This window comes from Hemicordylus capensis, chromosome 1 (assembly GCF_027244095.1).
Source record: "Hemicordylus capensis ecotype Gifberg chromosome 1, rHemCap1.1.pri, whole genome shotgun sequence".
In the NCBI taxonomy this organism is placed as follows: Eukaryota; Metazoa; Chordata; class Lepidosauria; order Squamata; family Cordylidae; genus Hemicordylus; species Hemicordylus capensis.
Window position 1 is genome coordinate 298,867,860 of NC_069657.1, and position 72,089 is coordinate 298,939,948.

The window sequence follows — 72,089 nt, forward strand, 5'->3', positions numbered from 1 at the left end:
ATTTTCCAAGGGGACTCACTATCCCCTCTGTTGTTTGTAATTGTCATGACTCCACTTTCACAAATACTAAACAAAACAGGGCTCGGATACCAAACATCTAAAACATCAAGTCAAATCAACCATCTGCTGTACATGGACGATCTGAAGTTGTATGGAATGTCCCAGTCAGAAATCAAATCACTGCTAAACACTGTCCGTATATTCAGTAGCGATATAGCAATGAAGTTTGGAGTCGACAAGTGTGCTGCATTAATAAAGAACACAGGAAAAATAAGAAAAACAGAAGGAATAGAACTGCCCGGTGGAAGCAACATGAAGAACCTGGAAGAGAAAGAACATTACAAATACCTGGTCATTCTCCAGGCTGATAACATTGCACATGCTGAAGTTAAAAGAAAAATTGGAAGTGAATACATCAGGAGAGTTAGAAAAATCCTAAAGTCCAAACTCAATGGTGGGAACACCATACAAGCCATAAACACCTGGGCTATACCTGTTATCAGATACACTGCAGGAATAATAGACTGGACCCAGGCAGAGCTAGAGACGCTAGATCATAAGACCAGGAAAATAAAGACCATCAATCATGCTCTGCACCCCCGCAGTGATGTAGATAGGCTATACCTCCCTCGCATCTCAGGTGGAAGAGGAATGCTGCAAGTCCCTCAAACAGTAGAGGAGGAGAAAAGAGGCCTTGAAGAATATATCAAGGACAGTGAAGAAGATGCACTTAAAATGGTCAGTAATGAGAAATTATTAAACACCAATGAAACAAAGCAGGCCTACAAGAAAGAACAAGTCAAGAACCAAGCAGAAAAATGGAAAAAATAAGCCACTGCATGGTCAATATTTGCACAATATAAGTGGAAAATCAGACATCACCAAGACCTGGCAGTGGCTTAAGAATGGCAACTTGAAGAAAGAAACAGAGGGCTTAATACTGGCTGCACCAGAACAGGCACTAAGAACAAATGAAATAAGAGCAAAAGTCAAAAAATCCACAACAAACAGCAACTGCCACCTTTGTAAAGAAGCAGATGAAACAGTGGACCACCTAATCAGCTGTTGTAAAAAGATCTCACAGACTGACTACAAACAAAGGCATGATAAGGTAGCAGGGATGATACACTGGAACATCTGCAAAAAATACAAGCTACCTGTAGCCAAGAATTGGTGGGACCATACAATTGAAAAAGTTAATGAAAATGAAGATGCAAAAATATTATGGGACTTCCGACTACAAACAGACAAACATCTGCCACACAATACACCAGATATAACTGTAGTCAAGAAGAAAGAAAAACAAGTTAAAATAATCAACATAGCAATACCAGGGAATAGCAGAATAGAAGAAAAAGAAATAGAAAAAAATCACCAAATACAAAGATCTACAAATTGAAATGGAAAGGCTGTGGCAGAAAAAGACCCAAATAATCCCAGTGGTAATTGGCGCCCTAGGTGCAATTCCAAAACAACTTGAAGAGCACCTCAACACCATAGGGGCCACAGAAATCACCATCAGCCAATTACAAAAAGCAACTTTACTGGGAACAGCCTATATTCTGTGACGATATCTATAATAACAGCAACAATATTGATAATAAAATTCAGACATGCCAGGTCCTTGGGAAGGACTTGATGTCTGGATAAAACAAACCAGTCAATAACACCTGTCTGACTGTGTAAATAAATAAATAATACAATGCATTGTAGTAATCTAAGTGAGAGGTTACCAGAGCATGAATAACTGTGGCCAAGCTATCTCTGTCCAAGTATGGTCGCAGTTGGCATATCAGCCGAAGCTGATAAAAAGTGCTCCAAACCACTGAGACCACTTGAGCCTCTAGCAACAGTGCTAGATCAATGAGCATCCCCTAGACTGCGAACCTCGTTATTCAGGGTGAGTGTAACCCCATCTAGAACAGTCTGAACATAATTTATCCAGGCAGAGGCAGGGGCGTAACTACCATTAGGCAAGGGGAGGCAGTCGTCTTGGGGCCCCACTGCCTCGAGGGACAGAGGAACATCACATGACTCCCCACACGCCCATGTTGCACCCCCTATGAATTATGTTGAGTCTCTTGGAGATCGGCAGGAGCAGAGAGTAAAAAAACTAGATTCAATGTGAACTAGATATTCACTGTATTAATAATGGGGATGTGAGCGTGAGTGCACGATATATTGTGAAGTGTGTTTGTGTGTGTATATCAGCGAGGGGCCCATTTTAAAATCTTGTCTCTGGACCCCCTCCAATCTTGCTATGCCCCTGGGCAGAGGAACCACCAACCATCAGTACTTCTTTCTTCTCTGGACTGAGTCTCAACTTGTCCACCCTCATCCAGGCCACTGCATCCAGGTACTGATTCAGAACAGTCACTGCCTCACCTGCGTCTGATGAAAAAGAGAGTTACAACTGAGTGCTATCCGCATACTGATGACACCTCAGGCCAAATCTCCGGATGACTTCTCATCCGGAGATTTCATGACATCTGAACCTCGGAATGTCATGTTGCTGAGCAACACTACTCTCCACCACCCAACATCCACCGTCTAATTCAAAATTTTGGTTACAGACATCAGGGGTTAACCGTTCGAGGAAAAAGTCTTGTTGTTTGCTGTTGAGAGAAATTTGGATTTCCAGGCCCAAGATTGCCTCCAAATGTTCAGTTCTAACCTCAGTTTCTTTCTTATTCCAAAAATAATAATATACACCATATAGAAGAAAACCTCAATTACTGATCAGAATGGTATAAGCTTATTATGTTCTGCATTTGTAAATCAAAATTGCATAATAACCAACAATCTACAAAAAAGGTTACATAGCCATATCATAACCACTAATCACATGGAGAAATCATGAATCTTAGCTCAGTTTTAGTGATGTTTCACATAAACATATTAGTTAGATAGAATATAGTTATATTCTATAGTTATATTCTAGTTAGATAGAATATAAGTAATCTCTAGAAAATAATATATGACTTTGTATTGTTACATTACCTGCTATGAAAAGCCTTCGATGGGATTTTAAACATGAATATAAAGGTTTAACAGTTTCTTCTTGACCAAAGAAGTGTAGTACTTATCTGCTGCACTCCGGGAGAATAATTTTGGCAAATAGCTATCTCGTCAAGATTTCAGATCAGGAACTGTGTTAAAGAATGCTAAGGTCTTGCCCTCAGGTGTAATTTTTTCGTATGCAGCCTTTGAAGTAGCATTGGAGATAGAGAGTCCATTTTTTAAACACCATTTGTCCTGACACCTAGGAAATGGAACAAGCCCTCTCTTGACACAAGTCAAGTCATTTAACCTAGCTCTTGACATATCTGCATCTACAGGGGCACAACTGTAAGTAAAAGATAAAGGGGGTGATGAAAATAGTAGCTATCCCAAGAGGTTAGAAAAAGTCTAGCTGGGAAGTTTTATAAGAACATAACGATATTGTTTTGCTGGTTCAGCTTCAGACCAAAGGCCTATGTAATCCAGTATTCTGAGTCCAGATGCTCCTAAGAAACTCACATCAGATTTGAAGGTGTTAAACCAAATGCAGGTGTTCATCTGGATGAATCCTCTGCAGCAGTGCTTTGGCAAATCAATTGTGCTGGCAAATTTTCACAGCGGCAGCAGGCCTTGCTACCCAACAAGAATTTTCTTCCCAGTAACAGAGAGATCACACATGGTTTAGCAGGAAAACTCTTAATTAACCGCCCTCCCTGCCCCCGCCCAGGTGAAGAGGGGTTGAACTGGGCATGAGTGCATATCATTCACTCAGAGGATAGCCAGAACAAAAGGCTGGACTGTCCATAAGCTGCATACTTAGTTTAGGTTTCCCAGCTATGGTTGCATTCTTGAGAGTCTGAATAAGTTAAATCTCACTGTGGCTGACATGTTCTTTGCACATTAGCATCCATTTTGTCCATCCAAAACTCATGTTCTAACTTCTTCAAGGGCACACCTAATTTAGACAGGAGAGAAACTGGTTTTCACCTGAACTTTTGACCAGTCCGGCTTCTGCACAACAGGGCCATCTGATCTATTTCAAGATGCATCTTTCTCTCTGTGATACCAGATGCCTGCTGGGGTGCTGCTTAGGATGAGCCATAGGTTTTACTGCAAGAATTCCATTAAATCTTCCCCGACTCCAAAATAACAGGGCTACTTCCAATAGGTTGATTGACATCCTGGTAGCCATGGCACTAATAGTCTAGTGCATAATGCTGGGCAGACTTTGCTCTGAGGGCCAATTTTAATTCAGGTGAAAACTCCATTGATTTCAATGTTCCATTAAATAGTTTTGCCTCGGGCCAATCTGAGTTTCATATTGAATATTGTATTGCTGGATAGGAAAAAAAAATCTTTATTGCCTTAAGGGCCAAGTGGTAGCTTTGCAAGGAAACAAGATATCAGGTAAATTGCTAACAAGGTTACCTGGGGTCATTTGCAGCTAGAAATTGTTTACACTGATTTATAGGAACGGAGACACCACAATTAGCCTGTTAAGGCAACGCAGTGGGTTTCAAAGATCATTTAGTTCACATGAAGTCTGTGACATAAAACTGGTTTAAATCCATGTACTTGAAGCTGCATTCGAAAGGAAAGCAGACTGAACATCACCCATAAATGTGAACCAAAATGCAGATGCAAAATGAAGCCCTGAGGAAATTAGGAAATCTGTTAGGGATGTACCTGAACTGGTTCGGAGGTCCTTTTCTGGACTTCCAGACCAGTTTGGCGGCAGGGTGGTTACCTTTAAGGAGCAGGGAGGGTGCTCTTACACCCACCACCCACCCCATTACCACATCCCCCCCCCAGTGCTGCAGCATACCCTCTTGCTGCCCTGGTCAGCGTCAGACCAGAAGCGGACGGTGCACGTGCCATCAGCACAGGCCAATCTGGGCCCAATTCAGGCCCCAGCTGCCATGGCTGCTGCAAAGTCACACTGCTGCCATGGTGCATAAGGTGACCTCTCATTCCCACACCCTCCCTTTTCAACCCCATAGGTTTCCCCCCTTTGCTTGTAAAGGGGAATCCTTACCAGATTCCCCTCGGCAAGCATTCAGAACAGGGCTGAACTGGTTGGACCCAGTTCTATTGCTTGAACCAAACTGCCCTTGCAGACCAGGCAGTTCGGGTTTGGTTTGAACTCAAACCAAACCACCCGGAGTGGTTCCATGCACACCCCTAGAAGGACTAAACAATTTTGGTCCTCCAGTTGCTGTTGGATACTGGCGCTCTGGCCGGCATCCGGCACAGGCGTGGCATTCCCCTGGTCTCTGCACGTGTGTGGCTGCTCCACACATGCACAGAAGCTAGCGCCACGCTGCAGCCATGCCGAATGCTGGGCAGAGTGCTGCCCTTCCACGTAGGACTGCAAGAGGAGCATGGCAGCTTGCAGGTGCTGCATATACACTGGTAAGCACCAGCTAATTATTCTTTAAAAGTACCTCTCGCCGCCCTCCCAGCACTACCCTCACCGGCCACTCCTGGCATGGTCTCTTATAGCATGTGAGATGGTCTCTTTGCATCTGCAGCGATTTTTTTCCTTCTCCAAGTAAGAACAGACAGCTTTTAATCTGAACTAAAAAGATAACCATCCCAAGAGTGCATAAATCAGGGGAGTAAAGCCTGGAGGCACTAATGGACTGGATGAGGGATAGCAAACTGAAGTTGAATCCAATAAGGTGGAGGTACTGACTGGGGCGGGGGGGCAGGACCCGAGAGATGGTTTAGATCTGCCTGTTCTTGATGGGGTTACACTCCCCTGAAAGATCAGGTACGTAGCTTGGGAGTGTACCTGGACCCAAAGTTCTCCCTGGTTTCTCAGGTTGAGGCGGTGGCCAGGAGCGCTTTTTTATCAGCTTCGGTTGATACGTCAGCTACTGTATGTCCATTTATAGAGGTGATTGACCTTAAAACAGTGGTACATATGTTGGTAACCTCGACTTGACTACTGTAATGCTCTCTATGTGGGACTGCCTTTGCATGTACACTGGAAACTACAATTAGTACAGAACGTGGCAGCCAGATTGGTCTCTGGGACAACACGAAGGGACCATATAACAGTGGTTTTAACTGCACTGGCTGCCAATATGTTTCCGGGTGAAATGCAAAGTGCTGGTTATTACCTATAAAGTCCTTAATGGCTTGGGTCCAGGCTATTAGAGAGAGCGCCTCCTTTGTCATAATCCCTGCCGCCTGTTACAATCATCTGGAGAGGACCAGGCTTTCTCTGTGGCTGTCCCAGAGCTTTGGAATAAACTCCCTGCTGAAATAAGAGCCTTCCCTTCTCTGTTTGTTTTCAGGAAGAACCTCAAGACCCTCCTGTTTTCTCAGGCTTTTAATTAGAAATAATTTTAATAATTTAAAAGAACTTGTTTTAACTGTTTTATTCTATTGTTTTTAGTGTGCCTTTTGTATTGTATTGTGACTATTGTATTTTAACTTGTGACGTTTAAATATTTTAAGTTTTGTACACCACCTAGAGATATACATATCAGGCGGTACAGAAATATGATAAATAAATAATAAATAATAAAGCCGTATCACTAGGTCAAACCCTACACTGTGGTTTTCAATGAACAGAACGTAAGACAGAGCAGAATCCAGAGCTGCTTACTTTTTCTTTCCTTATTCCAATTTCTGGTTCACCTCAGTTGACAAGTAATTGAAGGCACACTATGGTAGAAATGGGAAAACTGAAGTATGACTCACTTCCAAGTATCCCTGCTTCTCTGCTCCTTGTAATGTACAAAGTCTTCACAAAGTATGTGATTGTGTGAGCAAGCACTAATTAAAAATTTAGTATTAGGGCCTACCTAGACATTATGGAGGGGGGGGGACCATGGATACCACTGGCCCATCTCTCCTCCAATCATATCTCTAGTAATATCTAATAAAACAACTAGTGCAAATGTAACCCCTCTTCTACTTAAGAAATGGGATTTGGGGGGGGGGTTCCCAAGACTTTGACAGTGTGGGTTCACCAGTGATTTCAGAGAATAAACAAAAGACATTCTTGCACCCAATTCAAAGGGTTAACAGACATATTTCTATTCTTTTGTATTCATATTGCCAATACATATGTATGTATCTCTATATACAAGTACCATAGATTGTCAGCAACAATAGTGACCAGTTTCAAATGCAAATTCACAACAGAGCAGGCATAAAAATCTGCATAAAACAGTGTCATATAGCCAACATGTGATGGCTATGATCAGAGAAGAAGCAGGTGCCTTAACAGTGCATGGAGAAAGGCAAACAAAACAAAACCCCAGCCCCTTTTCTTTAGGAGTGTCCAGCATGGTGTAGTGGTTAGAGTGCTGGACTAGGACCGGGGAGACCCGAGTTCAAATCCCCATTCAGCCATGAAACTAGCTGGGTGACTCTGGGCCAGTCACTTCTCTCTCAGCCTAACCTACTTCACAGGGTTGTTGTGAAACTCAAGTATGTAGTACACAGATCTGGGCTCCTTGGAGGAAGAGTGGGATATAAATGTAATAATAATAATAATAATAATATTGTAAAAAGATCACACAGACTGACTACAAACAAAGGCATGACAAAGTAGCAGGGATGATACACTGGAACATCTGCAAAAAATACAAGCTACCTGTAGCCAAGAATTGGTGGGACCATAAAATTGAAAAAGTTGAAGAAAATGAAGATGTAAAAATATTATGGGACTTCCGACTACAAACAGACAAACATCTGCCACACAACACACCAGGTATAACTGTAGTCGAGAAGAAAGAAAAACAAGTTAAAATAATCGACATAGCAATACCAGGGGATAGCAGAATAGAAGAAAAAGAAATGGAAAAAAATCACAAAATACAAAGATCTACAAATTGAAATGGAAAGGCTGTGGCAGAAAAAGACCAAAATAATCGCAGTGGTCATTGGCGCCCTGGGTGCAGTTCCAAAAGACCTTGAAGAGCACCTCAACACCATAGGGGCCACAGAAATCACCATCAGCCAATTACAAAAAGCAACTTTACTGGGAACAGCCTATATTCTGCGACGATATCTATAACAACAACAACAACATTGACAATAAAATTCAGCCATCCTAAGTCCTTGGGAAGGACTCGGTGTCTGGATAAGACAAACCAGTCAATAACACCTGTCTGACTGTGTAAACAAGAAATAATAATAATAAAAGTCTCCCAGTTACAGTCCATACCACTCCCTTAAGAAATCTTGAGAGCACCCAGGGCCAGAATAACAGGCATGAAACCAACTCCTCAGGCCTGTCCAGGTCTTTGAGTTGAGTTGGTGCACAAATTTGACTGCAGAGAGAGAAACAAGCTGCAATGATAAAAGCAAGTGAATACAGCAGAAAGCTGCAAAAGTCCCCCTTTTCCTCTTCAGGTCAGAGCCACTTTTCCTCCTTTTGCTGGCTGCAACAGATTCCAGAAGACTCTGGAGCCTCTGAGCATGCTGCAACAGTCATGAGGAGAGGGTAGGGAATTTCAATATACCCTTTAACTGCCTACTGATGGCCCTCTATTACTTACTAACACTCTGCAGTAATAATATGGATAATAATGGTGGGGATTGCGCTAAGGCATGGAATACCGTGTTTGTATTCAGTACCTCACCCCCTTCCCGCTGCCTCAAGAGTAGCCACATGCCCTCTGTAACTTCTAGCAAGGGCCTCAAAAAACCTTTCAGCGTGGTTCAAGGTTCTGTAGCTATTATATATGCAGTAAATTGCAGTCACCTTAAGTGGTGCAGTGGGGAAATGTTTCACTAACAAGCAGAAGGTTGCTGGTATTGGTCAGCAGCGATGTGGAAGATGCTGAAAGGCATCATCTCATACCGCGTGTGAGGAAGCAATGGTCAACCCCTTTGGTATTCTACCAAAGAAAACCACAGGGCTCTGTGGGCGCCAGGAGTCGAAATCGACTTGACAGCACACTTTACCTTTACTTTATTTCTATATAAGTTGCAGTATTGGATGCAGCATATATGCAAAAAGGATAGTATTTGTACTGGGAAATGCATTATATGTGGCTATTTGGCAGGACAAGTGCTATGTAGTGTGCATCTCAGCTCCGCAAAAGCCCATTTGAAATCATTGCACCACTAATCTTTGTACTCACAAATCCAGTTGGATTCAAGCAAACATAGTGAGGCACTGATGAGGTGGTTTTGGCTCAGAGAATTTAGCGGCATTTTCCACCTTAGACCACGACCTACTGCTAATGGAAAAATAAAATGGTTATTTGTAAGTAGCAGCCATGCAGAAAAATACTACCTAGCAAATGGTTTTGAGAATTAAAAGAATGTGATCTTTTTAACTGAAAGAGAAGGAGAAAATCAAAACATTGATTTCGAAAGAAAAGCCATTCTCTTCATTGTCTGGAGACAGTCCATCAGAGAACAATACACTCCCTTAGCTCTGTCACTTGATATACTTGCTAAAAACCAAATCTGAAAACAGACTGCTTTCCTTAGTGATATTTTCTTCAGCTTTGGAGCTTTCTGTGTGTCTGAAATTGTAAGAAATACTGTGGTGAGAGCTTACAAAAAGCTTATGGCTTACACAGGGAAGATAAGGATACAGTTGGCATGCTTGTTCAACAGAAATCACCATGCTGGCTTTCCTGTTTACTAAGCTCCTTCTTGCACAAGCGGTAGCATGTGCATCCTGACTACTGAGGCAGGCTCCTTCCAGAATACAGTCATCAGTTCAGCATCCCCACTTACTGTCTCACTCCAGCTACTGCAGCCCTTGAATGGTCAGCAAATGTATCACTTTCTGTTCCTCAAGCAATAAGACATTCCAGGGTCAGGCAATACAGGACCTGTTTCCTTGAGGACAATACTGAAGCATTTCAGTAGTATCTCATCCTTTTCCTGATATCTGTGTTAAACAGAGGTGAGCTGTCAGGCAGGCAGGCACCCATACCGTTCTAGTCATGTCGGAACACCACTTTCCCTAAAGAAAAAGCAGCTCCTACTCCACTAAGTGGCGCAGCAGGGAAATGCTTGACTAACAAACAGAAGGTTGCCAGTTCGAATCCCTGCTGGTACTATATTGGGCAGCAGCGATATAGGAAGATGCTGAAAGGCATCATCTCTAAGGCGTGCAGCTGCTGGTGCAGGTTGCTTGCAGGCAGCTGCTGAGGCCAGCTGCCAAAGGGGGGGCAAGCTTTGGTGGTGGCCTTCGGGGGTGGTACTGAGGACTCAGGCTAATTTATTGGTTTGGACTCCTTCCCTACAGTGCCAGGCTTTCTGTTATTGCCCAGCTACTTACAGCTATGTGTCAGGGCTCTGGTACAGGTGGGGGAGTAGGGGGTGCTTCTGGGGGCTCTGGAGTGGCTATTACAATAGTGGTGGGGAAAAGATTTGGCATTCATAAGTTAGCAGGCCATTACAGGGCAAGGGAGCCTAGAAATTTAATAGCTGTTTCCCTTTCAGCTGTCCTGTCAGCTCTCGGGCCTTGGTGAGTAGTTCCAACCACCCTCAGAACATGACCTTTCTCCTTTGCAATGCCAGGTCAGTTCAAAAGTAGACCCAAATCATCCATAATTTGATCATGGATGAGGGAGATGACTTGGCCTGTATAACTGAGACCTGATTGGGGGAGGTTAGTGGCCAGGTATGGGCTCAGCTCCTCCTACTGTGTGCTCTGTGGTGGAGCAGGTTAGGGGAAGGGGGCGAGGTGGTGGAAGTGGCTGTGATCCATCGGAATAACATCTCCCTTACCTGAATTCCTGTGAGAGAACTAGACCATATTGAGTCTGTGTATCTTGGCCTAGGGTCTTGAGATAGACTGGGGATTCTGTTGAGCTACCGAGCACCCTGTTGCCCAATGGAGTCCCTAACTGAGCTGACCGAGCTGGTTGCAGAGTTGGTGTTGGAGTCACCCAGGCTTTCGGTGTTGGGTGACTTCAATGTTCATTTTGGTGCTGGCTTGTCTGGTGCAGCTCAGGAGTTCATAGCGGCCATGATAAACTATGGTGTTCTGTGGGTAGAGACTTCCACTCATCATATAACCATATGATGATTATATTCAGGATTTCATCTAAAAATACAAACATTTTCCCTGAGCATATTGTGGTGTATAAAGCAGTGCGTTCAGCTAATTTAAGTGACCGGGTGGGGGAGAGAGGAAAAAGGGAACAAAGTGAGAAAGACAAGAGGTGGCATGAGACAACAGAAGGTGGTGCGAGGCTCTGTGAACCCCCCCACCCCTGACCTGCTCAAGGTGCTTTGGGATCAAATCCAGCCCACCACCAAATTTAGTTTTACACCCCTGCCCTTATACAAATCTGTGGTGTGGCCACATTTGGAGTACTGCATGCAGTTCTGGTCACCATATCTTAAGAAGTACATTGGAGAACTGGAAAAGGTGCAGAAGAGGACAACCCAGATCATTGGGGCCTGGAGTACCTTCCTTATGAGGCAAGCATCTGGGGCTTTTTAGTTTGGAAAAGAGGTGACTACAGGAGACATAATAAAGGTGTATAAAATTATGCATGGAGCAGATAGAGTGGCAGAGAGAAATTTTTCTCCCTCTCTCACAAGACTCGATGGGCTGCTATGTGAAACAGGATGCTGGATTAGATAGGTCAAGGGCCTTATCCAGCACGGCTGTTTTTATGTCCCCTATCCTCCCACTCCATCTCTGCTTGGCTGCAGACAGAGCTACTACCTTATCTACAGCTACTCTGCAGACTCTTTATAATGGCAAAGCCCTTTTGCCCTCCTATGGCACCATTCACATGAGAATGGTGCTTGCATTATTCAGAATATATACCTACTGTAATATACCTTACGTAATCACATTATGTCAGTCATAATCACATAAGGGGCTTCTATGCTTTGAATCAAGAATCCATAATATGGGACCTTTGTTTCAAGTCTGTTCTTATTGCTAACAAGCTATTTTGCTTTCCTGGCGTGCGTGTGTGTGTGTGTGTGTGTGTGTGTGCGCGCGCGCGCACACACACACACGTGTGCATGCGTGTGTGTGTGTGTGCGTGTGCGTGCACAGAGAAGTTAGCTTAGCTATGGAGTTAGATGGGTGAATGTAGATGGTTACATGTTATTTTGTTTTCATACATTAGATGGGTGAATGTAGATGGTTACATGTTTTTTGTTTTCAGATGGTTACATGTTATTTTGTTTTCATACAAGCTTGTTTTCATACAAGAAAATCCAACACGGAAGGGGCTTTTCCTGCTGATAGTTGACCATTAGGTCTTGGTCAGCTGACAAGTGAGATCGTCTAATCCTAATATAAGTCTGCAAGTACTGCATATTCATACCTTTCACAAGCAAAGCAATATTGATAAATTCCAAATCATTCCATAATGATGTCTTTCTAATTAAGAGGGGTGGTATCTTCTAATTAGAAGTGGCCTATCAAAACTTCAAACCATCCTCTTATGAGCGAAGAACATTTCCCCAAAACAAGGGACTATAAAACTTTGGATCACAGATTCAAGTTTGGAATTTTTTCCTTTTTGAACTTTTATTATTTTTAAACATTCTCCCTCTTTAGCTTTGTGCTTCAAGCCCTGGCTATAATCTTTTTGATTTTTCTTTAATTTCCTCCTGTTTTAAGTTTTATCTTTTGTATTGCCGGGACCACTTTGCTGAGACTGCTTTGCAGTCTGATTCAGCAGGAGTGGTGAGATGCCTACTGACTCCTTTAATATTTTTAGACTTTTTAAGATCAGCATTCCTAACCTATCTTTAATAGAATCTAAATAAATATTAATATGATTTCTGGTTGGTGTGTTTCACTTTTTCGGCAGTGGGCAAATGGCTGGTCAGAACTCAATAACGTGCCAGTGTGGTGTGGTGGTTAGAGTGCTGGACTATGACCAGGGAGACACAAGTTCAAATCCCCATTCAGCCATGAAACTAGCTGGGTGACTCTGGGCCAGTCACTTCTCTCTCAGCCTAACCTACATCACAGGGTTGTTGTGAAAGAGAAACTCAAGTATGTAGTACACCGCTCCGGGCTCCTTGAAGGAAGTGCGGGATATAAATGTAATAACAACAACAACAACCACATAGCTAAAATCTGGCTGCTGGGGAAAATTAGGAATGATAAAACTCCAACTATTTGGTTCTGTGACTTGATTATTCATCCGTTGTCATTTGCTTTGCCTGGAAGGTGAACCACAACAAAATTGGGAATTCAGAATATTAATGTTAGTGAATGGGATTTTTGTTGTAGATTTTGGAATATTCTTGCATGGGATTTTAGTTGCAACCATTATTTTTCTTCTATCCTGAAAATGTTTAGAGAATTTTGGGATGCCTTTGTCTCTTTTCCCTGGAAAGGGAAAAGATCCGGCTACTAGGGGAAATTAGGAATTAAAAAATTCCAGCAAATGTGGGCCAGTATCTCTTTTTAATGAAGTCTTAAGACTCTTCTTGATAGTGTTGTTTGTCTAAAAAGTCATTTTATATTGCAAATTCAGAAAATATGAGAATGAACTATGATAGGCTGAGGTCCCACAACAGGTCTGAATTGAATTCAGGTCTCCTCCAAAGCACTGAGACAGACCCCACTGGAAAGGACCCGCTTCATACAACTATAATAATAATAAAACAATAATGATCTAAAAAAGCAAGACAGGGGAAACACATTAAACAACCACTAGAAAGGATATTATGCAGGGATGAATAGAGATTATCACTATGCCCCTGCTATATGTATACTATATATAAAACAATTACTGCTCTTTGCCCAGGTTCCAGGAGAATCAGTACATTAATATGTGGGGTTATGTGGGGCTGCCTTTGTACATAATCCATAAACTACAATTGGTACAGAATGCAGCAGCCAGATTGGTCTCTGGGACAACATGAAGGGACCACATAACACCAGTTCTAAAAGAACAGCACTGGCTGCCAATATGTTTCCAGGTGAAATACAAAGTGCTGGTTATTACCAATAAAGCCCTTAACGGCTTGGGTCCAGGCTATTTGAGAGAGAGCCTCCCTTGTCATAATCCCTGCTGTCTGTTATTATCTAATGGAGAGGTCCGTTTACGGTTGCCACCAGCTCGTTTGGTGGCAACCCAGGACGGGCTTTCTCTGTGGCTGCCCCAGGGCTTTGGAATAAGCTTCCTGCTGAAATAAGAGCATCTCCTTCTCTGTTTGTTTTCAGGAAGAACCTCAAGACTTTCCTGTTCTCTCAGACTTTTAATTAGAATTAATTTTAATATATATATTTTTAAAAAACTTGTTTTAATAATTTTTCTATGGTTTTTACTGCCATGTATTTTAATTTGTGACTTTTAAATATTTTAAATTTTGTACACTGCCTAGAGATATACATATCAGGTGGTATTAAAATACGATAAATAATAAATAAAATCATAATAATTAATAATGTTTTTGGATGCAGAGAAAGCCTTTGATAATGTTGAATGGTTCTTTCCATTAGAAGTTCTGAAGCTATTCAGATCTGGCTAAAGATTTTTAACCTAGATTCAAACAATGTATAAGACACCTATGCAAGAATTTTAGTGAGTTGGCATATGTGTTTTCACATGATAAGAAGTGCAAAGCAAGGATATTCCTAGCCAGCGCTATTATAGTATGCTTGTACCCATTAACAGCAGTGATTGGAAACAATATGGACATAAATGATGTTAAAATAGAAAGAGCAATATACAAACAGACGTTCATGCAGATCTTATTGGTTTAATTTTAATCTGCCCACTAAGTTCAATCAAGGTATTGGAAACTGAACCAAGTAGTTCTGGTCAAATAGCTGGACTCAGAATAAATTAGAGCTAATTGGAAATAGTAAATATGTATATTCTTATATGCTATATATTTATAATTAGTTATATTAATGTGTATCTCTCCCAAGCCAGAACATATATCTCCCAAATAGCTGGGCTCAGAATTAATAAGAGTAAAGCAGAAATAGTTAATTATAATATTTAATTAATTTAATAATTAATTATAATAGTTGATCATAATTAACACATTATGTTATAAGTTGTATTAAGATGAATAGCTGCCAAACCAGAAGAGAAAGCAAATTAAAAATTAAATGAGTGAGAAACTTCTTAGGTACTTAATAATTTCCCTAACAAATAATGAAAAAAGATTGTGGAAATACAATTATGGAGGGGGAAGTACAATAAAATGAAACTTCAGAGAGAAAAGTGGCATGAATTAACTTTGTTTCAAACATTATCAATCCATCTGAAAGACACCCAGGTGTGAATGTGAGAGTGGAGTCTGGGTTGCTGGAAGTTCTTTAAGAAATTCTAGGAAAAGCCTAGAATTAAATAATATTTTTTGCAATATGATAAAAGGAAGGAATGTTTGGAAATGCTAAACAGTAAGCCATATGCTAGCTGTCTACAATGGATAATTGGATAGTTCTATAATACAAAAAAGATGCCATATAAAATTAACAACTTTGAATACAGTCATCCCTTGCCAACTGCAGATTTCCCAATCACGGATTTGAGTATAGGCAACTGGGAAATTGTGCCCACCCTAGCCAACCACTACCTATCTGGTTTGGTGACATGTTTTTCCAATTTTTTTTTCAAATGGACAGATTTTGGGGATTATTTCCTGGGTCGGGGGGGTCATTTCTGGGTTCAGGGGCAATTTCTTGGGGTTGGGGCAATTTGGGGGGGTCATTTTAGGGGGTCAGGGAATCATTTTGGGGGCCAGGGGTGGCTTTTCTATTTTTCACTTTATTTTTCTGTCTTTTCCAACTGCAATTCCCCTAACCTCCTATTTCCCATGCATTGCTATGCCTTGTGAACCATGAATTCATCAACCATTAGGGTTTCCAGGAACAGAACCCTTGCGGTTGGGAGACTGGGAGTTAAATAAATAAAGGGAGACTGTAATTAAGTATTTTAAAAGAACTTTATAGCCTGGCTAATGTGCAATCCCATAGAAAGATAGAGCAGGAAGCATGTTAGAAATATAAGGTTGGATTCAGCTCCTGCATGGGCAGAATTAACCTTGTACAAAGTAACATAGCAACCCCTTTCCCTGCTCAGAAGCGCATCTCCCTGAAGAGTATTAAGGGTACATCTGGATGATTTTTGACAGTTCCCTTCCCATCCCCTGAAGCCCCCATGCGCCATCCCCCTCACTTCCAAAGGATCTCCCAACCCTCAGGAAAAGATCTTCAGATGGCAAAGGGGACTGTTGTGGAGAGGAGTAGGAAATCTCTTTTGTAAAGCTTCCTTCTGCTTGCACAAGGTTCATATCCAAACTAGTATAAGCAAATACTGTTGATTCAAACTGGTTGAGAATTTGGGAGATCTAGAGAGATGGAATCAATGCACCAGAATCTGCTGCAATAGTGGTAGTAATATATGATCTAACTTTCAGTCCTAATGATGAGTTAGGTTGTTTTAAGTGATGGTGAGAATTTAATTTCTATACACATGAAAGTCTATTAAGGGAGCATTTCCAGATGGGGCTTTTAGCTCAGAATGGAGGGTGTGCGTTCGCACATCGGCTGGATTCATGCCAAAGTCTGTGCAAGATATTGGGGAACACTTCACACACGATTCGGGTTTTTCATTGAGCATTAGAACCTAACCTGATTTATGTCCAGGCTATAAAAATCTACTTTTTGTGTCTTTTGGGGAGGGGGCAGATAAATTTGCAGTAAAGCCTTGGAGTAAACCTTTGGTAAAGCCTACTGCCTGGGAATGCTCTAGGTTATTAGATGTGTGATGAATCATCGATCACCTTCATGTTTGTGTTGGGGATTGTAATTTTTATCCCCCAGTTAATTAGCAGAGCACTAAAGAAGCTACCCACTCCAGTTACAGAGTAAAATGCAGAGTTTAACAGCTATTTAGAGAAAACACATGGAGATTCTTGTAGAACTAAATACGAAGCATGTATTGGTGAAGTTCACTTTGGATAAGAAAGACCTAATACTAATCTATAGAACTACATAATGAATAGGTAGGGAAGAGAGATATGTTTCCATCTGCTCTCTAAGAGGAAAGGAAGGGATTCTGACTCTCACAGGAAATACCTGAAGAGTCCAGTCAGGGGTCATGAGTAGAGACAGGTAGAACAGCTAGAGAGACCCCTACTCACTGTCTCTACTCCCAGTGCCCCTAGTGGTCATAAGGATATTTAGTGCAAAAGGTTGATGCACTGGAACTCCATCTCCAACAGTTTGAATAGCTACACATTTGAACATATGTCAAATAAACTCAGACCAAGGCTCCTATCCAAGAAACTTCACACTTGGGTGGGGTGGGGGGATTCAGTATCAGATAATACAAAACATCTGATCACTATAAAATAAGCTCTTGCTGGACATCAGTTGTGAAAATGAATAAGTAAGTAGTGATATGATAAGTTGGGGACACGATATTGGGAGACCTATATGCTGGCATTACATATGGACTGATATACAGAAATATGGGAACATTTTTCTTTGTGTACTAACTTAAGAAAAACAAGTCCCTGACAAGATGGAATTTTATACACACAAATTACATAAAATCATAGTTTTGGGTGTTGGAAGCACAGAGAAGACTCAAGTAGCTACCTTCAAATAAATGCTGGCATAAAATCAAGACTACAATTCCAGAAATAACTAGACTACAACTCCAAGTGGATCCATTAGTGTTTTAGGGACAGTTCAGACAATACACCAGACTGACCCCATCAACTACACAGTTAGGGATGTGTACATGCCCCTCCCTGCATGTCACTCTGATTTTCATAATCACTTGAAAATCATTTGGGGGCAGGAGGAGGAGGAGATGTTTATTCACATCGCTGATTGTTACGTGGACAGATGGATGTAGTATTTGAAGAAGTTCTTGTTTCACTTATATCAAAGATATATGAAATTATTACCCCATTAGAATTAGGCAGTATATGATTGCCACTACTATAATATGCTATGCAAAACACTAAAGAGTGCCACTGTTCTAACAATAGTCAAATGGGAAATATTGCATAAATGTGCCATCTTGTCAAAACAAATGCAGTAGCACATTTGTTTAGAACTGGATCACCCTCATTAATTACTGTCAAAATAAGGCTCAAAAATCTACAAATATATCACATTTGTTGGATTTATTGTAGCAGCTTCATCATCTTTTTCTTTGATACCCTGATTTTTAAGGAAAATCATGAACATTTAAAAATATATATCTATTTTTTTTAATCACCTTATTACCATTTCTCATCTCCAGATGTCTAGAATAAAGTTTTACGTTTAATTGGCAAGATAACTAACAGAATTGTGGTTTTGACTTAAAGCTGCTGTGGCTAGAGATTTCTTTTGGAGATCTGGCATCTTAGAATGGAAGGAAATAAATAAAACAAGAGTGATAGTAAGGATTAGAAAACTCAAAAAGCTATATGCTATAAGCTGATAGAATGAATACTCAAGGATTTCACATGTGCAAGACAAGGTTTTTTAATGAAGAAAAGCCAAAACCTTCCTTCCCATCAGGTGGCAGTTTAGGAGATCTTATTAAAGGGCAGCAAATTATCACTTTTTCAGTACTTTATGATATGTTTGCCACCAAGGGTATTTGGTGCTGTATTTTGATTGTCTGCCTCAGGCATCAATATGACTTGATCCATGATTTCTGAGTTAAGCAGAGAATGGAAATGCATTCCTAATCCCAGTCTGTGAAAATTATTTTAGAAGGAAATAATGGAGCAGGGGTGGGGGGCAGGGTTCAACCTACCTTCCCCCAGACCATCATGTGCTGCCCCTGCAGCACTCAAGCCATGCACCCACATGACCTGCGCTGCTGGGAGCAGCGTGGGTAAACAGAGGCTGGTACTCGGTGTCCCGGCCTCCACCCCAGAAGGCACCACACGACGATTGCAGTGCCTTGGGGGATTCCCCCACCAGACGGGTGCTCTATGTGCCCATCTCTGTGTCTCCTTGGCTCCGTGGAGCCGGGGAGACACATGAGCCCGGCAGCCAGGTTAAGAGAGTGCTTGCTCCAGTAACCTCGGCTAAGAGCCAGGCTCAGGAGCAGGGTTAGGCTGGGTGGGAGCACTGGGATCCACATGGGTCCTGGCACTCCACACGAGCAGCCTATCCCAGACTAGGCTGCTCATGAGAACAGCCTCAGTGATGGCAATTGTGTTTTGTTTTGTTTTGAAAGTATCATCTTGCCTGGTATAGATTTACCTGCCAGATTCCCATTGCTTGATTTAGAGGGAAATATGGCTGACATCCTGACTAATAAAGTGCTTGTTTAATGAGCAAAGTTGTACTAGTGTAAGACGTTCACATACGTGGCCTAAAAACAAGGACTGGGCTCCAATCCTTGGGCTCCACAAGGATTTGTGGGACTGTGCTATAGCACTCTTGAGCAAAAAACTTCCCTTTGAAACCAATGAGGTGTACTGCAGCACAGCTAGAGTCTAGAAGGCAAGCTCTAGACTTAGTTCAAGCACAGCAGCTTTGCTCTAGTGCAGTGCCCTTCATTAGTCAAGGTATCAGCCAGCCACTGAGCCTGGTGAGAACCAACTGCCATTTGGCGTCTCCTTTCCCAAAACTGTTTCATGCAAGAGTCATAGTATTTTATTTTTATTTTATTTTATTTATTTATTGAATGTATATACTGCCTAACATCAAAATCTCTAGGTGGTGTACAGAATTAAAACATAATATAAAGCATTTAAAATGCATAAAAGGCTTTTTTAAAATCATAATAAATAAAAACACATTAAATTTTTTAAAATAGATTTCAGTTAAAAGCCTGCCAAAATTGGTACATCTTCAGGGTCCTCCTAAAAACAAACAGAGAAGGAGATGCTCTTATTTCAGCAGGGAGCGAGTTCCAAAGCCCTGGGGCAGCCACAGAGAAGGCCGGTCCTGAGTTGCCACCAAATGGGTTGGCGGCAACCATAACCGGACATCTCCAGATGATCTTAATAGGCAAGGGGGTTCACAGATAAGGCTCTCTCTTAAGTACCCTGGACCTAAGTCATTAACGGCTGTATAGGTAATAACCAGTACTTTGTATTTTGTTTGGAAACATTTCGGCAGCCAGTGCAGTTCTTTTAGAATTGGTGTTATGTGGTCCCTTCGTGTTGTCCCAGAGACCAATCTGGCCGCTGCATTCTGAACCAATTGGAGTTTCTGAACAATGTACAAAGGCAGCCCCACATAGAGTGCAATACAGTAGTCAAGCCTAGAGGTTACCAGCTTAGGTAAAGTGTGCCGTCAAGTCAATTTCGACTCCTGGTCTCCACAGAGCTCTGTGGTTTTCTTTGGTAGAATACAGGAGGGGTTTACCATTGCCTCCTCCTGTGCAGTGTGAGATGATGCCTTTCAGCATCTTCCTATATCGCTGCTGCTCGATATAGTACCAGTGGGGATTTGAACTGGCAACCTTCTACTTGTCAGTCAAGCATTTCCCTGCTGCGCCACCTAAGGTGGTCACCAGCATATGTACTACCATTTTAAGTTCATTTGTCTCCAGAAATGGACATATCTGGCGTATCAGCTGAAGCTGATTAGAAAGCACTCCTGGCCACAGCCTCAACCTGAGAAACCCGGGAGAGTTTGAGATCCAGGAGCACTCCCACACTACCAACCTGATCTTATTAGCACCCAAATAAGCTTGTTCTTCTCTTTCTTCCTTGTCCCTTTTGTATCATGTCGATTAAATTGTAAGCCATCTTAATGTATTTATTTTAAATCTGTATAGCCCACCATTCTTTAAAATCATTCATACTGTGAAGCACGTTGAGTCCACTGGGATAAAAGACGTGTATCACTGTAGGCAATATAATTAATTGTGCATGTTTGTGTACGTGCCTTGGTTTGTGTCAGTTCATACTGGACCATAACATACTGTGAACTGTGTTGATGTTATAAAGTCTTTGAGCTCTAAGGTTTATACTTCATCCATCTGTTTATCCCCATGGACAACTGTTTGTTTTCTTTCATTACTTTAAGATCGGCCAGTAGAACATCAAATTTCCAGACAAAGTTTGGTTTCAAATAAATAGATATGTTTCCCAACTTTCTAAACTGGTTAATACAGTTTTAATAAGTTCTCTATTAAGCAAAGTGTGCTATATAGGTTGTCTGTTTTTAATTGTAAAGGGTGAGGACACAGACACTGGTGGATCCAGCACAGGTTGTGCACTGCAAGAACTCCTCCAGAATTCAAGAAGAGATCCTCGAACTATTAAAGCACTGCCTTAAAAGTTAAAAGATGTTAAAAGTTAACATCTCTGACAAAGTGAGTGATGTGGTGTTTAGAGCAAATCTGATAAGGTACAATATTCAGTCATATAGCATATGAGCACGTCTCTCTGGACCTATTTTCTACCTACATGTCTGTTTATCAATATATGATTCAGCAGATTGGTGAAAGTATTGATTACCATTGGGGAATGAATAGAATACTGAATTTGAATGTTAGAAACACAGATTAAAAACTGCACTCATTGATGAAACTCATTTGGTATCCTTGAAGAAATCATTTCCTCTCTTGGCCTAAAATGCCTTGGGATGTTGTAATGGTAAATGAAGAGCTATACACTGTGAAGTGCTATCTGAATAGTTAATGAAACATATGGTACCAGACAGATATTCAACCATTTACTGAAGGCTGAGAAAACTGTGATGTATTCTGTAAAATTAACAGCAACATTCACTGTTTCCATGAAGCAGTGGCAGCAAAAATCTGAGTGACTCATGCTTCTTTTGTCAACACCTCAGAGTCTCATACAAGGTGGGGGTACATAAATATAGCCCCAAATCAAGCTGTGTCTCTCACATGGAACAAATACATACTGTTGTGCAGGGGATATATGCACATCTCCATACGTTGCCCGAGAGCCAGAAGTGGCAATGGAAGAAGCACAAATTATATACCCCCTTTGGGTAAACATCCAAAAGGTATCTTTAGTTTCAGAGACCATCCTGACTGTAGGCAGTTTGTTAGCATTTGCTAAGGAACTGACTGCTGACAGCTAGAATTCCTGTTGAAGACAGTAAGGGCTAGGTATGTTGTGCTTTGCTTTGAGGACCTGATGTTTCCCACATCCCATCCACTTACCCAACAAGCTTTTTGTAGGCTAACAAGAATTTGCAAACCACCCAGACTTCACTAGACATAAAAGCTCTGCTTCTTGTCACAGTTTGCTAGAGGTCATTAGAAATACCACCGTTTTAGAACTTGGAGCTATGAGAGCAGAAACAATCCCATTGTATTTTATTACAAATACTTCCTTAAAAGCCATTACAAATGATATAGCAGTGGGATTTTTTTTATTGTTCTCAACTGTATTACATACCAGTCCAAACAACCCTCCTGAGAGCAAAAGCTGTCTAGTGCCAATCTTCTTTGTCAATTCCCCCAGTAACAACAGATGAAAATTATCTTGACATTCTGTGCATTTGTCTGGATGTTATTGTTGCTGCTGTAACAACCTTTGAGGCATCATGCTGAACACGGATTCAATTTCTGAAGCACCTGAAGGTAGTGTCAGCATTAAGGAACCATGCCAAAGCCTCACTCTGGTAAAACAGAACAAAGAAAGGATTCAAACTGCATTATGAGTGGTTTTTCTTAAAAAAGAAAAGCATCCTATAACATGCTTGGCAAGAAGCAATACAGTTTTAAAGGCTTGCCTAAAGTAAGGTACACAAAACAGCAAGAAACAGGAACTGTAAAGGCCAAAACATTGTGATTAACCCTTGTGGAATTCAGACTGCAGGGTTTTCTTTTTAATGCATTGCTTTGATTCCTTGTTGAAAAATCCCTTTCAGTAGCAAATTGGTGGGAGGTTGATGGCCAATAAAAGATTTTTTTTGTCTTTTTTCAATAAACTCATTCCATAAAGTATTGAAAAGCAAGGGGCCTTACTTAAGTTGAAGCTTGTTCTAATTCTTAGAGAAACTGAACCAGGTTTCTGCTGAAAGCAACGAGGGATGTGGAGTCAGTGAACAAACAAACCAGGATGCCACCAAATGTATTCAGAGCAGAACTTGTTCAGATTAGTTGTCCCACTAACAAACTCGAACCTGGACTGATTTGAACCAAGCAGGATCTGCTGCTGGTCCAGAAGGTTTTTTTGGTATCATATGCTATGCTGCACGTTTACAAAAGATGGTATTATAATGCCACACGAGCACAGGAGGTTTTGTAGGAGGCATGGCCTACAATGTGGGGGAAGCCTTTGGAGGCTGTGGGCTGCAGCAAAGCTTGCCTTACACTAAGCTTTTCAACAGACAGAGTTTGACAAACCATTGGATGAAAACTCCATAACTGCTCAGACTTGTTTGGTGCAGCCAGATGATTCTTCCAGTCTCATAGGGAAGCTTCTTGTGTCATCCCATTCATCCTGTTCACATCCTGAGTTTTGAAGGATAGACAACCCCTATATTGTCCGGCACTGAAAGAAGTAATTGGGTGAGATGCCATAAATTGTGTTTTTGGTGGATCAAATCATGGTGCATATTTCAAAATGAATTCATTAACTGGTTTCTGCCATTGGGGCTCATTAGTACATTTTGGTTTGTACTTGCCTGCCATTTTTGAACTACCAAACTGCTGTTTTTCAGATACATAAGCCCTTTTCTCAAGCTGTTTTAAAGTTGCCACTGACCACTTCCCATTTTTCAAATATCTAAACTTCCTTGAGCTCAGACTTCTGACCTTCTGCTCCCAAAGACCACAGTGAGATATATTAGGAATGTCCAGCACATACCAGCATGAAGTCTCTGACTGACTGGATCATTTTGCACCCAAGAAGAAATTCTGCTTCTTGGTCAGCATCATTGCACTGCTTTATTTGATAAAGAAATATAAACAGCTGCATGTGGTCTACACTGTTGTTACTTACACTTTCAGCACACTATGAAACCAAACATTGAATAAAGTAGTGAGTATGATCCCATTTATGAGCATTTTAATTTGGAACATAGGAACATAGGAAGCTGCCTTATACTGAGTTAGACCATTGGTCTATCTAGCTCAGTATTGTCTTCACAGACTGGCAGCAGCTTCTCTAAGGTTGCAGGCAGGAATCTCTCTCAGCCCTTTCTTGGAGAAGCCAGGGAGGGAACATGAAACCTTCTGCTCTTCCCAGAGCAGCTTCATCCCCTGAGGGGAACATCTTACAGTGCTCACACTTCTAGTCTCCCTTTCATATGCAACCAGTGTGGACCCTGCTTAGCTAAGAGGGCAAGTCATGCTTGCTACCACAAGACCAGCTCTCCTCTTACTTGCTGACTAGGAAATCTGTATTTTCTTCATTTTATTATTTTAGTCACCATGTGATAGATTCCAACATACTTCTCTATCCTTAAATTCAGCAGGACTAAACACATCCAGTAAGGAAAAGATGATCCCGACTGCAGTGAAATCTGGTGCTATCAAGATGAGAATCCAAAGACTATAAAAAGAATGGGAATGTTTATTATTCCTATCAAAAACACCAACCATCAGCCTTTACTTTGTAGTTGCTCCTAAGCATCGATGATGTGATTATCCAGAATATGATTATCGTTTTTCAGAATATGATTAGCTGAGAACCTCTTATGTAAATTTAACTAAGGTTCTAGAACAATCTCCTGAAGTATTTTTGTCAGTACTCCTCTCTTCTAGCCTTTACGGGAAAGTGCAAGGCCCTTCTTTTTGGTTAGCTTTGGGAAGAGGAAAGTATGACAAGAGACACTTCTCAGGCCTGCTGTCAGCATTCTAGGATTCAAAACCCTTCAGTTCAATAGAAAATTTAAAGCATTTACAAACTCACTTATGCACCAAAAAGCACGGAAATTACAAGGTAAGGAGCCTCCTTGTAAGGAGCCACACCATGTAAGCAATAAGCACATCCTAAAGTCTCATATACTGTGCTAGCTTACAAATTAGTCTCCATGCACCCACACCTCCCCTCGGTCTTTCAGCTTCATATAGGGAAAGCAGAAAGTTAGTGGGCCAATAGGTAACCATTGTCCCCACAGTGTCCTGAGCTTCAGTCTCAAAATACTGTAATTGGAGCTGAAAGAGCAAAGGACAGTTCAGGTTCTTGGAGGCTAATTTGTAACCACACTAGATATGCGAGGTGAACTCCTGTTGTGAGCTCTATTGATAGAGGTTCATACACACAGAAAACAACATCTCCCAGTACTCCTGTGCTCCATAGCAACATATCGGGCACCAGAGGAGAATGAGAGTCTTAGTTCCACCCATTGCCAGGAATTCATCTCAGATATTCATGCAAGCCAGAGAAGAATTCAAGGACCTTGTAGTCTTCACCCTTTTTTGAGGGAAGTATTACAAGCCTTCAATGCTTGTATCTAAAACCAAGTCCAGCATGCTTTTGCCAGCATCTCTAGTTGTTTAAAAGTGTAAAAAATGCTTAGAGTGCTGGACTAGGACCAGGGAGACCCAAGTTCAAATCCTCATTCAGCCACAATACTTGCTGGGTGACTCTGGGCCAGTCACTTCTCTCTCAGCCTAACCTCCTTCACAGGGTTGTTGTGAGGAGAAACTTAAGTATGTAGTTACCGCTCTGGGCTCCTTGGAGGAAGAGCGGGATATAAAATGTAAATAATAATATTGCAATAACAAGCTTTTATGTTGACATTGTGACTTGAGTAAACATTGCACTTGCAGCCCAGGGCCCCATGTGCGCATTGGGGCAACATAAGCCACCTTATCCATTTGGCTGCCTGTTTCTTTAGACGCATATGCATGTTTTTATTCTCCTCACTGCTGAAGAGAATGAGGCAATCCTTGTGGTGAAGGAGCACCGTGAACACGAATGTATTCCCAAGGCCTGCAACAAATCATCTGATCAGGATTGGGCCGATAAAGGGACCTTAGATTCATAAGACTTCTAAAATGCCTTGACAATAAGACTGCAGAGAATGCCATATTGATCTTACCTAGTGTGGAAATGTATAAACAATAATTCAGGGTTCCCTTTTTGTACCAAAGAGGCCCTGGCCATCCTTGCAACAAATCTGTTTCTGCCTTCTGCTGATCCCTGCATTTCTCTCTGGCATTCTAAATGAAAACCTTTTCCTCGGTGACCAAAATGGCCACTTTGGATACTGCATGAGTGATGTTTTTAATTTCTCTCTGTTACTTCAGACATGTATTGGGGAACAAATGGCTATAAATATATACTTATGAAGACATAAATAAGTGTGCACGACAAGCATCTAAAGTAAGTAACATTTAGTAAATCAGGTGGATCTTTGTGACCTTGGAAGTGTCTACTGAACCATGTAAGCGAGCACATGAGAAATGATGCTCAAAACACCATATATTTCCCACTCAACCAGAAAGCAAAAGCCAATCTGCTTATAAACTGCTTGCTTTGCTCTTTCTCCCCTGTAATTGCTGTACAACGTGTTATTTCTATACTGTATCTTGGCATGAAGGCTCTTCTTGTATCCAGTTTGCATAATTATGTTTAACATTGCTTAATACACAGATATATTACTTGTTTCAGCACAGCCAATGTGATAACCTGACTCCCAACATGCATGTATACACACCTTGCACCGCTGAAATCCCATTGATCATAATCCTGCATCCCAATTCCCTGTTGTCACAACTAGTAAGACTGCAGAAAGGGTGGGAGAGCACAAAGAAAGCACATTTCCTTTGCTGAAATCCTTCCACCTGGCATCAGCAAGAAGCTCACCAGAGCTTCATCTCTTTATATTACCTGTGTATGCCAGGGTTTGGCTTTCTGTCCAAACCCAGCATCTGCTTCTCCTGCTTGGCAGATCTCGCTCTTCTCCCTCTTCGTCCTGACTGGCTGCCATTCCCATACTGAGTAGTTTCAGCACAGGCTAAAGATCTCATTATATGAATAAAAATATCAATCGTTCAACCTAACTCTTTGCATTATGAGGGCTATCAGGATTTGGCCTGGTGAAAACATGAATAGATTGCCTTGGATTTGATGAAGGGTTTAAATTTCCATTTGGAAATATAAGCAGAAGGCAGATGTGCAGAGGCTGTAACTGAGCTGCTGCCATGTGGGCAGCTTGCTAAAGGAGGCAGGATCATGTGCCCTTGGGCTATGGGCGGCACCAGGGGAGCAAGCGGCGATGCTGGCAGCCACACCGGGCGGGTAAGAAGATCCTTTGACTACCTCTCTTGCCACCCTCCTGGCCACCCCTTATTGCTTCCCAGGAGCCAGGAGGACCTCCACCCCTTTACTTATAAAGGGGAATCCTTTGTCCTCAACCACCAAACTGGTTCGGTCAAACGGACCAGACCAGCCGGTCGGTTCAACCAAACTGGTTCAAATCTGATTTGAATTTGAGCCAAAACAGGATTTTTTTGTTCATACACGCCCCTAGTTCAAGGTCAGTGCTGAATGCCAGCCTGGAACTTGAGTGCTTTATAGTGACTGGCAGGGGGTGGAAGCATTTTTAGCCTCGTGACATGCATCATCCCCCAGCCCTAATCTTGACCACCAGGACCCTATAAGCTATTAGGGGCTCCAGCAGATCATTTACCTCCCCTGCTCCTCCACTTTTCTTCCTTTAACTGAGACCTGCAACATGCCATAGCTCATCTCCCCTCAACCACAGATTTAATGGCTCTAATTCACACAATTTTTCAACTTCTAGCTCCTTTGGATCCCTTTTTTTCCTCCCCCAAGACTGATTTGAGAATTGCTTGTAGGAAACAAGGGAGAAATCTAAGATTTCTAAAGCAGAATAATATATGAGATTATACAAAGTCTTAACAGCTTATATGGCATAGAAATTAAGATGCACACCTTAACATGCAATTTCCATTAGGCTTGTGCCCGAAACGGAGGCCATTGTAAAGGCCTCCGAAACGTTTCGGCGCTGGGGCGGGATTCGGTGCTTCGGCACCGGCGGGGGTAGTACTTTAAGGGTGGGGGGTGCTGTACTCACCCCCCCACCGTGTTTCCCCCGCCGGCGCTCTCCAAATTTCAAGCCCCTTGGGGCGGCAACGTTCCTCCCTGCCACCCCGTTCCCCCTGTCGGCTGGAAGTGGCCGGATGTTGCAAGCGCGCATGCGCCCATTGATCGCGCGTGCACATGGCAGACAGGCGGGCGCATGATGGGCACACGCGTGCTCACAACTTCCGGCCACTTCTGGCCGAAGGGGGGAATGGGGCGGCAAGGAGGAACACTGCCACCCCTAGGGGCTTGAAATTTACAGAGCGCCAGCAGGGGAAACGCGGCGGGGGGCTCAGTACACCCTCCCCCGCCCTTAAAGTACTACCCCTGCCGGTGCCGAAGACTATTCAGGCACACCCTAATTTCCATGCTTTTTACAGCTTCAGTTTTTAGCGTTTTTATTGTATTTTAAATTGTTTTAATGTATTAATGGTTTTTATATTGTGAACTGCCCAGGGACCTTTATGTATGGTGCGGTATACAAATGTACTAAATAAATAAATAAATTACAGCATGAGTGAAAAATGAAAGCATCTTAACTCTAATCTTAAACAAAAGGTTTTTGGATGGATGCATATATAATAATGATGCTGGAACTGTTAACTTTTCTCTGCCATAGCAGGGTGCTGTTTTTTTCATAGGAAAAATCCAAGACATGGGAAGATCATCTGCAGTCCTTCTCTAAACGTTCTATGATTTGTTATGTCTTCCACATCATCTGTGTCACATACCTAAAGAGATCCCTGGGGTGTGTAGGAGGTTATATTTTCCTGTGGTCTAGCCGTAGCCCCCTCCATTTCTCCAAAACACTTACTTATCTAAGAATTGAAGCAAGGATGGCATGTCCTTGTTAGGTAGAACATAAGAACAGCCCTGCTGGATCAGGCCCAAGGCCCATCTAGTCTAGCATCCTGTTTCTCACAGTGGCCCACCAGATGCTGCTGGAAGCAGAGGCGTAACTATAGGGGGGCAGGGGGGGCACGTGCCCCGGGCGCCATCTTTTCTGGTCACGTGGGGGGCGCCGCCATGACCAATTTTTTATTTTTTTTTTAATTTTTTGTTAATACAAATGTTTCCTGCTTAGTGCAGCAGCGCTGCAGCAGTCAAGGGAGCGCGTCGGTGCCCCCTTCCCCACGAGCGGTCCCTTCCACGCCGCCTGCGCCCTCCCCATTGCTTTGCTGGCGCCTGGCGGCCAGTCAGTGGCCTGGCTTGGCGGCGGCGGCGGCAGGCACTTGTGAGGAAAAACCTAAGTATAATGTAGTATGGTGGGGGGGCGGTGGGTGCGGTGGGGGGGCACCATTTCAGTGCTTGCCCCGGGCGCCGTTTTCCCTAGTTATGCCTCTGGCTGGAAGCCACAGACAGGAGTTGAGGGCATGCCCTCTCTCCTGCTGTTACTCCCCTGCAACTGGTACTCAGAGGCATCCTGCCTTTGAGCCTGGAGGTGGCCTATAGCCCTCCGACTAGTAGCCGATAAGAAGGTAGGAGTATCTGCTTTCTCACTGCCTGTGTACAACCATGTATTTCATTTGTTCTTATCCCAATCCTGGGAAGAAGTGTTCCTAAAACTAGTCAATGAGATTCATAGCTGAAGAGGCACTAGCTGACATCCTGACTAATGAGATGCTGGTGCAACAGGAGAAGCACCAGTGCTTCTGAAAAGTTCATCTAACTCAGCTACACTGCTGGCTCAGCAGAAGGCAATATTTGATTACTGTTCTTTCCCCAAAAAATGCTCTGTGCCACCTGAAAATATGTCCCGGGGGTTGGGCAGCCCTCAGAGACATATTTTGGGGTTTCTGGGGGAAAGGGGGGCTTCTGGGGAAAAGGAGAAAGTGGTCAAAATTCACACACACACACACACTAGCACTAGCACTAGCACTGATGCTGCTTTAGTCTGGAACTCTTCAGAAGCACTGGTCCTACACCACTGCTTCTCCCATTACAGTGGAGCTTCATTAGTCAAGATGTTCACCATTGTTCTTCCACTCCCAGGTACAACCCCAACACTCTTCAACACTGTCTCTTTTTAGATATGCATTTTGCAGCACAACCTTCAGTCACTGATATGCTGAGAATAGATAGCTTGTATCACCATCGCATATGTCTTATTTATGTAGCATTCTTTCTTTGTAGCTGTGTACATATCTGCCTTGTCTGACCAGCAGACTCTACAAATAAACAGCCATTCCTTTCTCTAATAAAGAATAGGTGTCAATTTTTCACAACCTTTTTTGTTTTGGGGTGGGAGAGGGTCAGCAACCTAACCATGTTACAATGAATCTAGCTACATGTGTAATTTAGTAGAGCTGTCAACATCCATTACTGGAAGAATCTACCATGTGTTTCTTCATTTACTTGTTTTGTACCAGAGGTGCAAAGACTAATGCTGTCACAACAGGAAGACAGGACGAGTGTGATGCTGTTTTCTAAACCCATTTGACTACATAATATAACACTGTCTTTAAAATGTTTCACTAACATTCTCCTCTGCTGTGTGACAGAATGTTAACTGCACCCAGATTAAACATCACCACTGAATGAATGCTTTGAGTACATGAAATGTCACAGCAATGTATACATGCATAATTGAACAATAAGGATTTCTATCCAGACTGTGGTACCAAAGACTTCAACTCTAACAAACGTTCTGTTTTTATTATGTTCAGTCAGAATGACTTGTGCTTTTCAAACCCACAGTAAGAGTTGCCTCCCTACCAAACTTGAAAAGAAAGGAATCATGTCACATGTTTACCTAGAACAGAGTTGAATGGAAGAACATGGCCCACTAGCCCTTAATGGTTGCTGAGATTCTTGTAAATTATAGTAGACTAAGTAGACCTTGAACTGATCCAGAAAGGCACTTCCTTATCACTTAACCTGGATTAAAGTAAAGTGTGCCGTCGAGTCGGTGTCGACTCCTGGAGATCACAGAGCCCTGTGATTGTCTTTGGTAGAATACAGGAGGGGTTTACCATTGCCTCCTCCCACGCAGTATGAGATGATGCCTTTCAGCATCTTCCTAAATCACTGCTGCCTGATATAGGTGTTTCCCATAGTCTGGGAAACATCCCAGTGGGGATTCGAACCGGCAACCTCTGGCTTGGTAGTCAAGCCATTTCCCTGCTGTGCCATTAGGCAGCTTAACATGGACTAGTTATGCCTTAATTGTTAAGAGAGCCCAAGTAGGCACACTTGTTTGAAAAAGTTACAACACACCCTGTCAGTGGACCATAGCGCAAATAGGTTTTTTAAAAGGCCATAAACATCCACCCCTAGCCTAGATTGATGGATAGAATTTTACATGCTAAGAAAGAAGACTTAGGGGCAAACTAGGCATGATGTTAATCATATCATTTGCTTGAAAAGGTTAAAACATATTCAGTCAGTGGACCACAGAAAGTGATCCATAAAAGGTCATAAAAGTCTCAAGTCAGTCCATCCCTGATAGAATTGCACATGCTAAGAAAGAAGACTTAGGGGCAAACTAGGCATGACGTTTATCACATCATCTGACCCTACTAATGACCAGTGTTCTAATTTTTTTTTTCATCTATGTGCAGAATGGGTGTGTGCACATGTGCACTCAGAGTGGAGCCTTCCTGAATCAACCTGAGTGGTGTCTAAAATTAAATGAGTGGACATCAAAAAACATGGGAGCATGTGCGTACATGCACACCTTAGAGGGAACACTGCTAATGACCAAATTCTTAATTTTAATATAAATAGCAGCTGGAGCAAGAATGCAGCAGTATAAAGAGTTAAATTCCTCTGCTCCCTCATAATCCGGATTTGAATTAGGACATCCGCAGCTGCTATTTACACTGTGGGCTGGTCCAGATATAATGGTGGCACCTGTGGTTGCTGCCAGCCTTGGAGCACATGCCCCTTTGAACTTCTATCTCCACTATCACTTCCAGTATGCTGAGACTGGTGGATTTGGATGACATGACCAGTCTCAGCCTATCAGAACCGACAATGGAAATAGAGACTCATGTCGGGGTGGGGGAAGCATGTGCTTCTGGGACAGTGGTAGGCCGCCTTTACATCTGAACCCATCCTAAGAAAACAAACACACAGGGCCAAGAGACACAATTTACATCACATCTAAGATGGAATTAAGTAGGGCACAATTTTATTAAAGGACTGCAATTCCTGTCAAATTAAACCAAAAGTCAGTGTCTGCAACAACCCTTCAGAAAATGAGTCTCTCTCCTTCTCCTTATATTCCATTATCTAAGTTTGCTCCCCTACAAGGTCACCCTGCAAAGGTGGAGCTACTAGGTCAACAAGTACAGATTGGTACACAGGTACAGTCATTCACATGTTGAAGCTATTCACACTGTCTGGGTTACCCCAGGCAGTCAGTGTCATCTGGAACATAGGGAGCCCTCCAGTCCCGACTGCTCCAGATCTTCTGAACCCAATTTTGCTACCTGGCTTTTAAGCAAGGTAGACCGAACTGATGGTTTATTCTAGCTCGGCAGGTAAACATATGTGAAATCCTTGCTGGGAAGCTGGGCTCCTAGCTTTCAAGTCAGCAAGTTCTATATATTCTAAATAGGCAATAAAACCAGTTATGAAGGTAGAATGCTATCAGGGGAGAGAGTGCTTCCCAGTATATTGCACAGAGTGTTGCATGTATGACTACCTGCCTGAGGGGCAGAAATTGTGAGTGTGTGTTAAGTGCAAAGAGCTCCTAGCTTTCAGGGAACACATTTGTTCCCTTGAAGCCAAGGTGGATGACCTGGAGAAGCTCAGGGAGGCAGAGAGGTATGTGGATGGGACCCTCAGGAATGTGATAGAAGCATCCCACTCCCAGGCTGATAGCTCCTCTGCTGTCATGGAGAACGAAGGTCTCGGGGAAGGAGGGAATCAGTCTGAAGAAGAGGTGAATGCTTCCTTAGAAAGGACCCCTTCCTTCAGTGATTTGCCCATATCCACTCGTACAGAGGATACTCCTTTGGGGGTTGGGAGACCTACTAGTAGTGGGTGATTCAATTGTTAGGGGCATAAAAAGATGGGTTTGTGACCCACATGTAGTCTGCATTGTGACTTGCCAGCCTGATGTGAAGGTCGCAGATATCACACAGTTTCTAGATAGACTGGTAGGCAGTGTTGGGGAGGAGTCAGCTGTTATGTTGCACATTGGCACCAACGATGTTGGGAAATGCAGGCAGAAAGTTCTGGAGGCCAAATTTAGGTTGCTAGGTAGCATATTGAAGTTTAGGACCCCCAGGGTAGAATTCTCTGAAGTGCTACCTGTTCTACACGCAGGGCCATCGAGACATGCAGAGCTAAGGGGTCTCAATGTGTGGATGAGATGATGGTGCCAGGAGGAGGGGTTTAGATTTGTTAGGCACTGGGATACATTTAGGGGCAAGCAAAGACTATACAAAAGGGACGGGCTCCACTTAAGCCAAGATGGAACCAGACTGCTGGCACTTAAAATTAAAAAGGTTGCAGAGCAGCTTATAAAATGAGCTGCTTTAATTATAATTATCATTAATTATAAAATGCAGTGGGGGGTGGTTGCTGACAGGAACTGGTTGGTATCTGATTGGGCAAGCAAAATCTGCTAAGGTGCAAAGGTGCAACTATGTCAGATAAACAAGAAGGGGACAGAATAGAACAAGGAGTAGAGCAGATAGAAAAACAAGACAGCTGGTCAAAAAGGTCAAATGACAGTAAGGGAGATAGCATATTCCAACACCAGGTAAGAGACTCAACGTGTAGGCATTTATATACCAATGGCCTCCGAGTCAAGATGGGTGAGCTGGAGTGCTTGATTGCTAATGAAAACATAGATATAGTGGGCATAGCAGAAACCTGGTGGAAAGGTTAGAATCAGTGGGACACTGCTATTCCTGGATACAAACACTACAAAAAAGATGGAGGGGAGGATTGGGGGTGGAGTAGCACTGTATATTAAAGAAGGGATAGAATCCAACAGGCTAGAAAACCTAGGTGGACCAGAGTCCTCCACAGAATCATTATGGATTAATACGAGGATTAAAAGGAAATGTGTTACTAGGGACATGCTATCACCCTCTGGACTGAATTTCTGAAAGTTGGAGTTGGAGAAGTAAATCAGAGAGGCATCAAGGAGCGACAGAGCTGTGATAATGGGTGGCTTCAATTACCCTCACATAGACTGGGTAAATTCACATTCAGGTCATGACAGAGGGGCCAAATTTCTAGACATTCTAAAAATGACTGTGCCTTAGAACTGTTGATCACGGAACCAACCAAAGAGAAGGCAACCTTGGACTTAATCCTGAATGCTGCCCAGGACCTGGTGCAAGATGTCAGAGTTGTAGAACCATTGCAGAATCCAGTGGTGATCCATTGGGGAAACCATAGGTGATCCAATTCAGCTTATATGTGAGTGAAGAATTGCCAAGGAAGTCCAACACAGATGTTGGACACTTCCAGACTTGACTACTGCAATGCGCTCTATGTGGGGCTGCCTTTGTATGTAGTACGGAAACTACAGTTGGTAAAGAATGCGGCAGCCAGGTTGGTAACAGAGAACTGGAAAGTAGGGATGTGTACAGAACCAGTTTTGCCAGCTCGGTTTGAATCCGAACCAGATTCAAACCAACCCAGCTCTGTCCAGCTTCGGGCTTGGACCAGTCTGGTTTGGCCATGAAACCGGGCTGAACCAGTTCATGCACAGAGGTCATGAAAAAGGCCTCCACTAGGGGTGTGCACAAAACTGGCTGGCCCAGTTTTATTCTAGTCTGAACTGGGCCTGAACCAGAACGTGCCAGTTTGGTTTTGCCCCCCATCGAACCCAAACCCTGGTTTGGGGGGGGGGGTGTTTGTTGAGCATTTTAACATTAAATCCGTGGGGGCTTCTCCGAGGCCAGGGGGTTTCCCCTTCCCTGCCAGCCTTCCTTATGGCAAAAATCACCTGGTTTTGGTGTTCTTCGGCCTGTTCTGGGCCTATTGCCACCCAGAACAAAACTCTTTCCATGCACAGCTTAAAAAAATTCAAGGGAACTCTGCTTGGGGTCATTGTGGACAGCTTGTTAAAAGTGTCAGCTCAGTGCATGGCAGCTGTGAGGCAAATTCTATACTAGGGATCATTAGGAAGGGGATTGAAAATAAAGATGCTAATATTATCATGCCCTTATTCAAATCTATGGTGTGACCACATTTGGAGTACTGAGTACAGTTCTGGTCACCATACCTCAAAAAGGACATTATAGAACTGGAGAAGGTGCAGAAGAGGGCAACCATAATGATCAGGGGCTGTGACGAAATTCTGTGCTCTCCAGGTATCTACTCTCTGTAGAGATTGCTCTGATCCCAAAATCTAGAAGCAACACCACTCCTTCGAGGTAGGCTGCCATCAGTTGAAAACTGATCTAAAGCCACTGACGAGGCTTAGACATGGCTTCAACAACCTAGAACTTTCTGGCTTGGGACCTACAGGCAGAGTCCTCACAACCCGGTTCTAGACAACAGTACATTATTCAGAAACACTCAACAATAGTGAATGAGGCATATTCGGGGAAGAGTTGTGGAAGTAATCCTCCAGAACCTGTTAAATCAGACTGAAGCCACTCCTAGGTATATGAACTTTATTTAGAAACAAGAGTTATACACAGAATAAGGAACTGGTAGAAAATAGGAGAAATGGAAGTAAAGATAAGCACACAGGAATTCAAAAGAAAATACAAAAACATGAACTGACTAGCTAGCTTTACCTTAGACTAGCAGGAGGCTGGTCCTTGGCTGAGGAAACATTAATCCCTACAGCTTCTCCCCTTCTGAACACAAGTAGCAGCCGGTGACAAGGTACCTAGTTGCTGGCAACTCAAGGCTGTACTGATGACAAAATGGAGGGGTTCTTGTCCCCTATTTTATAGCGATACAAAAAGGGGGAAGGCTTTCCCACTCTTCCAGAGATGGACAGTTCTGGGATCCACGGGAAAGAGGCCGTTATCTACTGTGAAAAAGGCTTACAGTAGCTTGATGGCCCTGTCTCCTCAATAACAAAAGTAAGAAAGTGTTGAGCTAAGATAGGGATCTGTGTTTCATCTCAGGGGCCTGGAGCACCTTTCTTATGAGGCAAGGCTACAGCATCTGGGGCTTCTTCGTTTGGAAAAGGGGAGTCCGTGATAGGCATGTATAAAATTATGCATGGAGTAGAAAGAGTGGGCAGAGATAAATTTTTCTTCCTCTCTCACAACGCTAGAACCAGGGGTCATCCCATGAAACCTTGGGCCTGATCTAGCAGGGCTTTTCTTAAGTTATGCTCCCGTGGTGCACTCTGGGATGCAGGAGGACTTCCTCCTCCTGATCCCAGCTCAGGATTCCACCCTATCCTCTCTAATAAAATGCTTGGTGTCCGTCCGTGGACGGCCACCAAGCGTGTGTTCGTGCCTCCCTGCCCTGTTCTGCGCCTGCGCAAAGCGCAGGCCCAGAACAGGGCAAGGGAGACACGACCGCCAGCACCCGGCGGACATCTTGGACGGCCACAAGCGGCCGCCCTGAAGAAGCCGGAGAAGCGCCGGCGGGGGAAACTGGAAGGCAGAGGCGGTGGCGGCTCCAGGACAGCCGCCGAGAGTGAAGAGGCGGCACATCAGAAAGATGGAAAACCAGGGCGAAATTGCCCTTAACCCGCCCACCCTCCCAGCTGCCCGAGTCCTCCTCTCCCAGCCCCATGGGCGAAATTGCTGCTGCGGTCGACGACGACGACGAACACCCGCTCGCCCTCCCAACTGCCGAGTCCTCCATACCCCAGCCCGAGTCAGTCGGGCGATGAAAGTCCTTAGTTTGATAGGGAGAGAGGAGCTCGCAAACAGAGCTCCTCTCTGTGCAAAGGCTCTGCCCAAACTGGCGCTTTGGGCGCAAAGGACGCCTATTGCGTCCTTTGTGTCCAAAGCGCCAGTTCAGGAAGAGGCTTTGCAGAGAGAGGAGCTCTGCTTGCGAGCTCCTCTCTCCCTATCAAATTAAGGACTTTCATCGCCCGACTGACTCGGGCCGGGGATGAGGACACAGGGGTGAGGAGGACTCGGCAGTTGGGAGGGCGGGCGGGCGGCGGCGGTGGCCGCAGCGGCATTTACATGGGCCGATTTGGCCCTTAATCATGTGGGGGGGGGTCGCCATTCTGGAGAGCCCAGAGCCATTCTGTGTCGCACACAAGCACCCCCCCCCCAAACAACATCCCCCAGAGGGGAAAAAAACCACAGAGGGAAGGGAAAATTAGAACAGGGTGGAGGAAAACAAAGACAGAGAGAAAAAGAGAGAGAGACAGAGAGAGAGAGAGACAACAAGAAAAACAGACAGCAAAAGACAAAACAAGGAATGTGGGAGGGAGACAGAACAATAGAGAAAAGAAAAGAGATAAAGAAGGAAAAAGAGAGAAGAGAGAGATAGGAAAGAAAAGAACAAAATAAACAAAGAGGAAGGAAAAAGAAGAGAGGTAAAAGTGAAGAAAAAAGGTGGGGGGGAAAGATAGAAAAAGAGAAAAAGGAAAACACACACACACACAAACCCCCAACAAACATGCCCATAATAGAAAGAAGAAAGAAAAAGATAACGTAGAGAATAAAACATATTTTTTTTAAAAAAGGAAAAGGAAAGCAAGAAAAGGAAGGAAAGAAAAGAAAGGAAGAGAGACAGGGACACACACACACAAAAAGGGCAAAAGATATGAAGAAAGCTTAAAGGGGGAAAAGACAGCTAGCGCCCGTTATTAAAACGGGCTTAAAAATACTAGTGTCACAATCAAAACCATCTCTAGAGGTTACTCATTCATCACCTTACATCTTCTAGCTAAATATTCACAGTTGTGAACAAGTCAGAGCATTTTCACACAAACCATTTCATACTGTTTTGTTTTTTCCTGAATCTGTAATACAGATGTAAAACATAGTACCTGGGGCAAAATGTACATTCAATTTAAAATGGCTCTCGTTCTCTTCTGTTTTCTCTTTTGCATTCAAAACATGCACAGAGACCTACCTCAGCAGCACTATACCCCACCTTAAACCCCTTACAATATACACCCTACTTCTCTTCTTCTTAGTGACAAGCATTTCACTCATTTATAAATAATAACAGGTGGAAATCATTTTATTCTCAATGTTGAAAAATGCACAGGATAAGCAATTTATCACTATGAATTATCTACTACAGGAACCAATAATTTTAAGGGGGGGAATCAAGCTATTTCAAAGGAAATTAACATCTCTGTGTAGGGGGCTATTGATTCCCTGTAAGAACATAATACAGAATCAATTATCATTATTCTACACTGACTTTCAGTTCGTAATTCTTTGGCACCTAGTACAAATTCCTTTAAATGACACCCCAGGATATTATCCTTTACCAAATAAAGCAAACCCTGATATTTTCTAGTTCAGAAATAAAAACTACATATGGCCTAGAGCTACCTAACAAACTATATTCATTCTGTTCATTTATCATTTGGCTGCAAACCCCAATGCTAAATCTCTTGTCCTATCATTTCAAAACCTTATGTCAATGAGGTATCACCAGTGCATTTAAGATCACACAATGCTGTTAACATTAGGGCCATTCATACTACCGAGCTGGCGGGGGTGTGGGGAAGGCTGTTCAAACTCACCTTCCCCCCAGACAAGTACAAAAATGCTGCTGGGAGCATGGACCTTCCTCTCTCAAGGAAGAGAGCTGGTCTTGTAGTAGCAAGCATGACTTGTCTCCTTAGCTAAGCAGGGTCTGCCCTGGTTGCATATGAAAGGGAGATTATATGAAAGGGAAACTAGAAGTGTGATCACTGTAAGATATTCCCCTTAGGGGATGGAGGCACTCTGGGAAGAGCATCTAGGTTCCAAGTTCCTTCACTGGCATTTCCAAGACAGGGCTGAGAGAGATTCTTGCCTGCAGCCTTGGAGAAGTTGCTGCCAGTCTGCATGTACAATACTGAGTGATATGGACCTGTAGTCTGACTCAGTATATGGCAGTTTCCTATGTTCCAAGACGATTTGCACCGTGCCATGCAGTGCGGCGCTCCAGAGGCCTGAATGCGTCCCAGCCTCCAGATATCCCACAATGCACTGTGCCACGAGCATGGTGCATTGACAGTATCCGTTGTCAGATGATGCTCTACGTGCCTGTCTCTGTGTCTCTAGGCTACCAGGATTGACACACAACCCTGGCAGCCCAGTTAAGAGCCAGGCTTGAGAGCAGGTTAGGCTGGGTGGGAGCTCCAGGATCTATGCGGATCCTTGTGCTCCACACAATCAGCCTAGCCCTAGCCTTGACTCTGCTGCTTGTGAGAACAGCCTCATTGTGCATGTGTATTTCCCTCCCTTATCCCACTGCAGTAAATCTGCAACAAAACTTTAGCTGTCATACAGATCAAAACCTGATCCTGCAAATGCATTAACTATGAATGGACAATAGCTTTTCAGAAACTTGGAGGCTGGATCTTAGAAACATCACTGGGGAGTAACACCATAGGGGAGTAACAGGAGAGAGGGCATGCCCTCAACTCCTGCCTGTGGCTTCCAGCGGCATCTAGTGGGCCACTGTGCGAAACAGGATGCTGGACTAGATGGGCCTTGGGCCTGATCCAGCACAGCAGGGCTGTTCTTATGTTCTTATTGCATACAGAGACATATGCTCATTTGTTAATGAACCCTTCCATGGTCTCTGGACAAAGCAAGTTTGAGGCGTATGTGGTGTACTGGTTTTTACACTGTTACAGGGGACACTGGGATTCCTTGATAAAAAGAACAATAATGGCAGAGTTCCCTTAAAGACAACCTGCCCACTATCATTCCCCTGTCTTTCCTTGCAATGTACATTTTCTATAGGTCGGACATGGCAGTGTTATCTTTTCTCTGACATTTTTAGTGCATAACAGGAACAAGAGATGTCATATAACATTCAGGAAGAACAGAAAGAAGAAACTGTGGTTTCTACTTTTTAAAAGCAAAACAAAACCTTATTTATTTAAAATATTGGGCTGGTTCAGACTACACATCCACTGGACCCTCTGCATAATATGGGGAAAGAGCATGAGTGCACATGTGCCAACCTGCCACCACACTGCATGGGAGCAGTTCATCTGAAGCTCCCATGAATGCACATGCTAAATGCTACTCTGAAAGTAGTACTGGAGTCGTAAGTTGAGGGTTGGTTCAGATGCGATTATGCAGCAGTAGGACCAGGTGGAGGGAGTCATGTGTGCACATGCTTCCCTCCCATGTGATGCAGGGGCACTGGCAGACATATTGGTCAAACTAGCCCAATTGTTATCCCACCTTTCCATTTAAAAATACTCAGGATGGCTCACATCAATTCTAAACCAATTCAAGACAATTTTAAAAAATTAAAGCTCAAACAAAAAGAATATATAAAGGGAAAGCCAAAATATAATACAAATGCAGGGAGCAAAAAAATATCTAAAATGATCATCCCTACAGGCCACACGATGCCTGCTGGAAGGCCATCAGAGAACAGGGAAAGCACATTTCCATAGGCAGAGAAATTTGTCACGTAGGTGTTTGAGTTCCAACCACCTGAGCGTATTTCCCCTGTTCTTTTAACGGTGGATTAACACAAAAAATGCAGCAGGTTATTATCATGCCATTGAATACTTCACTCACATTTCTGTGGGTCAGTAGGCAGAGGAGCAAGGTCAGTAAAAAGGTGGCAACCTACAAGACAGATTATAGAAACATAGTGGTGAAGATGGTGATGATAACTCTGGATCCAGGTATCAATATTCAGAATTGGAGCTCAAAAACATATATTCTTGCCAAAGGATTGCAGTAGAGATCCTATTCCTTTAACAGCAGTATAGAAGACAGAAGTTCAGCAGGTGCAGCTTTCCTTATCCTTGCATGACAAGCTGCACCTGCTGATATTCCCACTCTTCCTTTGCATCTGATCACTTCATGCAGGTTGGTCTCCAACCTGTGTATTTTATTCTCACACAGTGAGATACATTGGCAGCAACAACAATGTCCTCCCATTATGAATTGTAACAGGTGGCCATGCTTGGCCTAATGTGCCGTTCGTACCAATAAATCAATCAGCTGGCAATTGCTGGTGGCGCAAGGCTGCACAGAGATGCAGTCCAAGTTTGTCAGGAAAAAGCAGGGCAGGAAAAAAGGAAAAGCCAGCCTCATTTCCAGGGATGGGCTGGTTAGTAATGAAGCTTTGAGAACAGTGTGGGGAAAGGAGGAAGGTAGCAGAAAGTTCTGGAATATGTCCTTAGTGTTAAAATCAAGCTTTTAAAAATAATAAACTAATTGCGTTGAATTTCACTGGGGAGAATGAGGGCTGTTTTTAGAAAATGTGGGTGTTAGGTTGTCTGTTCACAAAGGCTTTACAATGACAAAGATGTTTGCTTCATGGATCATCAATGTTCTGACATGAGGCATATTTTCTAACAAGCACAGATTCCTCTGAAAAGGAAAGGTTGAGATGTCTGCTGTATTTTATGGGCACTATGGCAGTCTCCATCAGCAACCACTGCCTAAGTTCTAGGGAGATCCCAAATAACAAAAATCTAGGGCATTGAAAGATTAATGGAAGATGGCTCCATAGGGTTGCCAACTTGTTTACTGCCCATCCTGGGGGCTTTAAGAGAAGCCTGACATCCAGAATTGTTAGCAGGTTAAGCTTTTCCTGACATAGAAAGAGCTGGTAGAAAAAGCTGTGCAGGTCCCACTGTAATTGTTTTGTTTTAATGTTGTAAACTGCCTAGAGACTTGGGTAGTGGGCGGTATACAAATATGCTAAATAATTAATAATAAAATAATAATTAAAGGCACAGGAGGCAAACTAGTAAAGAAGCTGACAAGCCTAGACAGAGTTCACTTGAGAGATGGGGCTGAGATATATAAGGAAGGGTCTGAAGCAGTGCTTGAATTAGAGGGGTTCCAGTCCCCTCGGATACTGTTTTAGCAGGCTATGGGAGTCGTGGTTTGGCTAAAATGCATACAAAGGTCATATTCACACATAATGTGAAACCACAGTTAAACGGGGCAGAAGTTTTAATTTGTGAATGTCCGAATGCGTGTAACCGCAGTTTCACGGCAAAAAGCGACCTGTGGTTTGCCTTGCCAAACTCCAGTTTGAACCTTCTGTTTGTAGTGGGTTTTACCACCATAAGCTGAGGTTTTTTGGCGGCAGCATTATGTCCGAACATGGACCAACCATAACCATGGTTTTCTGCAGTTTCTGGAACTGCAGTCATAGAGAGGGCGGCCCAGACCCACCCAGGATCACACCTGCTCCATGCCTGCAGTGCTTCTCACTGGCCACCTCTCCAAGCACTTGCCCCACCCCATCTCTGATCCAATAAAGCAGTTGCCCGGCAACAGGGACACTGCTACATCCCATCCCAAGCTTTCAAGCCTGTCAAATGGGAAAGTCACACAGGGGCATACCCTCTTCCCATTCTGCCCCCCAGCAGTCATGAGAGAAAGGGGACAGGATGGCAAGATGGGCATCACGTGCTTAGCTCTCCGAAAATGAAGTGATCCAGATGTATGTTCACAAGCACATGCAGTCACAGTGGCAATATAAACAGGGCAACCCTATTAGATCACCGGGATGGGAAGATGTGGCTGGGCAGCGATACCAGGAGTTAGGTTTAAAGGGCAGCCCCAACCAAGGATACTTGAATACCTTTGTTTTCTGCACAATAATGTTGGGGAAGGGGGGCCCAGCTCCCCCTTGTGGGAACACCTGTGGTCCCTAGGCTTACTCATTAGAAGGGCTGGGCAGCAGAATCAGCATTGCCAACAGTGACAAGGGAGATTCCTCCTCTGTGATGACAATAGATGCTGTTGCTGAGCGGACCACTCAATCATGAGAGTGTAAGGCCATGGGGATACCCTGTCACCACTCACAGGGACAGGTTTGTCAAGAAGAATAGCTAATAATGTGTGATGACATCCCTTCTCCCATGGCCTGCTCTCTCATGAGAGTGTCAGGCCATGGAGAAACGCATGTGGGCCGGACAGCAGATCCTGCCCAGCCAGGTTGCTCTATACAAGCATGCCATGAGGACGGGTACCCCGGCAAGATCTCTCCCTGTCTCTGCTGCCAAGAAGCAGTCTAAATGTGCCTTCTGCCAACCTGTCCACCCATTTAAACATGTCCATCTTAATTTTTGCCTGGAATGGCAACCCCACTCTCCTGGTGTCACAGACAACTGGGGCTCCCCTCTCCTGCAATTCCCCGCAGTGGCAGATCTGTATATGGTGCAATGCCGATCTGAACCCAAGAAATTTCAATGAGAGTAAAGGTCTATCCCTGGTCCCGGTGTCTGCCCAGCTGGCTACACCTGGTCACATGGAAAGGCAAAATCTCCTTTGGGTGCATAAAGGGCTTCCCTGGATATAGGGCAGACTCTGCGCAAAATTTATATCATTACCCAGATAGGATGGGGGCCTCACACAAGTGGGCCTCCCCTTTTTTGCTAGCTCAACTCATGAGCATGCAGTCCGATGGAAGACTGAATGATGGTAAGCCTAAGGTCCTTCCTAGTAGACTGGCCCTCTCATGAGAGTGCTAATCTGCTGCTTGCCAGCCACCGTGGGGGCAGGAGTGTGGTCTGGTCTCCACTGACTGCTTTTCTGGGGTAGGCCATTGCAAGAGCATCCTTGGTCACATCGGGCCAGACCCCAGGATCCTTTGCACTCCTTCATATACATATCCCCTCCTAGGAAGTCATCATGGTCTCTTCCCTTTCCCAAGCAACAGGAAAATAGTGCCCCTCAGCACTAGGGATGTGCACAAATGGTCTTCGGCACCGGCGGGGGTAGTACTTTAAGGGTGGGGGAGGGTGTACTCAACCCCCCCCGCCGCGTTTCCCCCGCCGGCGCTCTGTAAATTTCAAGCCCCTCGGGGCGGCAGCGTTCCTCCCTGCCGCCCCGTTCCCCCCGTCGGCCAGAAGTGGCCGGAAGTTGCGAGCATGCGTGTGCCCGTCTGCCAACCTATTCATTCATTCATTCATTCGATTTCTATACCGCCCTTCCAAAAATGGCTCAGGGTGGTTTACACAGACAAATGATACATAAATAAGATGGATCCCTGTCCCCAAAGGGCTCACAATCTAAAAGAAACATAAGATAGACACCAGCGACAGTCACTGGAAGTACTGTGCTTGGGGTGGATAGGGCCAGTTACTCTCCCACTGTTAAATAAAGAGAATCACCACGGTAAAAGGCGCCTCTTTTGCCCAGTTAGCAGGGCAAGGGTGGACTGACCATTCCAAAAAATCACAGTCATGCTGGGCATGCCCCCTTGAAGATCATGGCCAATGACTGCCGCCCTGGATACATCCTGACACCTTGCCCCAGTCTGGTGACACAAGTGCTATGGAGCTTGCTGGGATGTGGCCTCGGTGGACCAGGAAGAGGGAGGGTCTCCCTTGCCCTCAATACGAAGGTTGCTGGACTGCGGTTGTACAAACGGTTTGAAAAATTCACCCTGGGTTCGGCAACCTCCAGTTTCATGTTATATGCAATGTGGCCTAAGTTACAAGGTGTAGCTGGAGAAATAATTAAGGGCCCCCTATTGCTTCCTCCATAATGTGCGTACTGGCCCATGAAGCCCATAAAGATGACTAGAGCTTATTTTAGTATCCAAAAAAGCCAGCAGAGGGGACTTGCAACTACTCTAGAGAGGGTGGTGAGCTATTCATCTCCCAAGACCATCTGTATTTCTAGTTGTTACGAGGTTTTTAAAAAGGAACAAATGCTCTCAAAGTCCATTGCTCATTTGCAAAGTAAATATGAATATATTCAATAATGAGGCTTTAACTTCTGCGGTGGATATTTTAGTTGCAATATCTCCGGCTACTTGTAACAGAAACTTGCAGTAGCAGTTCCAGAAATGCCCAAGAGGTGTGGTTCTTTAACTGCTAATAAAGTGTGAGCTATAGAAACTGGGGAAGAAATCTCCTTTCTCTGAACAGATTGTCCAAGGTCTTTGGCCACCCACACCAGGGTTTGTTAAAGAGGCCACTAACTGTTGTAATAGGTCAGGAGAGATTATTTTCCATATTTCTCAGTTTATAATGTTCCTGCAATCTGTACTGCCGTGAGAACTGCTCTCCGAGCCCTAATTAACTTGTAATGTAACAAATGTCAAAACCGACTGTGCTACCTATTATGGGGGAAACTAAAGCCGGTCATAATTCCTGTGTCATATGGTGCTCGCACTTGATAAATCTGTCTTGTGTTTTGGCCCTGCTCTGATTTACTGCTATTTCCAGATGCCAGTAAAATCTCCCTACACATTCAGCAGCACAGAAGCCAGATGAATCTGAATACAAACTTTATTCATCCATCTGTGTGGGAGGCAGAAGGCATTCTTGAATGCATTGATACTTAGGCAGAAAGTGAGCTGGTGGGAAGGAGATTCAAGACTAGTTTTTAAGTGTCAGCAATGCAGTTCTGGTGAACAAAAGTTTGCCTATATGCATCCCCCTTGAATTTAATGAGACTTTGGTGGATTGCATCAAAGTGACCCTCTGTGATATATCTTCAGGTAGTATTCAGTTAAAGGTAATATTCAGTTAAAGGTTTGCTATGGGATACCTATTTAGTTAAGACGTGTAAGAAATTATACAGATTCTGGGTCTGACAAAGAGCTCTGCATGATATTCATAGGGTATCAAATTCCTCAATTAACCTAAGTACCAGTATTCCTTGCAACAGGGATTCCCAGATGTTGACTACAACTCCCTTTGGGACTGCGGGGGGAGGGACTGCAGGGGCGAATTGGATGCTGGGGCTGTCCTTCTTTTATGAAGGACAGCCCCAGCAGCCAATGTCAGCTGAAGCAAGAGAGGGGCTTCCTCCTTCAACTCCGGTTGTAGAAGGGGGAAACTGTGGTGCCAGAGTTCAGATGTAATGCTAGCACTGCTAAACTGGAGTCAAAAGTGGCAGAACCTAATGATAAATTAGAGTCTGGGGAGGGAAAGCACAGGTCCATTTTTTCACTAAACTCTGGTTGCCCACATTCAGATGTACAGTTTCCAAATCCAGACGTGAAGGGACCTCCGGTTTCGTCCTATGTGCAAATGCTGCCGCTGTAACTGTGCCTTTCCATGTAACTTTCTCAGTCCTGATATTGGAGCTTGAAACTTGAGGATTTTGCATGAAGAGCTGGGAAGCAATTGTACCATCTACCTGTAGGAGAATTTAATCTGCTTCTGGTAGATTGTAACATTTCCCACTCTCAGCCCTAAATATTGTTCACAGGCAAATGTCTTCAAGACAACTACATGTAACGTGTGGGTATCCACATTATAGAAATGACGGTTTTGCAGTGGAAGAGTCATGGGTCAGAAAGCCAAGGAGGCATGGCCTATAAAGAAAAATTGCAGAAGCAAGATGAAAACTTATCTCATGTGGTAGCTGTGGAGGGAGGGAGGTGTCAAGAGTGCTTTATTGGGAGGGGGAATATGTTCAAGCCTACACTTGGCAGATGATTTCACTCTCTTTCCACAGTGACAAGCCGATCCTAATAATAGTACTTAACAGTTGTATAGCGTTTTTGAGCATTCAAAGTGCTCCACATGCTGTATTTTGTTTTATCCTTATGATAACCCTGCTAGGTAAGTAGTATTCATAGCTCAGCCACTATGCAACATCGTTTCTCATGTGCTTCTTGACAGTGTAATGCTCTTAGAGGCTATTCTCAAAATTGGCCAGAATCAGGCTAAGGGAGCCTATCCCGATTTTGGCTGATCGTGTGCTGCAACAGGAGCTATGCAGCTCCCAGCAACAAACCTCCCAAAGTACCCCTCCCCTTAGCCAAGGTTAATGGAGCAAGAGCTCCATTAACCTCGGCTTTTTTATCATGTTTTGCTGAAGTGTGGCTCTGTGCCACGGAAATACAAGGCCCCAGGCTCAGGGGCCTCTCCAGCATGCCCCGTGCACTCACGCAGGGCAACCTGGAATTTCCGTGGACTGCACAGCCCCTGATCCCCACAACCCCGGCTAAGCCCGCTCTCCCCACAAACCCCCTTAAGGTGGGTCTCACTGATCTTGAGACTCACCTCTTTGTCATTCTGTGTTGCTGGATTCCAACCTAGAGATTCTCCCTGCATTTGGGGCCGGCCACCTCTCTCTCTCCACCCCCCGTCTCCAGCGGGGCCGAGTGCGGCCACCACGGCCGCCGCAGCCAGCGGGCCGAGTCCCCCAGCTACAGCCGCCACTGCCAGCGGGCCGAGTGCCACCGCCACGGCTGCCGCCGCCAGCGGACTGAGCCCCCCCACCGCGGCCGCCGCCGCTAGCGGGCCGAGTGCCACCTTAACATCCATGGCTGGGCCAGGCGTTAATTCTCCTGGGTGCGCCAGCCAATCAGGCGCCCCCACAGCCCAGCCAATCAGTTGGGCTGCCGGGATGCATTTTTCCCTGGCACACCCAGGAGAAATATATATATATAGATGTTCAGATTAGCTGGAATGTTCATGAAGAGTAAAGGGGAGGGGAGGAGTGGGCAGAGAGCTTCTACTGTACTGGTCTGGATATACAAAAATCATTTTTGAAAATAATGAATTCTCTTAGCAATAAAGTCAAATACAGCTTATATTTAGTGGACTTTTAACTTTCTAACTTTCAGCTTTTAATTTTGGTTTTAGCTAGGTCTGCTTTTAGCTTTTATTAATTTTATTAAACTTGTATTATTTTATAGTGTTTTGCTAATTTTGTGAGCCACCCCAAGCAGTATTACACTGGAGGGGTGGGATATAACTATATAAAATACCTATACAAATAAATGATTTATTTATTTTTTGCTACAGAAATACACATTTTATATATTTTTTATTTTTATCACTTATGAAAACATTGAAAACAATTAATATGCAACCTTCAGAAAACTTCAACACAAACTTCCTATTCCACCCTCATACTTCAAACCCAAACGAAATGTATATGGAGGTAATGCTATACCAATTTAAGTAAGTAAGTAAGTAAGTATTTATTTATTTATTTATTTGATGTCTATACCACCCTTCCAACTATGGCTCAGGGTGGTTTACACAGAGAAATAATAAATAAGATGGATCCCTGTCCCCAAAGGGCTCACAATCTAAAATGAAACATGATAGAGACCAGCAACGGTCACTGGAGGTACTGTGCTGGGGGTGGATAGGGCCAGTTACTCTCCCCCTATTAAATAAAGAGAATCGCCACATTAAAAAGTGCCTCTTTGCCAAGTTAGCAGGGGTATAACTTTGCTAACTTTGCCAAGTTAGCAGGGGCTAATAAAGGTACAATGAAAGGTACAAGGAGGTAGAGGGGGGTTTTTTGTTGTTGTTTTAAGAACTAATGTAACTATTATTCGTCTTCCTCTGAATTATTTCCACCATCACTGTGGATCAGTGTCATGGGATGGCACTGAGATCTCATGATTTGCATACAGGAAGTTTTCAAGGGATCGGGCATTTAATCTCCACTTCTGTGTGCACATCTCATTTTCAATACTATAATGCAAATGAACAGCTGCCAACCAATGGTAAGTTGCCTTAGAAATATCCCCAAGGTCTCTGGACTTCGTTCAAAATTGCCCCCTGATTTTATTTCCCTCTCTACATTTTTTCCGATCAATTCAAGACAAAACATTCTTCAGGAGATTTTTTGACTCAGCACTCTATAATTTACTCAACATTCAAGGTGGCTAACTCTCTCTTATTTAAATGTAGACAGAAATTTAGCTAGCCTCTCAGTTAGTATATTTATTTATTTATAACATATTTTTATACTGCCCAAAACCTACGTCTCTGGGCGGTTTACAACAAAAACCAGAAAAGTTAAAACATTAATTAAAACAGATAAATGACAACAGAGAAGTTAAAACATTGGTTAAAATAAAATATTGACAATGATCCCACAGTCTTTTTCCTGATTACCTACCACTAGCTCAGAGCCCATCAGTTGTATGTTAAGCTGGAAAATCTTGCCCTAGTGTGCATCACTTTGCACTTATTTCCACTGAATTGCATCTGCCATTTTGTTTCCCATTTATCCAGTTTGGAGAAATCTTTTTGGAGCTCTTTGCAATCTGTTTTGCTTTTCACCATCCTGAATAATTCCATATCATCTCCAACCTTGGCCACCTCACTGCTCAACCACACACCAGATTGTTTATGAACAAATTAAAAAAGCATTGGTCCCACTACAGTTACCTGGGCCTTTCCCAGACAACGGACTTAACCACGGAATTAAGATGGGTAAAGTAGAGTGAGTTATGGGGTATTATATTAGCCACATATAAGTGCAATAAAGATAATTCAAAGAAACCTGGGGGTCATTCTCATAGTGCTGCTTTAATAGGGTTCCTGTCAGTTCTTTCTAAACTTTTCCGTACACCATTCAAATCCATGTAGGGTGTACCACCCAGTGGTCCTTTATGGTGAACATATGAATATAAGTAGGCTTTTCTTAAAGCTTTGCTTTTTGCTATTTTTAAATATTTGCGTGATGATCTTGCAGAACATCATATACAACCGCCCCATGTGGGTGCAGGTGCATACGAAGTTCCACAAGATCACCAAGAAAATAATTTTAAAAGGAAAAAGGGTAAAGTGAAGGTTTAAGAAAAGCCTACTTATGTTCTTATGTTCACCATAAAGGACCACTGGGAGTCAAATAGAGTCAAGAGGATTTTCAAAAGGAAAAACAAGAGATACATTTTATTAAAAGAGGAAAACAAAATGCACTGTGCAGTGCATAGAACAATGTTCTGCAAGATCACCAGGGATTTTTTTTTTTAAAGAAATTTAAAAAGTAACGCTTTAGGAAAAGGCGTTCTATCAGCATGGCCCCTCCATATATCCCAGAAGAAAAATTGGTGTATATTGGATATATCAAAGTATTCTAAAAAGCCGTTGTAAAAAGTGGAATTTTTTAGTGCAGAAATAATGCAGGCTAAGCTCCAATGCACAGGGGAAACCCAAATCATGTATAGAGTGCTCCCCAATATCTCACCGAGACGTCAAAGTAAATCCGCCCGATGTGTGAATGCACAACTGCCCTTCCCATGGTGAAACAAAGCTGGAAACAGCCCTGTGGGACTCCACTGCTTATTTCTCCATTGCGAAATTTTCAATGTATTCCTCTCTTTCTTCCTATTCTTATGCCCATTGCTGATTTATAAGAGGACCTGTCCACAAAGGAATTATTATTCCTAAAGAGTCACAAGTTATCAGACCTTTAAACTATTTACAAGTTCAGAACATGTTGCAAAGGAAAAAGAAGATGCTTTCCTGACATTTTTATCAATAAGAGATTATCTGTTTACAGGTTTTTGAGGTGTTAGGAATGCCTTGGAGGGGTCCGCAGGATGCAGGTCAGCTATCGCTGTGTACCTCCAAACCACTGTTTGGAACAGTTTTCAGTACAAGCCAGTTAGAAAATCGATTCCAGCTCGACAGAATGTTATATTTCCTCTAACGTAATCCTTTGGCAAAGAAAGAGTTTTCTATTATCATTCATTCTAACACTTTGACCGATACAAGTCCAAATGAATCGTTACTCCAGGCTGTTCATGTCTCTGACTGAACTTCTTGTAGCTGTCCTTCATTAGTTCTTCCACAAGACTGTAATTCTGTTTCAAGTTTTTCTCCTGTTTTGTTCTGCTGAATCTATAATCTCAGCGTATATTAGAACTGTATGTAAAATGCAGCCCTCCCGGTTTTCTCTCACACGTGCTTTTTATTCCTTCAGCCTAGGCGTAACTAAGCATCTGGCCATGAAATGTCAGTTCAGAGGAACTGTAAAAGAGGGAGGGGACTGCTGAATCCACAATTGTCCTGAGAAATCATTTGCCATAATAAAGACATAACTATCTCTCGATTTGGATAGGGAACTCTGAGTCAGCACAACGTTCTAAATTAGTCTGTCAGCAACATCTGGCCCTAAGTCAGAGCATCAGGCAAGCGTGCAACTTGGAGCATGAACAAGCGCAGCTTGTTAATCAAGTGTAAGGCATTCTTCAGAAACAGTAACTCTCTTCAGCCTCTCGCACTGATTTCAGCTGGGAGCAATAATTCAAGTTTTATAGAGTCAAGAATTTTGGACTAAGAAAACCACCGAACAATACAGTAGCATTGCTTAGAATCCATGATATTTCCTATTTTATATCTCCCTGTTGTTTGGTTATGTTGCAGGATGTCAAAATGGCTAAGGAATAGAACAGTTGCCTACATTTCCTGAGTTTATGCTTAGAGCACATCTACAGTACAAATTTATATAGGTTTTATGGCCCCCAAAAAGTTCTGGGAATTTTGGTTTGGTGAGGTGCTGAGAATTCTTTTAGAAACCACTTGCCAACACACAAAGGTAGAATGTCCACAATGTCCTGGCCAGTACGGACACCACCAGGGGCAGGCAGTTAAAGGCACCTTTAAGCATAAATTAGAAGGTGCTTACATCTGCACTGGCAGCAACTGCAAGCTGCTCTGAGCTGCAGCACGCCATCCAGCACTCCCTGCAGTGGGGGATCTTCTCCGTCACTCACCTGACCACCTGCAGGGGATCAGCTCCATGGAACTCAGAGCTTAAACGTGCCTTGTGCCACCCCATCGGTGGTGCCCACACCAGCTACTACTGGTTCAGATAAAAACAACCTGCCCACCACAATTCAAAGTGGGGCACACGTATCCTGCCCCTAGCTGGTGCATTGCTCCACTCTATATTATGCTGGCACAGTCGTGCCACAATAGTTTAAGAGTTTTCAACATTCTGCCATTATAAGCCCCAAACATTCTATTGCTTATAGAGTCCAAAGTATCCACCCAATCCATCTGGAATTGTGCACAAATCAACTATGGGGCCACAGACACCACCCCTCCAAATTTGGTGCACATCCGTTGCAAAATGGCTGAGATACTGCTGCAACACAACAATTTACATTTTTAGCTCCTAAAAAGAGGTTTCAAAGTGCTGGCAACTTTTTCACCACCGATAATGCATATTTTTAAATGTTTGATGGCTTTTTAGCATTCCCCCAAAATTCAGGTCCATATGGGACTGGTGCCTTTTGCTGGTTTACTAGTGCCTTTTGCAATCACATCAGTCTAGTGAATTTTGAATAACGACTGTTTGAAATCCCCATAATAATGGAAAATAACTAAGGGAAAATTAACAAAGAACATAACTGAGTCTGCCCACTGAGAATTCTGAAGCCAAAGTTGGGAGGGGCAAATCCTGGAAATTTCCAGTGAGTGACTTCCTGGTTCTGGACACAGGTGCCTGATAAGGACAATCTATGAGCACTCTGGCACTTATATAGTTAAACAGCCATTCCTCCTCCCCCTCCCTTTCCTTTCATGGGCATTTATTTTCTTCCTCTTCCCCCTTTCGAACACCTCCACTAAAGCAGGAAGCAGAGGCCCTCAGCAAAGCTTGGAATAAATTCCTAGAAAGTAAGTCCATTGAGTCCTCTGCTGCTTACTTCTGAGTAAACACACACAGGAATGAGGACTAGCAGAGATCCTAGGCAAGAATGTGGGTTCTCCCCCACCTTTCTCCCAGTCCCTCAGCAAAGCATGGGGGGGGACCTTTCTGAGTGGGGGGGATCCAATTTATTTCTCTTGGGCTTACTTCTGAGTAAAAATATATAGCATTGCGACAAGGACCCCATGCTAGAAAGTTCTGAAGGGAGAACCTCAAGGAAATCCTAAAAACCATTCCCACCCAGCACCAAGAAGCCATCATTCTGGTGTAGACTGTGGAGGTTCTACATGGAGGTTCTACATCAGAGCCAAACTTCCAGTGAATATGGAAGCTTCACCTGGCCATACCTAAGAAACGAAGCCTCCATATTCCCAGGAGGTTTGGATCTCATTTAGAACCTCCACGTTCAAGAGCAGTTTACATACAATGATGGTTTGTTGGCACTGGGTGGGAATGATTTCTGGTAGCTGAGCGCTGTGAGAAAGAGGATGCTGGACTGAATACACATGCCTCCTCCAGCAGCATTTTGATAAGTGAATCTGTATTCTATGTGCACACCTAGAAGGAAGTAAACTTGATTAAAGTCAGTGGGATGTGCTTCCATATGATGAGGGAACAATTAAACAATCCCTGAAAAATGGCCTTGGAGAAGGAGAGAATGAAGGAAAGGTCCTTTGAAGAATGTGAGTGGGAAACAATGTAAAAAAATCCTGCATGCTAAACCCACCAGAACCCCACCCAGCACACAGATTGTTCTCAAAGAATCTGATATTAGCCATAGCATGCATCTCACAGGGCATAAGATCTGTTAGGAGATTTAAAACAAAAATGCCAATAATCCATCCTCTCCTACTTTGTAGAGAACACAGCAAGAAAGAGATAGCAACTGACATAATGAGGAACATTATTCAGTTATCTAACGGAAATTAAAAGAATACAGTATGTAAAGAAATGCCTGATGTCCATTTAATTTCTAGGAGACTACTTTGAGTAAGCCATTATCCCATCAGCCACTAAGCATTAATAGCAATAGCAATAGCACTTACATTTATATACCGCTCTATAGCTGGAAGCTCTCTAAGCGGTTTACAATGATTTAGCATATTGCCCCCAACATTCTGGGTACTCATTTTACTGACCTCAGAAGGATGGAAGGCTGAGTCAACCTTGAGCCCCTGGTCAGGATTGAACTTGCAACCTTCTGGTTACAGGGTGGCAGTTTTACCACTGCGCCACCAGGGGCTCTTTAAGTGGAGGGTTGAGGCTTAAAGGGAAGAAATCTACTCCGTCTATGCTCAGAGACTATGTCACTGGTGTACAACTTTTAAAATATACTACTTTCTAGACTGAAGGAAAAGAGACAGACACTAAGTCTCATTAAAACATGCCACAACATTATTAAAAGAGGAAGAAGAGCCAAGGCCAGAAGACCTCAGAGCTCTACTGTAGTCAGAGAACAGGCCCTGGAGAGGTGGGGGGAGGGCTGCAGCTCAAGGCCTGCCTAGAGGAAGGAGGGAGAAAAGATATAAGGGCTCCTGATAAAGAATTGGCGTTGCAAGAATTGGGGGGCTTTTGTTCTCTAGGTGGGTCATACAGCAGAGTATGAGTCCCTATATAGGGTTGAAAGGTGCGATTTAGAGGGTTAAGGCCTATTTAAGTCAGATTGGCTTAAGGCCTACCACTATTTTGCTGATAACACCATCCTGTAGGAAATTAAATCAAGCAAGGAGAACTGTGAAGTTTATGGGGAATTTCTGGGAAAGGAATCTGTAGTTTGGGACATGGTTGTTAAAGCATTTATTTTTAATGATCATTTTTGTTTGTATGTGTGTGTGTTTCTCTAAGGGGGGGAAACTGAGGCACAGATTTAAAGTGAACACAAATTACCTGCTTCCTCTTGTGTCCTTATTCACTGCTGAATAATCATTAGGTGGGATCACACTGCCACTAGGTATGTGCGAACTGGTTTGGGGGTTTGGGGATTCGGTTTGGGGGTTTGATGGTTCAGGCTCAAACCAACCTCCCCCCCCCCGCCGGTTCTGTCTGGAACGGGACCGAACCCCCCCCCGCCAGTTTGCGATTTTTTTAAAAAATTAAAAAATCTTTACCTCTAGCCCCTTCGGGGGGCTTCCTAAAGGCCACAGTGGGGGGTCCACAAAGGTTCCCCCTCCCCCCACCGGCCTCAGTAATCACTGCTGTGACCCCGTTTACTGCTTTTAGGGGCAGACATTTTACCTGCCGCTGCATGTGCACAAATGGCCTCTGCGAGGCCTGGCATGGCCCAGGGCCTCGCAGAGGCCATTTGTGCATGTGCGGCAGCCATTTTTTTAAAAAAAACACACAACAACAATGGAAACAATGTTGGTACATGAATAAGGAAAACTTCAGTTCATCAGCTCTTTGGAGAGCTTGGTCCTGGATTGTCTTTTATTCTCAGATTTGTCTGCAAAATGGCAGTCATTAATATTCTAGTTTTATTATTGATTGATTGATTGAAAATATTTATACCCCGCCCCGCCAGTGCACTACTGCTCAGGGCAGCTCACAACAATAAGATAGACACAAGGAGGCTCTTCTCATGATTGGTTAGCGGGGTTAGCGGGGAGAGTGGGCTTAGCCTCCTCTCCCTGCACACAAGCAGGACGGCAGCCCTGGGCGGCTGACCGCCCACATGACTGCCGGCTCCATCACGGAGCCGGCAGGGGCTGGGGAGTTTGGGGGCCACGCAGCCCCCAGAAGCTCTAGCATGCCCCGTGCAAGCACGCAGGGCATGCTGGAGAGACCCCCGAGCTGGGAGGCTGCTTTTCAGCCTCCCAGTTGGGGGTCTCCTCGTAAGTAGCCATGGAGTGGAGCTGCGCCGCGACTACTCACAATTTTTAAAAACGGGTTTGCGGAGCGCTTGCTCCACAAACCCAGTTTAAGGGGAGGGGTAGTTTGGTGGGTTAACAGCCTGGAGGCCACCAGGCTTGCCTGTGAGCCCGGTGGTTCTCACGGTCAGGAGAAATCGGGCTAGGCTCCCCTAGCCTGATTTCTCCTGATCGTGGGAATAGCCTCAAGATATAATAAAAGTAATAAAATTAACTAAATTAAACAAAAAAAAGTTTTCAGATTAAAAACCACAATCATTATTAGGTTCAAACTGAAAATTATAAAAAGCTAAAGAACCTACCAGATATAACAAAAAAAATGGAGCAGTAAAAAGCCGCCTTAAAAAGGTGTATTTTAAGACTTCTTAAAAAAACGCTCCGGTTCCCAAAAGTGTTGTGAGGGAAGAAGAGATAATTTGCAAAGAGGCAAGCTCTTTGCACTTTCAAAATATTGCATTGAAATTATCACAAATAAAAGGAGCATTGTTTTGATAACAAACTTAAAATCTTGCCTTTACTTGATTAAGTCAATCTGCATTTGAACCTGATATTTTGTTTGTTTCATCGTGGATTGTTTTTATGCAGCTTGCATATCTTAAAGAACACATGCAATTAGAAGATATCCAGAATATATATATATCAAGCTTCTAATTTCTGTCATGGAAAGACAGATGGATTCAGAACTTTATCCACCATCTGCTAGAGACGATTTAAATGTGCTGGTATAGTGCTCTTGCAGGACTGTGCCAACTCCAAATGCAAATAGGAGAATCACTTATTTGGGAGAAAAAGCTTCTACATAAAATGTTTCCAGCTCCTGAAAGCTTACATAGCACAGAAAAGACATCTAACTACATCTTCTCCTTGCAGGTAGATTCTGACAGTGGGTGGGTGTGTGTTTTTCAACAGGTGATTCACCACATGCCTTCTGAGATGTACACTCATGAGAGGGCAGTACCATATACCTCCCCCTATATTTCAATGTAGGGCCAGACTAGGGACCGGGTCTCACGATCTGTAAGACCCGGTTTGTGGCGGTGAGCGGGAAGAGCAGGCTAAGCCTGCTCTCCCCACTCACGAACGGGGAGGGAGCCTTGGGCAGCCAGATCGGCCGCCCACACAATTGCCAGCTCCGTGACGGAGCCGGTGGGGGCTGGGGGAGCGGGGGCCAATTGGCCCCACCAAGCTACAGCCTGCCCTGCGCGAGCACACAGGGCATGCTGGGGAGACCCCTGGAGTCAGAAGGCGGCTTTTCGCCTCCCCTCTGGGGGTCTCCTCGAGAGTAGGTGCGGCGCGAAGCCGCACCGCGGCTACTCACGATTTTTGAAACCAGGTTTGTGGACCGCTCGCTCCACAAACCTGGTTTTGGGCCAGGGATTCTTGAGCGGGTTACCCGCTCTAGAACCACCAGGCTCGCAGCCGAGCCCAGTGGTTCTGACGATCTGCAAAAATCGGGCTAGGCTCTCCTAGCCCGATTTTTGCAGATCATCAGAATAGCCCCTAGATTTGACAATGGACATATGTGAATGCACCTCCATCTCTGCTCTCCACCCCCATAGCAGCATGCAGGGGAGAAATCCCCAGTCTGAACTGCCTTGGGGGAGAAGGGTTATCCCTCTCCCCCAATACTACTTTCTTGATAAAAAATTATCCCAGCAGCTGTTATTGCCCCAGTAAGAAGAATGTGTTTGCAAATTGCAGCATTGAGTGTGTGTGTGGTTTTCATCAGAAAAATGAGCACAAGGATTTAGACACACACACACACACCATAATTCTGATATAGGTCACTCCCCCACCCATCTGTTATTTGTCTGTAAATAGGTTTATAAAAACCTGTAAAAAGACAGAAGAGCTCTTCTCACAATCAGTGAGAAGAACTCAAGGGCTGTCTGTGGCAAAGGAGGCTAAAGCTTACCTTCCCTGCAGATGATCGGCTGGCAGTCCCTAGGCAGGTGGGCAAGTGGTGGATGCACCCTGCCTCCCGGAGCCCAAATAATGCTCCGCATGAGTGTGCATTAATGTGCTGTGTGGTGCATTATTGGGATCCCCCTCCCCCCCAAAAAATGTGTCTGCTGCGGCTGCAAAGCAGCCGTGGCAGACACATGATCAACAAAATGAAGTTAAGACAGCACTTGCTCCCTTAACCTCATTTTAGAAGGAGACTCCATAGGTGAGTTTGCCGCTGAGTAGCCACTGGGACTGGGCGCGATTCTGGTGGTTCACACAAGTGTGCAAAACCAGGTTGGGCTCCCTTCACCCGGTTTTGCATGCTTGTGTGAATAGCCTCAGAGATTCATATGGTTTGACTCTTAGAATGCAAACTCTATCCATATTTTAGAAAGAGTTGATACCCCTTTGGTTTTTTCCAATTCTCTGCTACAGAAGAAAAATAGCATTCGGAGTTTTCTGAATAAGAAAGAAAAATGTGTGATCAGGGCTTCAGGAAGGCATGTCCTTTTGACAAAACCCATTAGCTGTCAGACAGCCTCTATTTCTTTTGGGATTGCTGCTGGATTTTAATTTCATTTGTTAGAAGCATAAAACAGTGGTAGTGTGATGTATTTTACATTTATGTCATATATGAGATGGGCAAGATGATTACAACCGGCAGCTGGTGCTGTAGCTGTAGGAAGCAAAAAAGGGGTAGAGTGCTAGTGACATAATTTCCTTATGTACTTTTAAGCTAGTAGTTTGATGTAGTTAAGATGCTGCACATATATTTGACAGTGTTGTAGTGGGATGTAAATGACACGGTGCTCCATCGTTGTGGATGCTGTTACTTCTGGTTCCAGCTTTTGACTTCAAAATGCACCTGGGATGGGTGCATTGACAATTTATTTGAGCATGTGCAGAGTATCTCTTCCTCAGCACAACCAGCTAGAGAGCTTATTGGTTCCACTCCAATGCCTGTTCTGGGTTCTGCCAAGATCTCCAAATGTGGAATGGAATTCTTCCAGGGTCTTTCCCCTCCACAGAACATCACACACACACACACGCCATGCAGGAGCTTTCCTAGATACTCGTGCAGGACCACTGCAATGTCAAATGTGGTATTTGACAACTGTGGCTGTGTAGGGAGTGAAAGCAACTCCAGAGACAAGATAAGGAGAAGGAGGGAGCAAAGACTCTGGCAAACTGGCAGGAAGAGGCATTGGGGTATGGGCAGAAAGAAGAGGAGGAGAGATGGAGAAAAAGATAGGAGAGGATCGAAGGCAGCTTTAATGCCTGTCTTCAATCTGCTGTTTTCTGTGCAATGCCAAAAGGGGTGACATTTCCTGGAGGAGATTTCAGGAGACCCAGCAGCAATGATTTTGCTAAAAGGCAAGCAAGGAGGTCTGAGGGGAGTGCACGTTTAGCCCATTCTCCCCGCAGACAATCCAAAGGCAGCCATGGGCAGCTGGATTGGCCACCCACTCGAATGCCGGCTCCATCACGGAGCTGGCAGAGCTGCGGGGATCGGTGGCTGCACGGCCCCCACAAGTTGCAGCACATGATCAGCCAAAAGTGGGCTAGGCTCCCTTAGCCAGCTTTTAGGCAATCGTGGGAATAGCCTCACTGTGTGCCACAACAGAAGACTTTGCATGGGCGGGGCGGGGGGATTGAGAGCAGAGGCTTTTTATAGGGTTTTGCCCTCTGAACAGTTACAAAGGCAGAAAAATTTAGAAATACAAAGGGAAGGTTCTAGTACATAATCTAGAATGGGACAGCTGTTATTCAGATGGATCCCAGAACAAAAGGGCTTTTTCATGCTGAATCTAATTAGCTGCCTAGACACTGGCCTTGATTGCAGGGGCGGAGCCATCATTGGGCAAACGGGTTCGCCAATGGAAAAGACTGCCAAAGCCCCGTGGCTCGGGCTCCAGAGGAACCCATGGCAAACTCCCCCCTCCAATGCCCAGGCCACCAAGAGCCCAGGAGAACTATCTGCTAGTTATCTGAGGCAGCGCCAACTACCCAATAGAATGTTTTTCCCTTCCTCTCCCTCTCTGGAGGGAGAGAAAGGGAGAAATGTCCTATCAGGCAGTCAACGCTGCCTGAAATGATGTGCTGAGAGCTCGTTTGGGCTCTTGGCAGCCCAGGCCACACCCACTTTGCATGTGATGTCACACGCAAAGGAGGCGTGACCTGGGCTGCCGAGAGCCTGAGCAAGCTCTCCCCTCATCATTTCAAGCAGCGTCGACTGCTGATAGGACGTGTTCCCCTTTCTCTCCCCCCAGAGAGGGAGAGGAAGGGAAAAACATTCTATCAGGCAGTCAGCACTGCCTGAAATAACTAGCAGATAGTCCACCCGCACTCTTGGAGGTCTGGGCATGGGAGGGGGGAGTTTGCTATGGGCTCCTCTGGAGCCTGAGCCACACCCCCATGCACGTGACATCATGCACACAGGCAAACACGGAGGTTGCCGCCGAACGGGGTTGGACACAGGCTGCCAATCAGCTGGCTCCGTTCCTGCTTGATTGCATGATGGGGTGTGCCTGCTCAAATTCCCAGAGATGCTTTTGTTAAAGAAACCCTGGCTTGCTTTCTTGGAACTCTGGCCTCATTAAGTATGCAAGGAATTTCCAGGTTGGGTGTGTCATCTTTTCCAAGGTAGCTTTGCACCAGTTTCAAATACTTCACGACATGCCATATTTACCGGATAGCAGATGATTCTAAATTTAAGATGACCCCCTTAAAAAGTAGAAGTTAAGCACAGGTTATACCTGTATTTACCCCAAAGGAAAAGCACTCTGAATTTAATGTGACACCCCCCCCCCATTTCTAACATCGAAGAACTTGGAAAAACCTAGTCTTGGATTCACCTCCCCCATTTGATATCAAACGTGTGTCTGTGCTCAGGATTCCTCTCAGCCTTGCTTAGCTCGGAAGCCAAAGTTACCAAGATGGGAGGGAGGCTCTCTTGTAACCTCAAAGGATATAGTGAATTCCTTTCTCCACAACTGTGTTGTCTTTTTTACATGACTGTGGCATAGCTGTATTCAAACTATTGTGGCATGCTAAAACCACAGCCCTATTCAAATATTACAGGGTACATGCATGTTTTTGTGTGGACGACTATACTGTATATGCATTCATTAAAAAATGTACCTAAGTACAGACCCTCTCAAAGTCGAGATAGAAAGTCTACTCCTTACATACACTGAACATAATGTGGAAATTGCAGCCTGTATGTACAGATCTGTACATGCGCACACTGTACATAAACATTTCCCCCTGAAAACCACTCATGGAGGCACCTCACCGGAGCAAAGTGAAGCGCCTTGAGGTGGTTTGCAAGGAAAGCGGGCTTAGCCCACTCTCCCCGCACACGAGCAGGGAGCCAGTAAGGGTGGTGGGGATCAGGGGCCACCTCGCCTCCGGAAGTCCCAGAATGCCCCTCACAAGTGCACGGGGCATTGTGGAGAGACACACACACACACCCCGAGGCTAAGAGGCTTGTTGGAGCTGGTCCCGGTTGGGTCTCACGATTGGGGAAACCGGGTGTTAGCGGAGAGCACACTCCACTCACCTCATTTAATGGGAGGGGTATTCAGCGGGGTTTGCGGCTCCCGTGGCAGCCCACGACTGCAGAAACGTGGTCTGGGCTCCCTTCCTCCCTTCCTATTCCATGGGAATAGCCTCGTGGTTACAGTGCTGAAAGCAAGGAAGTCCCATCCCGCGCTGCCATTCATCCCCTCTTTTTAGCAGCTCATGGTCACAGTGGCAGTTGTCTGCAAAGGAATTGTGGGGACAGCTTCCTGTACAGTTACAGTGAGTCCCTCTGCAGATGAATGCCACTGTCACCGTGAGTGGCGGGAGGACACTGTAACTGCGAGCAGTTTGTGGAGCTAAGTCTGAATGAGGCTTATGTGTGGTAGCTTGAATGAAGGGATTGTGTTCCTTTATATCCACTCGGATTAAGGGAAACCTTGTACAGCATCCCAGAAGTCTACAAATCTTCTAGGTGTTAAATCCTAGAAATATTCCCTTCTGCCATACAAAAAGCTTTTCAAATTAAATTTCAATAACCAGCTCTCAATATTCATAGGGAAGGAAGTCTAGTCCTGTGGTAGCAAGCATGAACTGCCCTTTTTGCTAAGCAAGGTCCACCTGGCTTGCATTTGAATGGGAAACTACATGTGAGCACTGCAAGATATTCCCCCTAGGGAATGGGACTGCTCTGGGAAGAGCAAATAGGTTCCAAGTTCCCTCCCTGGCAGCATCTCCAAAATAGGGCTGAGAGAGTCTCCTTCCTGTAACCTTGGAGAAGCCGCTGCCAGTCTGTGCAAACAATACTGAACTAGATAGACCAATGGCCAGACTCAGTATATGGCAGCTTCCTGTGTTCCTAAATATGAATACTTAAAATTACCAAAAGATGTGCACACTATAAAAATGTAATCAAGAAATGCATTGGAAGAATGCTACCGATTATTAATATGTATTGTGTCTTCATACAGGGCCTTTCTCCAAGGAATTATAAATATTTTCTGAACTAATTGAGCCTCAGAACTGTTATCTGCAAATTGAGCTGTAGGTATCCAATGAATCATCTCATGTTTGAATAGTGGCTGCTGAGAGCTATACATATAAAAGGCAGAGGGTATCTTCTATAACTTTACTTCCAGCAATTGCTGAATGCATATTGTTTCTTCATCAGGCTGCTATACCTAGTACAAAATTGCAGACTTCTTTACATCCACCCAGAGATACAAGACCAGGTTCTGGAATTTGTGTAAGACACCTTGAAATCTTAGAGGAATCAGGACAAACATTTTTTTTTTTTAGAAAAAATGAATCAATAAATAAATGCAGTCTACTAGGCTCAACATAGAGCATCTTGAAGGGGCTCCTATGCTGCTTGGATGGGCAAAAAGCAAAACCTAGAAGATATCAGGCTGTCAAAATAAAAGGGAATTATATCTGTTCTGTATTGTGTTTGATGGTTTGATGTTAGATTATTGTTTCCTTAACAGGAAAGAAAGTTAAAAAAAAGCTGAATTTCTGGTGGGAATTCACCAAAAGCAAAACGCTAATTAGAATGTAAGATAAACAGGACTGAGCAGAGAAACAGAGGGAAATATAAATATCCTTCAGTCATTGATCTCTCATTTTATGAACTCCATTCTACATGCAGAGCTTTGTGCTTGTGAGTCTGGTCTCTCAGTCAAATTCAGGGAGCCTTTTCTATCAAGTGGAATTTGATGCAGTTCAGTCCTCCTATGAGTAATGCTGCTGGGAAGTAAGAACATTAAAGCAGCAGAGCAAGTAACGATTCAATGAGGCAGTTCTCACGGGCAGCCAAGACTGGGCTAGGGCAACTAAGCCTGGGCTTGGCTGCCTGTGAGAACCCACGGGAGCCGCCGACCAGCTCCTGGTGGTGCATCGACAGCAAACCCAGCTAGGGAGCCCGCCTCTTAAACGGGGTTAAGTGAGCGAGTGCTCCCTTAGCCGTGTTTATTTGACCGTGTGTCCGCGCCAGCTGCTTTGAGCTGGTGCTGACACACTGGCAGGCGCCCATCCATCACTGGGGAGATCCTGCACTTGCGCGGTTCATTGTGGGATTTCCAGGGGCCAGGATGACACATTCCAGCCCCTGCACTCCCTGGGGTAGTGGTGGACTGTCTGGGCATGTGATACATGTGCCCAGACAGTCCTTGGTGACCTTCTGTGGGGATGATGGGCTTCTGCAGCCTTCTCCACCACCTGTCCACTGCCCTGCCCATCCAATCATGAGAACGACCTCAATATGATTTCTTCTGTCAAAATGTTCAGAGAGTTGTTACAAAACTTTAGGTATGAATTATAAATATCTATACTTCACCTTTCTGTCCAAGGTGGCTATAATGGCAACCCATGCTATGACATAAAAGTGTGCTGTCAAGTCGATTTCAACTCCTGGCGCCCACAGAGCCCTGTGGTTTTCTTTGGTAGATGAAAGGAGTTTACCATTGCCTCCTCACGCGCAGTTTGAGATGATGCCTTTCAGCATCTTCCTATATCGCTGCTGCCCGATATAGTACCAGCAGGGATTTGAACTGGCAGCCTTCTGCTTGTTAGTCAAGCATTTCGCAGCTGCGCCACTTAGGGTGACTATGCTGTGACATAGTGTAAGACAGCTTCAAATGTTCATATGCACATTGCAAAGGAATGTGTTTTATTGGACAACCCTGCATTGATCCACATTTGTTGATCTTTTGTATTACTTCTGACACAATGCAGCTGCTACAGTTTACAGCCTGAAGTAGAACTTCGTACAATTCTAGTCACTGTAGAAGAAATCTGGAAAAGGGATGATACTGAAAAATTAAAATAAATACAATAAGAATACTGGAAGTTCCCTTAATTATATAAAGTGTCAACAAATAATCAGTTGATTTAGTCAAATTGTCATTTCAGATTGCCTTATGTCTTTAGTTCAGCTCATGTCCACAGGGACTGATCATAATAGAAGATAAAAATTGATTAAGATTTTCACCTGCATACACAGAATGTAATGGTTTGTGCTGAGTTGGTATTTGTCTTGGCGTGTAAATATGTTAACAGTTCTGCACTATTTGGACTTTGAATGCTTGTAACCTAATATAGCTTTAAATCCATATAATCGTTGTGTTTTTTTTTTAAATCCCTATCAGAGCAGAATAAATATATCTTCTTATTCTCAAATTCACTGCTTGAAATTAATTTTGCTATTTTTTTTACCAATGAAGATATAAGATGAGGCTTCCCCAACCATGCAGGGCACAATCCAGCAAAAGCAAGTGGCAATTAAGTTCCATTGATAGCAATGGAATGGGACAAAACCGCTGTTCCCTCTAAGGTGTGCATGTGGAAATGCACACACACCAGATCCCAGCCCCCTGCGCAGAAGATTCTGGTGAGTGCAGTCTCTGCTGCACATGCCACCCCATTCCACCCCCCCCCGCCCAACCAGCTGGGAAGATTGCCAAGCTTTCCTGGCTGGGTTGCCGCCACCACCTCCCCCTCCCCAGGCCTCTTCCTCCTCCAGTTCGAGCTGCAGATCTTGTGAGGGGGGGAGGGAGGGAGGAGGAGGGGGAGAGGAGGAGGGAGGGGGGCAAGGTGGAGGGGGCTCTCCCCCCACCAGTGGCTCCCTGCCCCGGCAGCCCACAAGGAAACAGGAGCTGGGGGCCTGGGGTGGGGGGAGGAGGATGGGAGGTGGCGGCGGCTCCCCCCCAGTGGTGGCTTCCCCTCAAGTCTCCTTCCAGAGCTGGGGGTGGGTGGGATGGGAGGCAGTGGCAGATTACCCGGGGGGGGGAGGTACAAAATTTGTACAAAAAATAAAAATCAATGTGTGTGAGAGTGAGTATGCATGGGTGCAGTGTGTGAGAGAGGTGTGTGTGTATGTTATGTGTGCATGCTGCCTCAGTGCTGCCACCCAGGACAAACCTCTCCTTGCTCACTACTTTGGGAACTACTATAGGGAACACTGGACGTAACCATGATAAGGTGAAGTCTCATTGATTTCAATGGGAGCTAGTTGTGACTAACATGTTGGTTGTGCCCATTTCTTCATGAACCGCCTAGGACAGGGGTAGGCAACCTTAGCTCTTTAGCTGTTGTTGAACTACAATTCCCATCATCCCCAGCCACAAAAACGTACAACTGGTATGGCTGGGGATGGTGGGAGTTGTACTCCAACAACAGCAGGAGAGCCGAGGTTGCCTACCCCTGTCTTAGAAGATCAGCACCATCTGAGGTCTTTCGAATGAGAAATCATCTTTGGGGCTTTGGAGATCTGAGACTTCAGGTCTTCTCTGATTCCCTTTTTTCTCACTAGAAGCCAGTACACAATGATGCTGGTTATTTTCAAAAAACCCTTTTGAAAACACTACACTAAATGTGATGTAAAATGTAGGCAGCATTATTAAGCAGTCCAGAATTAAACTGGTTTAAAGTATATAACATAGTTTTAATGTGCCCCCCCTCCCAAAAAAGCAGAATAAGTTGACCAGAAAACACCCTTGAGCTTATTGCAATATGATACATAATGGCCCCACTCGCACGAAACCGAAGTTGAAGGGGCCAGAGGTTGCCAAACCCGAATCTCCAAATATGTGAGACTCCAGTCCTGCATGAAGAATGACCTGAGGTTTTGCTCTCTAAATTCCCATTTGAACTCTCATGTTGTAGTGAGTTCTGCCGCTCCTACCCAAGGTTAACAGCAGCCTTCAGTATGTCCGAATGCGGAACTTCAGGCTAGGCTGTCTGAAACCAGAGTTTAGGAGGAAGCTCCCCCCCTTCTAACTGGGCAAAGAGGCACCTTTTACCGTGGTGATTCTCTTTATTTAGCAGGGGGAGAGTAACTGGCCCTATCCACCCCCAGCACAGTACTTCCAGTGACTCTTGCTGGTGTGTGTCTTATGTTTCTTTTTAGAATGTGAGCCTTTTGGGGACAGGGAGCCATCTTATTTGTTATTTCTCTTTGTAAACTACCCTGAGCCATTTTTGGAAGGGCGGTATAGAAATTGAATTATTATTATTATTTCTTGTTTACACAGTCAGACAGGTGTTATTGACTGGTTTGTTTTATCCAGACATCGAGTCCTTTCCAAGGACCTGGGATGCCAGAATTTTATTGTCAATGGTTATAGATATCGTCACAGAATATAGGCTGTTCCCAGTAAAGCTGCTTTTTGTAATTGGCTGATGGTGATTTCTGTGGCCCCTATGGTGTTGAGGTGCTCTTCAAGGTCTTTTGGGACTGCACCCAGGGCGCCAATTACCACTGGGATTATTTTGGTCTTTTTCTGCCACAGCCTTTCAATTTCAATTTGTAGATCTTTGTATTGTGTGATTTTTTCTAGTGCTTTTTCTTCTATTCTGCTATCCCCTGGTATTGCTATGTCGATTATTTTGACTTGTTTTTCTTTCTTCTCGACTACAGTTATATCTGGTGTATTGTGTGGCAGATGTTTGTCTGTTTGTAGTCGGAAGTCCCATAATATTTTTACATCTTCATTTTCTTCAACTTTTTCAATTTTATGGTCCCACCAATCTTTAACTACAGGTAGCTTGTATTTTTTGCAGATGTTCCAGTGTATCATCCCTGCTACCTTGTCATGCCTTTGTTTGTAGTCAGTCTATGCGATCTTTTTACAATAGCTGATTAGGTGATCCACTGTTTCATCTGCTTCTTTACAAAGGCGGCACTTGCTGTTTGTTGAGGATTTTTCGACTTTTGCTCGTATTGCATTTGTTCTTAGTGCCTGTTCTTGTGCAGCCAGTATTAAACCCTCTGTCTGAACAGGCTGTCCTTCATGCAAGAAGAAAGCCCACATAGCCAGTTCCCCCTTTTCTCTGCAGTCTCCCCCATACTTGTTGTCCTAGAGTCACCTCTTGGTATTAGTAGTACATTGAAAGATGTACATTAGTAGTACATCTCTCCCAAAGGCAGAATAGCCCCTGCAGAACTTCAAAGAGCATTCATTAGAAATGTCACTGTATTGTAAACATGCTTCTGCAGGTACTAGTCCTTGGGAAGAAGTCCAGTCCTTGGCTACTTAGGCAAGCTCAGTAAGTGCCACTAGCTTTTCCATGAACCAGATACTAATCACAACAAAGGCCACTTATGGATTATAGGGCTGGCTGTTCCTGGGGAAACATCATATAAACAAGGCAGTGAGGCTATTCTCTCAGTCTGCCAAAATCAGGCTAAGGGAGCCTAGTCCGATTTTGCCAGACCGTGAGAACCACCGGGCTCGCAGGCGAACTCGGTTTCTCCTAAGTGGGTCACCTGCTTAACTACCCCTCCCCTAAGCCCAGGTTAGCAGAGCGAGTGCTCCGCTAACCCAGGCTTTCAGATCATGTGTTGCCTTGCCACGACTCGGCGCCACGGCAACTCATGAGGAGACCCCTGACCAGGAGGCTAGAAAGCAGCCTCTCTGCTTGGGGGTGTCTCCAGCATGCTCTGTGCCCTCCTGCAGAGCATGCTGGAACTTCCAGTGGCCATGCAGCCCCCGATCCCCGCAGCCCCCGCTGGCTCCATGACGGAGCCAGCAGTCATGTGGGAGGCCGATCCGGCCACCCAGGGCTGCAGCAGGGATTGTCTGTGGGGAGAGTGCCCGCTCTCCCCGCAAACCCCGTTATGGCAGGTCTCACCAATCGTGAGACCCACCTCAATGTGTTGCCTAAGCAAAGTTCTAACTGTGGGTTGGGAGCATTTTGATTGTGTGTTAATGGTTGCTGTTTTAAAATCAACAGAACGAAAACCCCTCCATCCTTTTGAAAGCAGGCTGGGTCTAGCAAGGGTGTCCCTTTCTCCTTCTTCAGTTTGCTTCATGTAATTGTATCTAGTTCTTCAGATTTCCCTTCAATCAGTCATAATGCTGGTTCTCACTAGAAGTTAAATTCAGACATATGCACACAGCTACAGCAGCTTCAGAGGCTATTCACATGAGCATGAAAAACCAGGCTAAGGGAGCCCAGCCCAATTTTGCATGCTCGTGTGAACCACGGGGATCGCAGGTGACCCCAGTGGCTACTTGGCAGCAAACCCGCCTGCGAAGCCTCCTGCTTAAATGAGGTTAAGGGAGTGAGCACTCCCGTCGCCTCATTTTTTGGATCATGTGTTTGTCATAGCAGCATGCAGCTGCAGCCGCCACACTCGGGGGGGAGGGGGGGTCCCAGTAATGCACCGCACACTTGCTCGGTGCATTTTTGGGGCTCTGGGGGGTGGAGTGGTGCATGGCAGCACGTCTTGGCATCCTGAAACCAGGAGTGACAGCAAGAGTGGCAGAAGAGCGTCTGCAGGGAAGGTAAGTAAAACCCTCCTTCTCTGCAGGTAGCCCGCTAGTCCTTCTCACCAGTCGTGAGAAGAGCATCTTCGTATGCATGTAGAGTTCTGATGTGTGCATGGAGCTCCTTGTTATAAGACGGTGTCGGGATATGCTCCTGCACCTATTTCCTTTCTTGACAATGGAGGATGGGACAGCCCTGCTCATGAGCAGCTCAACAGCACACGAGAGCCTACGTTTCTATTGGAGCCCATGGCTGATATTTTGATGAATATGAACATTATTGAAATTAAGTGGTCCTTTAGAGTAACTCTAAAACCTGTTGAAATTAAGTGGTCCTTTAGAGTAACTCCTGAGTAGTACTACTAAGTAACTTAGAATGGATGTCAGCCACTGCATCTGGATGATGGTGTCTTCCTTGTGTTTTTTTAAAAAAACTTGTAGGGTGGACAGATTAACTGCTACACCAATATGATGTTTCGCGGTTTGCCTGACCCTGAAAAAGTAAGACAGCATTAGTTTAAAAAAAAAATCATCTGCAGTAACACTTAGCATCAGGGTGCTAGTCATCTTGTCATGCACTTTGATAGGTCAACCTAAAAGAAAGCAAGAAGAGGTGATAGAGGTCAAAGATGAAAATGAAATTATCAGCCAGTCTAGCTTCTCACGGGCACAGCCCCATTGTTATCTGAAATGTCTTTTCCTGAAAGGTGAATTTACTTAAAAGGGCAAACATTGCTATCCAGGATAAGACTGGCGAGGGTGGGGGGATCATTGAGGAAAAAAGCTCACACCCAGACTTAGTTTCCACATGAGCAGGAAATCAATTTTTTTCTGAACATGAGATTTGTCTATTTAATTTTAAAGATAATCTGCAACTACACAAAATGGCAGTAACAAAGAAAAGGCACTCTCCTGCAAAGCAGGAATCGACGTTAACATTGGCTATTTTCAATCTGCTGTGCAAAAAGAAAATGTGTGAGCAAGACAATGCAGTTCAGAAATATGGAATACAGCCAGTCACCTACTCAGAGGAACAGCCTCATTATTTTCTTTCTCTTTTGACCTTCTCATTTTAAAATTTCTGCAGATTGCTATATAAATGCTGGAAGGCTAGAGGGGGCAAGACAAAATGGGGGCTCTTGGCACTTCTCAGCTGTGAAAGGAAATGAAGCTGGAAATTGTAGACATGAAGGATCCTGAAACAATGCTGCAAGATTGTCATGGGCCAATTCTCTGAATCATTTTTGAGGTAGAAGTATTGACATAAGGCGACTTATAACCTCAGTATGGGGTGGCAAGAGGGTTCCTGCGTGGTAACACTGCAGACTCAGCATTAGGGGTGTGCACGGAACTGCCACGAGCAGTCCAGTTTCGAGTTTGAACTGAATTCAATCCAAGCCGCCTAGACCGCAAGCCGGTTCATTAGAACCAGTGATAGTTTGGTTCAAGCTCTCAAACCAGGTCGAACCAGTTTAACCCGGTTCAATTGCCCTGCTCATAAAAGGGAATCCGGTAAGGATTCCTCTTTACAAGCAAATGGGCATTGCTTGTAAAATGGGTTCTGGTGTGGGGGTGAGAGGGCACTTTATTGACTCTCACAGTGGCAGCTGTGGTGGGGGCGGCTCCACGGTGGCCCTTCTTGACCTTGCTGGCACTCCCCGCTGCACTGCATGCCCAGAGGCTATTTGTGTGACCTCCACGCACCATTGACATCACCATACATGCACATTTACATCACAACTGCACCACACATGACATGTGCAGAGGCTGGAACCAGGCCGCCTGCTGGGGGCAGTGCAGGGGGCAGTGCTGGTGGTGCCAATAGGGACCGCTGCTTCCATGGAGCCACCACAGTTGCTGCTGCAAAAGCCAGTAAGGTGCCCTCGTACTCACCCCCAAACCCATTTTTAAGGCAACCATCCCTCTTTGCTTATAAAGGAGAATCCTTACTGGAGTCCCCTTTACAAGCAGGGCAATCGATCCAGTCGATCCAGGCCAAGTTCGATTCGAACTCAGACCAGGGTCCTCTTTCCAAACACTCCAATTACTTATTTGTTTGTTTGTTTGTTTATAATATTTATACTTTCAAACCAGTTCCGCACATCCCTACTCAGCATATTATGAAAAATGTTTATCATTTCCAAGGATATACTAACTTGCAATCTGAAAGCCCTTTCACAAATCTTTAGTATCATGAACACAGGGCAAGATAGCAGCCACCAATTACACAGGAGGGGACAAACATATGTCCACATTTGTCCATGCTCACTTGTCACCTTTTTGCAAATTTGCCATGTGGTGATCACCAGAAGTTAAGTTCTAAAAGAAATATGTGAACAAACCAGCATAAGCCACAATCTCTGATTTGGGAGTCTTGTCCCCAGTTTCCAGAGATGGGGCACGGCTATACAAAAGGCACAGTAAGCATGCTGGAAAGCATTCTTTTTACTCTTGCTTGCGTCACATGTTCTAGTACTGTGCCTTGACACTGAAGGGTAATCCCGGGGCTGAATCCTAGATCAAACCACATTCTGAGTAAAACTCCCTGTTGAATAAATTCTGCCCTAGAATGTACAGAAGGTTCCTGGAGAGGAAGGAGAAAAGTATGTGCAAATGATGGGCATATCAGTCATGATCCATGTCAAGCATATAGGAAACTCGGGCCAGATTAATATGTTGTTACTGGAGACATTTCCTTATTAGGTAGATCCTGCTCTCACGTTATGGCAGCCAGTCCTCAAGAAAGTGAAAAATTATCTATTCATCCAACTTGACTCTAAGGCTGCCTTTGCACATAACACCAAACTGGAGATGAATGGGCCAGAGGTTCCATTTTGTGGTCGTCCAAATGCATGAAACCGCTGTTTCATCCCAAAAATGGCCCAAGCTTTTAGAGCTGAAACCATAATCGGAACCTTTGGTTTGTAGTGAGTTTCGCGACCTGACATTTGAAGGCAGCATCGTGTCATCCAAATTCTGTCACTGCTGTAACCTGGGTTTGGTGCTGTGACTGCTGCCAAAACCATACAGAGAATGGCTCAGATCAGGCCAGAAATGTGGCAGCTCTATGTCTGCAGAGCTTCTCACTGGCCATTTCTCTGAGCACTTGTCCTGCCCCCTGTTGTCTCCACACTTCTCCTCCTGTTGCCCGGCAACAGGGACACCACACCACCATGCTCCATGCCTCAAAACATGTCAAGGGGGAAAGACACATTGGGTGTGTGTGTGTGCCCGCTCTTCACTGTGTCTCATGCCCTTACCCCTTTGACAATTTGTAGAAAGGGGGGATGGGATGACAAGACAGGCACTCTGGGGAGAGGTCTGCACATGGAGTCCCGGTGGCACCATAACCCAAGCAACCCGGTTGTTTCCAGCAAATATAATACATGCTAGGAAATGATACCCGGGGTTTGGGTTGAAAGGCAGCCCCTGTAAGAATTGAGTGGCTCTGCTCTATTTTTTGTACAAATTAGTAGGGGAAGAGGGGCCCAGCCCCTTCCCCTTGGGTGCAAGCATGCAGTCTCTGGCATGAGAAAAACTGTCTTGGAGTACGTCAGGCTGGGTCACTAAGAATGTGTGATGATGCCCCTTCTCTCAAGGACCACTCTCTCATGAGAGTGGCAGGCCATAGAGACTGGGCTGTTTCTGCCCAGCCCCACTGCTAGATCCATGCAAGCCCCGGGGAAGGGTACCGCACCAACACTTTCCCAGGTTGCAGCAACTGCCAGTCAGCAGGAGTGAAAGCTCTCACTCCCAGTCTGGATGTCCCTTGGCACATATGCATGTTGATGTTTGCCCAATATGGCCACCCTGCTTGCCATGGATAGCTGAAAATAGGGGCTTCTCTCACCAGTGATTCCCCACGGTAGCCAATCGGCATATGTCACAAGGCAGGTCCCAGCCCAGGAATTTTGAATGTGTACTAAGATCTTGCCAGACTGAGCCCACAAGGAAATGGCCAGACACATGGAGAACCCAGACACCGTTGGAGTCTGTAAGGGTTCAGTGTAGAAGGGAAGGCAAAGAGTATGAGTTCCATTTTTAAACAGATATACCAGAGGGGCCACATCAGTGGGGGGCCCTATAGTTGGATGACCTGATTCATAAGGGCACAATCCAATGGACAACCGAAGCTCATGGAGCCTCTGGTCCACCCCAGTGGACTGGCC

At 44.3% G+C, this 72,089-nt stretch overlaps 1 long non-coding RNA gene across 1 annotated transcript; it reads right to left on the reverse strand.

The window, feature by feature from the left end:
* Positions 1-22,250: 22,250 nt before the first annotated feature.
* On the reverse strand, positions 22,251-54,566 carry LOC128339893 (uncharacterized). The gene is made up of 4 exons (XR_008313305.1): positions 54,425-54,566; positions 40,494-40,544; positions 23,232-23,379; positions 22,251-22,501 (listed from the first exon to the last, which is right to left on the reverse strand). It is a non-coding gene; the product is annotated as an uncharacterized LOC128339893 (long non-coding RNA).
* Positions 54,567-72,089: the final 17,523 nt, after the last annotated feature.